The sequence below is a fragment of the Leuresthes tenuis genome, unplaced genomic scaffold, assembly GCF_036924035.1.
Source record: "Leuresthes tenuis unplaced genomic scaffold, fLeuTen1.0.hap1 SCAF_12, whole genome shotgun sequence".
NCBI lineage: Eukaryota > Metazoa > Chordata > Actinopteri > Atheriniformes > Atherinopsidae > Leuresthes > Leuresthes tenuis.
In genome coordinates, this window is record NW_027325366.1 from 21949740 (window position 1) to 22021828 (window position 72089).

A 72089-nucleotide genomic window follows, 5' to 3' on the forward strand; every position below is an offset into this window, starting at 1 on the left:
CAAATGCAAAAACAGGAGCAATAATTTAAACTGACAGAATATCTGCAAAAACACAGCTCTCAGTGTTAGAAACATAGACCAAACCCCCTGTTTCTTCTTCTTCTTTCTTTGGTTTCCATCTCTGAACAAAGGGAGCTTTTAATCAGGCAGCTCTACAGCTTAGTCATGTAATAAATCCTTTAAATCCATATTTTATTCAGTGAGTTCATACCTTTTTTTTGGGGGGGGGGGGGGGGCGGTAAAATGAAGCTTACTCTCTCACGTTTGCTGATTACAAGGAGATCCGAGTCCAAATTTGTGAGTTGCAAAAAAGTTTCAGTCACTATTCTCATCGCTGGGAATACACGGAGGTTTCATGCAGTTTGGGCCTACAATCAAGGCGTGGCGCTGTTGAAGTACTTTTTTTTTCTCTTTTTCTTTTAGACCAAAGTTGAGAAGGCTAAAACTTGCTTGAAACTTACGGACATTTCCACAAACCTTGCCTAATGCGAGTCACGGCGCAGATATGTGAACGTCTACCCTGGGGACACTGAAGGGACAGAATCGACCAGCTGGTGCTCCATAATGGCTCAGCAGGTAGGTGCAGTTCAATGGTGGCCGCTTTAGGGTCAGAACCACAGACCGAACATTTTTGCTTCCACTGCTTTCTATTTCTTTCAGTCAAACAGCGAAGAAAGGACAACATTAATCCATCCACAAAAAGCAATCCGAGAGTCCAGAGGTTCGATGTTATCAGCGTCTTTTAATTTCATCAACTCCATCATAGGATCTGGGATAATAGGTAAATATTGAGTTCCTTATGACAGCCCCCAGTCCGTGCAATCAGGCTGGAGAATAAACATCTATGACTGATTTCTAAGTATGAACTCTAAGATGATTCAATGAAGTTACAATAGCTAATATTGGTGCAACAAGAAGCTTTCATTCAAGCCCTGCAGCGGCATCATATGACTGGCGCCTGTTGCCCCCAACTGCTTCTTACATTTAACCCCTGTTGCTCAAAAGCTCAACTTTATGCATACACCACTAATCAACCGTTTTATTGCTCAACATTCGGGCTTGTAACGGATGTTTGTTAAAGGCACATACATAAAAATAATAGATACAATTCATTTTCCCACTCGTGCCACAAATGCTTTTGCAGGATTGGCCGAAATTAAACCAAATTTATTTTTAGGGAGCAGTGGAATAATGACAACAATTACTTTTTTTATAATGACAAAGACAAAAAAAAAAAACAATGATGTGTTTCCCAAGCTCTCTACAGCATGAAAAAAAAATGATTGCAGTTTCATTTAAATTAATCTGGAGTACATGCACAGAAAGTATAACTTTGATGTTGGTCATAGCTGATTATTTGGTTCAGCAAAGCATCACACTAAAACTGACAGTGCAAATAAAGCAGTCAAGTGAAGCGTTGCCATTGAAAGTCTTAACAGAGCAATCATTTCAGACACGTCACCCGACTGATCATTTTGAGCTTTGTTGTTGCTGTTCTTTTAGGAAGTTTGATATTCCTTTTTCCAACTCCATCACTGTGCTTTTTAAAACCAGGCTTACCATATGCACTGAACCAGGCGGGGCTCCCTTTGGGTCTTCTTCTTTTGATTGTTGTTGCGTTCATCACAGGTTGGTTTACCTGTTGGCAGATGTGAATTTATCAATTCAGATACTAATAATCGTCCAAATGAATAATTCTTATTTTCAATTTTCACGGCAGACTACTCAATTGTTCTTCTAATAAAAGGAGGAAACATGTCAGGATCAAACAGTTATCAGTCTCTGGTACAAAGCACATTTGGTTTCCCTGGATTCCTGATGTTATCTGCACTGCAGTTCCTCTATCCTTTCATTGGTAAGTTGTCACACAAGTGGCTGAAATTGAAGTGAAGTATTAAACCTTGCTGTTTTGCTATTCTGCCATATTTCCTGTGCAGTCTTTCTGCTTCTTCTTGTCCTGCCTCTGCTGTAAAGCAATAATAATACTGCAGATTAATTAAATAAATCAATCAAACACTGATTCAATTTATTCCTCTCCTTCAGCCATGATCAGCTACAACATCACAACTGGTGACACACTGACCAAAGTTTTTCAGAGAATACCAGGAGGTACGAGCAAAACCCTGTTCGTTTGAGGCCTGAAATTCCTGACAATAAATCCTGCCGTGCACACATGATATTCAGCAGGATGTTGTATGTGTGTTATGTTGGCTTGGGTTTTGTTTGCAGTTGGTCCAGATCACATACTCGCAGAGCGACACTTTGTGATCTTGCTGTCTACCTTTTTCTTCACGCTGCCACTCTCACTTTATCGAAACATAGAGAAACTTGGGAAGGTGAGACTGATGATTGCAGAACTGTTTGTGTAACTTACCGATTGTCATGCTGCCTGTAAAACATTCACCTGTTAACCAGGTGTCCTTCCTGTCAATGGTGCTTACACTTATCATTCTCATCGTTGTAATCATCAGAGCAGCTACTCTTGGACCACACATGTATGTATGAACATTCTGATTGAAGTCTAATTCTGATATTCTAACTGTTCGAGTTTTTCTGTTTTTATTGATGACTGTAATTTTGTAGCCTCCCTACAGAGCATGCGTGGACATTTGCAAAGTGGAATGCCATTCAGGCAGTTGGTGTAATGTCTTTTGGTGAGTTTTTGTGCATGATGCTGACACTGCAAATAGTTCAACAATTCAAGAATACGATTTCTTGAAAAATCGAAGAACGATTTCTCAGTGTTGTCACTTAATACAGTTTGTCTCTGCATTCGCAAATTAAACTTAAAGTGTACCATGCAGTGGAAAAAAATAAACATTTATAGATAACTTGAAAACTGTGCTTTCATGAATTACAATTTGAATTTAAAGTCATGGATGCTGCATCCTTCTGGTCTAAGAGGAGAGATAATGTTCTTGTTAATGTGGATTTATATATAAAAGCCACATACGCTGCATAGCAGACCTGTAACCACAATCATCATTATAGGAAGAAAAAGGGCAAACAAAGCCTTGAATTGTTAGGCAGCTAAATCTGATATCAGACAAGAAAGGGTCAAATTTCAAACAACAGCATTTGGTGTTCTCAGTGCCAAACCCCACACAGAGTGTTGTTAAAGGACGATATGATGCAACACAGTGGTGAACCTGCTGCAGTTCCAACTTTTTGTAAATTCGAAATGAACATATATGTTTCAGAAACCAACTACTCAGTTTGAACTTTTCCACCATTTTCAGTTGGATGTAGATTCAAATGAACTTGTGGGTCACTGTACGCTCTTCCACCTAAAACAGCATCTCAGTGTTTTTGGAAATGAGGTTGTATGTTGAGATACTGTCTTAAGGTTGATTCTCAGGCTAAAACCAGGGTCAGTCACAACAGGAAAGGGATAAAATAATGTCTCCTTTTATGAGAGAGATTTGTGCTTTCCATTCCACTTTGAACAGTTCCCACTGTTCTTGTTATCAGGAAAATGCAGCATTGTTTGAAATAAGCTAGGTCAGGAGTGGTTGACGGCCCTAAATGGTACGATTGTGCACAGTTTACATTAACCCCAAATGAAGAATCACCTGAAACTGTTTTTATAGTCTTTTCTGTCAACTGAACTTTGATGTTCTGTCAATGCTTGTTCCTTTAGCTTTCATATGCCACCACAACAGCTTTCTGATCTATGGCTCTCTGAAGCAGCCCACGCTGGCCAACTGGTCTCGGGTCACACACATTTCTGTTGGCTCAGCTCTAATAATCAGTGTGGTATTTGCTGTCGCTGGCTACACGACCTTCACTGGCTATACGCAAGGTATCAACACAGAAATATATTATATTCCTCATATTCATTTAATTGAATTTCAATGTCCATTATTGTTTTAAATGTTTCACTTTTCAGGAGACATATTTGAGAACTACTGCAGAAATGATAACCTGGCAACATTTGGACGCTTCTGCTTTGGCTTCAGCATAATAACCACATTTCCATTGGAGTGTTTTGTTACACGAGAGGTTAGTAATCCTTTAGGGCAGCCAAATAAATAAAACAACTAATTTAACAGCCCCATATTTACATATTTGGGTATTTCAGTTACAGGAAATGCATCAATTTACCGTAAATACATATATTTTCTTATTCCTGTCTATTTCCTCAGGTGGTATCGAATGTTTTTTGCAGTCGGGATCTTTCAAAAGCCGAACATGCAGCCATCACCCTGCTCATAGTTGCAGTCTGCACATCAATATCTCTGGCTTATGACTGCCTGGGAGTTGTGTTGGAGCTCAATGTAAGTCACACGCTCGTTTCGCTATAAGTTAAGTCAGTATATGAACTGAATTATTTTTCCTCTGCCGTCCAGGGTGCCCTGAGTGCCACCCCACTGATCTTCATCATCCCATCTGCATGCTTCATCAAACTCTCCCCCAGCCGCTGGTTCCAGGGTGAAAACCTGATTCCCACCATGTTGATACTAATTGGCTTGTTTGTCATGATCACTGGTCTGACCATGACGGTGCTCTACCCTCAGGACTGCTCGCATGGTGTGGAGATGTTCTACTGTGCAGACACCAACATCTCTAGCACTGTGCCACCTGGATGAGAGAAATGCTTCATTTATATATTCAGTTGTCTTAAACGCACACTTCATAGCAACAATATGCTTACATTTTACTTGCAGTCCTATTCCCATGTGTAAGTTTGATCTGTTGGGATATTGGCTCCTTTGCTTAATTTTCAGGCAGTTACATGCTTTCAGCTTTAAAGTAACAGTTCGGGGGAAGATCATTGGTGCTTAATGAGACCTTAGACCTTAAACTCAGCAAAGTCCCAGAGGACGAATTGCAAAGGCGACCACAAGTCCGGTTGCCCAGTGAAAATGTCTGATCTCTTTAATGCTTGTCATAAAATCTTATATTGTATTTCCAGCGGAGAAGGGGCTGAGGAGCAGCTTAGTTTTCACCATAGTTGTAGAATAAGATGTTCAGCTATCACATATGGATGTAATATTTTTTGTCATTCATTCCACAAATGTTCAATTTCCTTTTTTCTAAATTAGTAAAATGATATGATATGTAACAGAGTGGATTAAAAAGAGAAGGGGAATACCTCCCCCCTCCCTGAATTACATTTGTTCACAAAACAGGGTTTCAATAATAAATGTCATTCGATAACAATAAAACATTCAAGGACAATTATTATGAGTCATTTTAGAATTCCAGTGAAATGTGTTTTCATTAAAGTATTGAAGACCTCTCTAACTTTTTAAACTAATTAAAAAGGTAATGAGTGCCTTGGTTTTCCTTTTTAACTTTAAGTCATCCCTGATCACAGACCAAAAGAATCTTGCTGAAGTCGGTATGAATCAGTCAAAATAGAGAGCAATGTAGCTGTAATTACTTGTTTTTTCTTTCAATATCAATAGATCTTAATAGTCAATAGAGCCAATAGTCTAAGTGAAATTGCATTGATTAAGTTATAAACCATCTGTGCATCCTGCTTCAGTGACAGTATATTCTAAAGGTATAGATGGTACTATGGATTTTTGAAGGAAAGCTTAATCTTTACCAATTCACCAGCGAACACATGTCATTGTGTTTACTGTACCTTAACCATGACAAACACAGTGTGGTTTATTTTTGTATGAATATATAGAATATCAGTGCAGGGTGACTGTGTTTATACAGTCTGCTTATGTGCAGGCTAAATTGAAATAAAAAACATATTACCAGAAAAAGTACTTTCTTTTAAAATAAATTGTTTTTACGAAAATAGATAGACAAATAGATGAATACACATGTAGGAAAAGTAATCCCAGGTAATGATGTGTTTCTTTATCAATTCTTGAAATTCATCCACAGAGGAAGGGTTGCTGGTGTTCATATCCAGCCACATGATGTCACTGTGGACAAACAGCAGAAAGGAAGTACAGAACATCCACACTTACGTGTTTTGACTAGTTACCGCTTATTTTACTCTGTATGAATGCACTTACTCGTATTACGCTTGAATGCATAGCTTTATTGAGTTTTCCCCTTGTGCGTTCTCTCCCAAAATACAAACTTGCATGAGCCTACAGGCCCCACTGGAACTCTGACGAATCTTGAGAAACGCCCCGCTTTAACTACTCGGCGCTGCGATGCAGACGCTGTCAGGGTGAAGTACAGATGGAAGTTGGCACAGTTTGGGTGGGCTGCAGTGTCAGGAGGGAAATAATGCATATCTGATCATACGGGGCTCAAAAGAAGGAGGGTAAGGGGATATAAATTTACTGGAATGGTGTCCAAAAAGGCGCTTAACACACTTCAGAGAGACATTATCGTTCAAGACAAAATCTGTTTATTGCTGTCTACACCTTGTTGAAGACTGATGGAAGTTGACAACTGCTTGGAAAACCAACCGCATCCATGGTAGGTAAAACGCGACAGGTAACGCGCGTCATCTCCACTGTGAAGAAGAAAGAAACAGTAAGAAAGACTGAGAAACTGATGACCTCATGTGGGATTCGCCCACATTTTCGGTATTTGCCCGTTTGTGTCACTGACAGCAGCGAGTTCGAGCAGCCTTTGTCACATTTGAGCATGGTAACTTTCACTGAAAATGAATTGTGCTTTTTGTTTGTGTTTAACTAGTCCGAGGGATTTTGTTAAGCCGATGAGTTTAGTCATGGATGATCATGGATCCCAGTCCCATCCGCGGAGCTCCACTCAGAGGTATGCGCACATTTAGAAAAACAGCTGTAAACTGTGTTTTACTTGTTGATGGTAAGGAACGTGATTTAAGATCTCGTGGGACCCTTTCTCTGCGAGTGGTATTAATAATTCTTTTTTCAAGTCAGCTTAAGATTTCTACTTATTTTCTTTAGGTTGGGGAAGTGTTTGTTTTTTCCCTCTTTCTGCACAACTATAAAAAAGCAACTAACTATGGGCTGCTGTCAGCAAAAGGCAGCACATAACCAACTGTTTTCTCAGGTGTCTAAGACATGTGCATAATGCCACCTTTGTCACACAATGCATCTGCATAACCAACTTTAAACTAACATTCCTTTCACTCAGTACATCTCAGCGGAGTCACAGTTGTTGTAGACGTTTCGACCTCTGAACTCTCCTCATTTCCTGCTCTCAGACTTTTACTGAGAATTTGCCTCGACCATATGTAGAGGGTCATGGGAACTATGTTGCGGGCAAAACATTCAGCCCCCTCAGTCCCTGTGATGAGGCTGATGACTGTTGTGGAAATCGTGCCGTCTGTTGTGCACTGATTCATTGTGTCTAACTGTAAAATAAGATGCAGTAAAGAGGTGCCGGGAGTGTTTGACATAATGGAATTTCCCATCACTTTTGGTCTGTAGAGTTGGAGATGATGTCAGCTGCTTGTATTCCAGTGGTTGGAATCATTAAAAAAGGGGTGAGTGAGTTTCCAGGGCTTTCTTACAGTCACTGCTCACTCTTTTGGCATTCGTGGGCGATTTGCCGAGATTTTGAGATTTCAATTTGAGGTGAGAGGAGACTTTGAGCACATGATGGTTTCCAAGCTTGCGCTCCATGATAGCTGTGCAAAGTTTCCAGTCCTGCCCTGCAGTACTGTACTTTCCTAAATGTAGAAATAATTTTCAGATTCAGATAACTGAAAAAAATAAAGTCAAATAAACGAAAAACCTTGTGGTGTGAGTTTTGATCGTATTTCATAAATATTGTGTAATCTGAGAGCACAGCCACGCTCCTTGGCAGCAGAGAGTAGCAGACTATTTCTATCTCTGTGGTTTGAGTATTATTTGAAAAAGTAAACCGCACTCCTCCATATGCTGCCGGGGTGTGGGGGAAGACATATTCACTCTCTTATTTTTGGCTTCCTTTATTTGGGGTGAGTAAACCTGCTGATTTTCCCCTTTTCAAATGCAGTCACATGTGAAGATTTTCATGTGTGCGCCCCCTCTCCTCAAGTTAGGCTTCATTTGTTATCCAAACACTGACCTTGCCAGAAACACTTGGCTGGTTGTTTTTTTGAGCAGGGTTGTTACTGGCACACAAGCACATGCAGATATCATTTAACTTTTGATAGTGTTAAAAAGTGATGTTTATTGATAGCGTTTGAAGAAGGACTTTTTAAAAAAAAATGTATTACATTAATCATAATCATTGCTTTGACATTGCCAACTGTCCAGCAAGAATCATATTAATTTAGTCTTCTGGCAACGCTTGAAGCTGGCCCTGCTAATTGGACACACCTTAAACTATGATCTCACATGGCTGGCTCTCTTCAGGGCAGAATGTGGAATTAGTTAAGGCATTGTGAATCCCACAGCTGTTTCAGGCAATCCAAAGGCACAGCTGTTCACAAGTGTGTACAGATGAAAACTATGGCAAGATTGACAGCTGAAACTAAGATATTTGAAGAATGCAGGCATGTGGAGTTGAAGCATAGCAACCAAAGTCAAGGTAGAAAAATCAGAGGGCCTGGAATAGACTAAAGCGTATCACATTTTCTCTCCTTGTAGTTACCACCAGAAACAACAAGGCTGTCTTCATTTAGGATGATATGTTATGGGGTTGACAGCCCCCTGCCCTCAGAGAGCACGCTCAGATCTTCTGGGTTTCAAAAGGCGAATGTAAAGAGTGTCAATCAAAAACATTTACCCACTAGATGGAAGAAAGTAAGAGGAAAATCAGGATTAAAGTTCAAGCAGCGATGAGCGACTACTTGTTTGTATACAGCAAAGTTTTATCTCAAAGTTGCTTCCCGTGTCAGAGGCACAAAACAGACTTAGTGGCTAAAATCCAGGGAACAGGGAATAATGGGTCGTCTTTGTTGCGACTCTGAAGCCAACGCATTGACCGTAAACACCAGCACAGACTTCTTTATGGACAGTCAGGAATTTTACTAAGCACGGTTTGGTTATTATACCTTATTTTTCTTTTAATCTCTAACACGGATGTTATGGTTATGCATTTAGCTATTATTGATGCTGATCACAGCCTGTGTGAATGGATTTGTTGCACAGATCCTGATTGTACACCGGCTAAATAGACTGGAAGACTTGGCCCCTCTTTGTTTCTGTTATGCACTTTTTCAGGCCATGACAGTTGAATGCCTCCCACTCTCAGCCTGTGTAACATTCACAATGACCTCACTTGAATTAGTCCTTTGTGCACTCTCAATAGGAAATTTTGCATATCTCCAATAACATTCAGAAATTTCATGTGACAAAAGAACAAACTGGCTCGATTTGCTTGACCTTCATTATCAGTGTTTGTCTTGTTTAGATGAGATATTTACAGATAGAGGCCAGCCAGTCCTGGCTGGCATTGCTGAGTTTTCCAAGGATCTGTTTCACAAGAAATTAAACACCTTTTCGCAAATGCCAAATCATAAATACAAAATTAAGCTAGTGCTCTGGCATCAAAGGGAAGGTGAATACAAAAGTGCACACCATGCTATGGTTCTCTAGATGGCACTGTCAGTATTCCTGTGATTCTGATATTGTCTCAAGCCAGTGCAGCACTCACACATTTGGTCTTTGCAGCATTGGTTCGATTTTTTTTCAAAATTTGCCTAATATCAAACTGTGAACCTTATCAGTTCTTAACAAAGAGTAAAGGAAGCTAATGAGCAACAGTGTGACAGAAACAGGCAGACGTAGGAGTTTCAGTGAGGACGTTGGCACTCACAGCGAGTATTAGTAAGTAAAAGACGCTGAGCTACTTTATATTCAAGATCCACACAATTTGTCTGCCCAGCTGTATTTCCTTGTGTTCCAGGCCGCTGAGGTGCTGATTTAGTTAAAACGACACAATTGTAACTCGCAACTGCTAATTCAATATATTAACATGTCACTCTGTTTTAGACAAAAGGTTAAAGGAAATGTGCAATTCCTCCTCAGTCTGCGAGATTGAAAGTTTAGGAAAGGGCTGTTGTGCTTGCCTTGAGATCGTATGTGAGAAATTACATTCATATTTCGGATTGCTGATCTGTAGGCCTGTGCAAAACAGAATACTCTTTTTACACCAATAGTGACTCAATAAATGGGCCTGTTTTAGCGCAGAACCGCTTAGCATGTTCACTTGAGAAACTCCAGTTCATGTGATCAGCAAAAGATGAAAACACATGCTGTTGTGCCATTGAAAGATGCCGAGCTGTGGACAATGTTGCATTGTTCCAAATGAAGGGACACAGTGTGATGGTTATAATTATGCCTTCCAGGGACACTTTCTCTATCACTAAGTTATGTTATCTGAATGTTAGCCCCGCCTAGAAAAGCACACATTTGGTCAAGTCACCAGAGACCAGAGGGAATTACTGTACCTTATCGTTTTTGTGCAGTTTGAGCAGGACTGTGTGGGGTTATTGTGTGCACTGGAACTGGAAAAGAATTTCTGAAGACCCAAACAACCTCTTATACAACCCCCCTCTTAGTATTTGTATAAAACTGTGCACAGACTAAAACATGCATTGTGTTTCTTCTTTATGTTTAGCTGCCCTTTTTTTTTGTCGGTGCACAGCCATGGGTTCATTATGGTGCAATGTTTAGAGGGAAAATATTTGAGCTGCATGGAGATAAGGTGAGGGTAATGTACCATGGCGGACCCCAGTTCAGCGACCAGAATGATGTTGAGAAATCTCGATGAATGATCTCAAGTGTTAGAATCTAACTTGCTGAAAGATATGCTGATTTGCAAGCTTACTTTACTTCTGCTTTATGTTATACACTCTACATCATATCTTGCAGGAGCAGAGTGTGCTTTTGACGAATAATGAGTTCAAATGGGGCAGGTCATGAAAGTTCAAGTCTGGTCTTTCAGATATCTATCAGTACTCCAACATAATGATGTTAGGGACACCCTGTGACTTGAAGGTTGACCAGATTTGTGCAAGAAACTGCTGTGGGAAAAAGTGAAAAAGAAAATGTTTTTCCTGTGCTAATAAACAATACAAATAGGAGGTGGGAAGTTCTCATTGGGCCCCTGTGCTCTTTCTCTTTCTAATCTCTTTCCATCCCATATTGCTTATGAAGTAACAGCCTTTCCAGGCCTTTAAAAAAAACAACAACTTGTGCTTAATGTGAGTGAACTCTCACCAGATTACCAGCTGGAGCTCAGAGTCTGTGTTTTGTCTTTCCTCAGAATCCCCAACTCTCCACCCCTTGTGCCTTTCGCTTTTCTTTTTTTTTTTTCTAATTGTGAAATGTGACACATGAAAATTCTTGCGTAGACAAAGTTTAACTTTAAGTGAAACATGTGATAAGATGATTTAAAGATGATTGAGTAAGATACCAGGAGTGGTTATGAGTATGACTGAGCATAGATATGTTAGAAAGAGAAGGCAGATAAGGATGAAGGCCAAAAGAGTTGAAGGATTTGGTGTTTAAGGGGGGCTTTAAGGTGAAAGTGGGGAGGTTCAGGATATGGCTGCCAAATACCAATGAGTAGTGGGTAACAGATGGTGGTGTACCAAGACTTCAGTGGGAAGGGGTAAACTCTCAGCTCCTTTATCAAATTGGCAGGAGGTCGAGTATGAGGACAGCTTTTTGAGTGTGAGGGTGTCTGCCCTCATCAGAGACCAGGAAGGAGGCTGATTTTGGCAGGTGATTAGCTCAGTGTCCGTAGCCTGAGTATGTCTCTCTGCATCCATCTACAAAGGTGAAACTCCCCTTTTTTAATTAAATATTTTTGTGGCATTTGACTGACAGCTTGACTGTGAGGGAAGCCCAAACATTTGTTTATAGACACTGAGAGACTTGAGAGAAAACTGAGAGCTTATAAGGGAAGATGTGGTAGGGAAGGCTGCAGCTTGATGAATGTGGATAAAGTGTGACCTCATGTTAGACATAACGAGGAGGGGGAAACACCGGCAAGATTAACGGTATTACTGTCAACATTTAATGGATAGAAATAAAAAACAATTAGAAACTACAGACAAATGGGGAAAACTAGTAAATGTAAACTTTTTTATACAGATTTTTTTTCTGGACTTTGCAAGTCCAGCGTTTGCATTTAGACAATTATGTTTTGTCTTAAAAGTCTTCTGAAATTGTATATTTCAACATGAAAAAATGAGACTTGATCGAAACAAATATTTTAAAATCTGGACCTTTGATGATAATTTCAACATTGCAAAAAAGAAAAATTAACTTTCCAGATCATTTCAGAGTGAGAACTTTCTGACTTAAGTTTGAAAAAATATATATTTTTAAGAAATTGTAAAAGTCCATTTCATTTGAATGGGAATCAAACCTGGAGCAGTCAGGGCTTTTCTAATCAGAGAAGCTTTGAAAACACAGCTTCGAAACCCACAAACACAAACCACTGTTTGTCTGAAAGTTAGGTCTTGTAGCCCAACTCTGTAACATTACTACACTCCTCCTGGTTGGCTAAAGGAGAAGTGAGAGTCTTCCTTTGGTGGAAATTCAGCAGACATCTTTTCCATGATGTAGTCAGACACTTAAAGTAAAAATCTGAACCTGTCAGTTACAAAAGCAGACACTTTTACTTTGCCATTGACATTATATAACATTGCAGCTGTTTAGGAGTTGTCCAGCATAGTAATTCTCTCTTAGAATGAGTCTGATTTCAGAGATTTTTTTACCTAGCATTATAACACACGTAAATGCAAGGCCAAAATAGGCCCCAGGTTGAAAAACGTTCCCTTCAAGAGGTAGATATGTACATATCAATGAGAAATGATGTGAGATGTAATGATTGTCAGAATCCCTCTGCGTGACTTCTTGTCTTTTCCTCTCCAGGCCGCTGACATCTCCATTCACTTCTTCTCTTCTTATCATTTCATGGTATTTGGAGGTGTTTTTTGTTGGGTTACACATTCATCAGTGACAGTGTAAAAGAACTGATAAAGACCTGGCAATGAACACTTATTTCATAATGGAAAGACAAATTTATTGCTTCCGTACCAGGGAGAGTATAGTCTCCTAAAAGAAGTAAGAATTTTTTTTTTTTTTTTTACATAAACATACAGGATGTAACTGCACAGTTTTAATTGTGTGCTCTGTAATTGAGGCAACTTGTATATATAGAGATTTTAGAATATTATGTCACAATATTTAGAAGCTAAACAGTTATCAGTAATTATGTGTAAAAACTGACAGATTTTGTTTCAGGTTTTCTGCCAACCTTCTTTAACTGAAGGAAAATCTACCAGGTTGCTTCCACAGAGGTAGTGATCATGTAGTTTTTTTTTTGTTTGCCTAGAATTAACATCATTATGGTTTCGCTCAACCATCTAAATCCTCTAACGTGGTTTTAGAGTGTGTCAATTCTGCAGAGGTGAGGTGTTGTTTTAAACCGTTGGCAGTGTATTTCATAATGAAAAGCAAACACAGGAGGACTGCCTGATTAAATTAGAGAGTGGGGAGGATTCCAAAATGGCTTTAACCATGTGAGGAGACAATGACTGGATCAGGAGTCCTTCTTGACTTCCCTTGAATGTTTACTCTGATAATTGCATCATTGCTGCATGAGTAGAATAAAAGGATCAAACATGATCATACATGAGATTAACTCCAGTCTTTGTCTAAGAGCGGGGAGCCTACACGCTGCAGTGTGCGTGTTAGTGAGCTGCTGCCCCACTGGCCCCACCCTCAGGTCCTGTCTGCAAAGGGAGGCAAAGCTGCTTACCTTTCTGCTCATGACCCGGAGAGGCGGGGGGTGCTGCCAGCACACTGTATGCTGGAGCTTTAAGGGAGACACAGTAAGAGGGCTGGCAGGATTTAGGTAGAGGAGACAGATTTCTGATGTCACGGGTTTGGGCGTGGCATTAAGGTGGGCCCTTTAAAGCTATACCGTCAGAGCTTAGTCTGTCTGACTACTCATGGGAGAACACAGCGTGAAGTGGAAGGAGTGGAAATGATGTGAGCGGGAACAACCTTGGGTAGAAAGGTAAGAGTGTCGAATGAAATGCTAGCAAAGTGAAAGGCAAAGCAGATCTGTCACCTGCTCTCCAAATTTGTTTTTCAGTAGTGTTATCAGGGCTGCAGCAGGACATTTTTAATATTAAATGGGGCCTTTGTGTACACATTTTTTTGCACTCAGACCTCTAACTGTCTGCTGGTCCTGACTTGAAGTGGTGGGTGTGTTGAACTTGCCTCCCTTTGGCATGTTTAAGCCTGCGTGTTTGACTGTACAGCTGAGGTATTGCTAGTTGAGTTGTGTGGTGTTTTGGTCAGTGGAGTATTTAATGTTTGGCTCTTTCTTAAAATAATCTGGGTGTTGTCAGAAAGTGTGACTGAGGAGAGAGAGACTTCTATGAAAAAAAAAAAAAGATGAAAAGCACTTGTTTGTTTCTTTGTTCCCAAACCCACCATTCCCCAAGGGGCCATACTTCTACCCAGCTGCTGCTAGCATACCACAGAAGGTATTTTATGTTGATCCTTCATATTTTCTCTACCCCAGAGGAACCTAAGAATTCTGAATTTGTCTGGTTTTCTTTCTGAGTCACTCCCATTTGATCGATTGCTACATTTGATGTAGGGTGTTTAATTGATTGGATGGAAGAAACTTGAGAGCAATGTTGAAACTGTTTCTGGTTAAAAGTAGTGCCACCTGGAATAGAGTGTAAGGGAATGAATGGAAGTGGGATTTTCCTTTGTTCAGCTGGTTGATTTCTGCTGAGTTTCAGTTTGCTTTCAAATTACAAAGCACAGAACTCTTTCGACTCCCTTTGCTTTGTCTTTTTCACACTTAATCAAAAGTATTTGAAGCATTCTTTTTTTTTTTTGTTCACACAAGAGGAAGCATCTGGATATTGTGCACTTTCTTTTCCCTTTGTCTTTTTGGAGGCTTTCAGTAGACTTTTCACTAAAAACCTCATCAAGCAGGTGTGAATGTAAAGCTTTAAAACCTTTATTTCCCTTTTCAATTAATCTTACACTAGATATGCTTATTTTTACCAACTTATTTATTGGACACGATAGATTTCAACACTTTTAGGTTGCGTCCATTCTTCACACATCTGTTTATAATGTTGCTAATTTTCAAACCCCAGATCAGCTGCTGGTTGCATTGAAAACAAGAAGGCCAGTTTGATGAAGCAGCTTAGCGTGCAGTGTTTATTTACCGTTGTGCACACAGCTTTTCAGTCTGTTTGTTTCCACTGGTCACGAGATCACCCCGTGACAAAGTGTAAGAAATGACACGATGACAACAGGCCTGTTATTTCCTTGTAGTGTGGTCTATGATCATGTCTGTCAAGCATGCTCTGCGGTATTGAAAAGGCTTGTTTGTCACTGTCAGACCTCCCAGGGAAAGCCTGTGAGTGAGGCATCAGCACAGTCAAGCTGCAACATGTCGTCTCTCATTCAGCAACAGATCAACACAGGCCTGGATGGAAAATGCAAGCCCTCTGTGTCCGTCACCTGCTCGAGGTGTCTTGATTTGAACTCGCTTCCGTGATGAAACGGCTGTACAAACTATGGCCGTTGTTTATTTTTTTTCCATACCAATTGATTAAATTCTCCTGTTTGGGCTTTCACATTCAGATATACAGAGACCGCGAGGAGCCAACACAACACCAAAACTGTCAACCACAGTGAGAGAAACGAGACCACTTTTCATCGAAAGAACATCCGACACGCAACGAAATAGACCGCGCGGTACGACTCAGAAAATACACTTTCTAAAAAACAGAATGGCAATTTCAGTTAACTCAACAAATTCTCACAGCAGCAAATAAAAAAATTTAAAAAAGATTCTTTAGAGAACACAACATTATGAAATTGTTTCCTTTTTGTGAAATATTTTGTTTAGTGAAATGCCAATGAAAGATGACCAGTGCCCAATTTTACAATACTTCATAAAATGTGTTGGGAAAGGAAAAGTTTCAGCCTGAACCATGAAATCAGGTCCTTGGGCACCAGGGCGGAGTGTAAATGTCTGTTTAGCTAACTTTTCTTTTTACATGTCATTCAAATGAATCTGTTTGTGGTGGTCCGCCACTAGCGGTTTGCAGTCTGGCAGCTGTTGTTCATCTAAAAAATCCCTTACTGCTCTGTGCTTTGTAAAACCCAATTTTGGTTTTTAGGACTTAACATAAAAAGTGACAGATTGCACACACTGCAATGATTTTTGATAGTTTTCAAATTGAGTCGCTGCTTGTGTTTCAACTATTACACAAACGCATGTCTGCCAGTGTGATGTGGAAAGTGCTCAGCATGCATGCCAAATGTTTGCAAATGATGAAGACATTTTCTCACACCATATGAAGCTGCACTGTTGGCAATCGAGGATGTTTTCTTAGTAAATGGTGACTTTTTTTTTTTTTTTTGCAAACTGCACCTCCCTAAACTTTGCACTGCAGTGAGTCATCTTCTTAGAATCCAGACAATTAGAGATTTAAGATGGTTTAATCACAAATGGATTTTAATGTAATCATTGTAGGTAAAAGGATTGAATTGCCTCACATGCTCCAAAACTGCGAGAGTGATTATTATTTAAATGTTATTCTTGTTAAAGGTTGAATCGCTTAATTCCGTATTCCTTTTGTTACACATGTTGGCTATTATTTTCTTTAACTTGTAATCTATCAATTTAAATAGGGTTCCTGCTGTTGTTGAAACTGTAAATCTGAATGGATATGTGAATAGTCAGGGTCATGGAGGTGCATCGCTCTCCTTTTATCCTCTTAAATTTAGCCAGGTAGTTTATAACTGGAACAGGTTTGACTAGATTTGTTTGATGGAAACGATGACAGGTTGACATTGTTTCCAGTTATCTGGGAACATTAATGTGAAACTGGATTTCAAAACAATCTTCAGAGGGTGTGACCATAGACGGACTCAAAAACACAGCGCTGACAACCGATATAGAAAACTTGACCCACACATGCCAAATATAAAGTTATTCACTTTCAACCTATTCAACTTGAATGCCAGCGCAAGTCATTTAGAGAAGGACATTGACCAAAATATAATGCAGATTTTATTATTTTTTTTAAACTTTGTTTCATAATGACAAAGGAGAGATGGCATTGAACTATATTATTTTATTTGGGGAAACCTCAGTCTGTGTGCAATCTGCAATGCAGTCATTTCAAAAGAAAGAATGTATCATCTCCAAAGGTGTCCACATTGACCCTTAGAAACTGCTCATTAAATATATTTTTCAGTAAAATACATCTTGCACTACTAATGCTATCGACTGTGTATATATTATATTTTGTATATTCAAAGTTGTGAAAATGCTCCATTGTATGCAAACATGCTAGCTCAGTTTAAACTGTAAGATTTAACTTCATACTGAGACTTAAAATAACACTCGAATTTGGCAAATATTTTGCTTTTTAGCTCCCCCTTCAATTGCAGGATGTAACACTGCTGTCAAATCTCTGTGCGAGCCCTGCAAATGTACATCCATGCGCATTATCTATTCATTTTTGACATGTTGAAGAGGCCACAAAGACGCCATCGAAAGCCCACAAAAATATCAAGTGACTGTAAAGCAGAACAGTGTTGAGCAGGGCTGGAAGCCAAGGTCTTGAACTGCTGTGAATCTAGGCCCTACAGGGCCTCCCCTCTTGGGCAGTTTTACGCCTGGGAATGTGCATTTAAAAAGTCAGTTTACTTCAAAAGGAGTCAGAAGTACATAGTTTTAAGGTTCACAAACTTCTCTAGTGTTGTTTTAACTCTCCACCTGTGCCTCTTGAAATTTGTTAATGGAAAAAAGATCCTCGCTTCCAAATCCTCCACTTGGGTGGTTGCTGCTTCCATGGACTTGGCTCAAACACTCTTGAGGATTTAACATGAAAGCAAATGGTTAATATTGTGTTGCTGAAAAACCTTGTCCCTTCATCATGAGCTCTATCAGGACCCATCCCGCAAAATGATGGGCTTGGTCTCTCCCTAAGTCTTTTGAACTGCGTTTCTCTGCCCACAACTCCAACAGGTGTTTGCATTCTTGCGCCCTAGAAGCAGCCCTTATGAATGTCAAACTTTTGAAAAAGAAACAAACAGCTTTTTATTTTTTTTAAAGGAAGCCTCCTCTTTAAGGTCAAGTTAACTCATTCCCATAAAGATCTGAAAAACGCAGGTGATGGCCCACACAGTTTGTGTGGGTTGGATTAGGCTGCTGTTTGTTTGTGTGCAGCTTTCTTTACTTTTATCTTACTTGGTCTGAAAAGGTAGAAATGGAAGGCTAAAACATACAAATGCCATAAAATCTACTTTGAATTTCCCTCGGGATTATTGAAGTATCTATCTCTCCAGAGTATGCAGTGTTGTTCACTCATGTTCAACCTTGACTGTTGGGTTTAACAAGATGAGACTTGCACAAATTGATTAAATTATGGACTGCATACACAAACTAGATATTTTAGAGAGATATGATGCCACTAAATATTGGAATATATGAAGAGTATAAGTACTTACTTATATGGTTTTATGTAGGCTACTGTCTGACCTTATGTGAAACCCTGCTTAAGGTTGAATGATTTTTATTAGGGTGCACTGGAACAAAAGCTCAGTATTTTAAGTGCAAAGCAGTAATGTTTGCCTGACTAAATAATACTGATCTGGCTGTAAACTCACAAGAGCAATAGTCTCAGTGCTTCGTAAGAGCTCAAGTTTTGCAACACCATTTAATAAACAGCTGGTTTGAAGCTATGGCAGACTGGAAGGACTTTGTACACAAAACTACTTTTAATGGATTTAGGAATTGCTGCTTCAGTCCAAGTTGGTCTGAGAGAAGTAAGTAAGATTCTTGCTGGATTTATTTTGTATTTACTTATCTAAGTTTGTTTCAAGCAGGTTTTTAAATTTGTTGTTGTGACACAGAAGAACGGAACATCCAAAGACATGCTCAATAACTCGTGGCAGATGATTTGGGCTTGCTGGTCATTGTATCTGTTAGATGGCGCGGCTTTATGACTTTGCTTTTGGATCAGTAATGAACACATTTTAATTTGTGTTTGCACTGTGTTGCACTTGCTTGCTTTCCTGTTGCTGGAGAAGTGTTTTCTTAAAAAATTCCCAATATGTTCCTCTGCAACTGGACAGCCTGCAGTCTGGCTGACGAATGATCATATGATCAGCTCAAGAAAGGCTCCTGAATTTTACAGCCTGATATAGTTGCTTTAGGAACAAGGAAACTAATGCTATAAATATATATATATATATATATATATATATTTTTTAAAAACTAAAGGACATGTTATGAAATGTTAAAAATATTTTTAAAACACCATGCAATGCTATGTGGTTACAGTCACTTGTTGTTTTCTTGTAAAACATTGTGGCTGTTTGTGTTCCATTTAAGAAAAATAATGAGACTCTCACTAGAAAATTTGAACACAAATGTATAATAGCATATAGCAAACCAGCAGGCTGAATCTTTGAGGTCTCGATCTCACTCTGTAGCCTTGGGCTGGAGTTGGGTCAATCCCCTAAATGAGATCAAGTTGTTTTAGTTTTTATATTGGTTGTAAAATACCTCTATTTCCCAGCTGTTCATTATATGCAGGATATTTGAACAGTTTGCACTTCAGTGGCTTTAAAAAAAAAAAAAAAAAAAAAAAAAAAAGAATCAATTTGACATATGTATGCAGTATATACAATGTAGCAGCGAGTATTTGTCTTGGTGTGTGTAAACATATAAGCGTTTAACGGCGTCCGCCCACATACTAATAATCCTTCAGTAGATGTGCCTCAGTGGAGCCTGTGACCTTGCATTGCTCGGATTCCTCTGTTTGAATAAGCAGTGCCCCCACGTGAGACTTTGCAAGCCGTAATTCAGAGCACTGGGTCTGCAAAAGCCTTCCCTGTGTGTGTGCGTGTGTGTGTGTGTGTGTGTGTGTGCATGCGTGTGTGTGCACGCACTCTGACTGAATGAAGTGACACATGAATGTTTCCAATGTTTGGGATCCATGGGCTCACTGAAGATGTGCTCTAGTGTTTACACTCGTTTCTTGTCATAACATCTGCTGTTTTCCATTTTGGGGAAGTGGTGCTACGAAACAAAATGTGTCGCAGCTAATCTTTAAACCCCATAATGACGGCCCTGTTCAAAGAAAACATTTTCTTGTTTGTAGTCCAAAACACTGCATTATGGAAATGGTGTAATTATCGTAAATACTTTGTGTCGCAGATTTCAGATGCAAGTCTGACAGATGGCCAGCTGACAGAAAAACGGGGGCAAAATGCTTGTCTATGATTTATTTGTGTCCGTGTGAATGTGTGTGTGTACAGTAGCCTGTAAACTCTTGCAACTGCTACTGCTCTCTCCCACCTCTTACTGATGTAGTTTCCAGGAATGTAAAGTCTTGACAAACAGTTAAAACACACCTCTGAACTAAGATTTGCTTGTCATGCTTTTATCCATTCGAATGCTGTTCCAAGTGACTTGCATAAATGACGATTTGAACGTGCCCTACGCTATAATGCCCCATTCCGTGAACTTAAAGATTTAACAGTGACCACAATAGATGACTAATTCTTGTGTTTTTTATATCATTTGTTCATTTGCTCACTTCTCTTCAGACTCAATAAGTAAATCCATCCATTCAGATGTCTTGTGACTTGTGTGCAACGTGGACTTGAATTCTTAAGTGTTACAGACCCACTACTTTAAGAGAAAATTAAGAAAAAAAACATGGTGGAATCTTGTTTTCCTCAGAATATTGTTCATAAAACCCAATCTCGGTTTCCTTTTTAAATGTTATTTTAATTTGTCCCTCTGTTTCAAAACAATGGTCATATACTAAACACATTTAAGAGTAGATGACATTTTTATTTTGTTTTCTCTCCAACTGCAGGGTGTCGACCAAAAGCAAAGCCCCATCCCCGCCAGGACTGAAGAGGCTGGATTCTCCAGGATTCTCCCAGTGGCACCCAGGAAACCCTCATTTAACAATGGACCAGAAGGAGAACCTTATTGATAAAGAGCTCTCCCTCACAGTGGTGCTACCTGGTGGAGTGGAAAAGATGACGGTGGTTCACGGAAGGTACAGTTGGACTCAAATCTGAATCCTTATCTCCAAATAAGGGTGTGTGAGATCATGCACATGCACTTCTACAGTTTGAGCAAGAGCACCACTTTGCACTTGCTCATTTAAGCTCCACATCATGAGCCTGATGACAGATTAAGTCGCATGACATCCTGCTTTTATCAGACTGAGTCATATGGGTGGAGTTGCAGAGTTCTGTGGTTTTAGTGTGCACTGGAGCAGTATTGCACTGCATTCATTTTTTTTTTTTTTTTGTTACCACTCTTGGGCATTAATACATGTGTTTCTAAAAATGAATGAATTCTCACTTTTGCACACTACTATGAGATAATGACCCCGTTAAATACTTCAACTAGGACCGTAGCACCCAGTCAGCTCAACCTGTGTTTGCATACCCAAATGTCAGTGTTGCAGAGCAAAGTCTGCGTGTATTTCTTCGTCTCACAGTTCACTCTCCATCAGAGGAGTTTACTTAAGATAAAGATATTTCTCCCAATGTAAACGGTTTTTATGCAGTTATTTAGATGTAACTGTTGAAGTGTCTGTGATTTAATCTAGTTTGAAGAGATTCACTGTTTCTCATGTAAACCTGTCCAGGTTGAATATACAATAGATTGGTGTTTGAGCTAAAGTATTATGTTCTAACCATACCCTCAGTTTCAGGAAATATCTTGCCGCTATACATTACTGTACGTGTACTTTGTGCTGTTGTTTCCACACATTCTTTCAGCTTTTACATCAGTTCATGTACCCTTCTATGAAATTGTTTAATAAGTTTCTTTTAACAGACATTTTTTTTTCTCTTCTATTCAACAAACATTCTTTGGTTCCCACTTCTGCTTGCCTCAGTTTTATAGTATTAGCTACAGAACACCTTAATGCTTTGAAGGATTAGCTGAACAAAATGGGGCATTTTTTTTTAAAAGTCCCCTTTTTGGAAATTGATATGCTAGTTAACATATTTGGCTATATTCTTAAATTGTATTGATAAATTAGAAAATATGAATGAGTCAGGCAAGTTTCAAGTAAATTTTTATGTAAAAAAAAAATCTAAAATTTTACTGCAACCTGAGGAATTAATTCTGTTTTATTCTAATATTTTACAAAGTTTCTTCTTTTTCCTGTTTTTATTTGTCTTTACTTGAATTAATTGATTATTTATTTTTGCTTTTTACTATGTGCCTTTTCAGCAAACCCCTAATGGATCTGTTGGTGACACTTTGCGCAAAGTATCACCTGAATCCATCAAGCCACACCTTAGAACTGGTCACTGCGAACAGCAACAATATCAAGCTCAAACCCAATGCTCTCATAGGAACTTTGGATGCAGAAAAGATCATATTGAAACCTAAAGGAGAGGATAAAAATAAGAAGATGGCCCCTCAGATGCCCGAGGTACGGTGTTGAAGAGGGTACACAAAACCTTTTTGTTGTTATGGCCAAATAAATGGTAATTGTCTCTCCTATTCCTTAGGCAACTGTTCGGATGGTGATAAACTACAAAAAGTCCCAGAAAACAATATTACGAGTAAATCCTAGAGTTCCCCTTGCTGAACACCTACCAGCAATCTGTGAGAAATGTGAATTCAACGCGGAGACCACAGTTCTGTTGAGAGACATCCAGTCATCGGTCCCTTTAGACTTGTCCAATTCGCTTAATGATTACGCAATACGGGAGGTTTATGCAAGGGACACAAAAGGTAAGTTCTAATGTGGTCATACCCTGCAGCCAAATGCATACATAAAATTTGTGGTTTAGCATATATTCTGTGTAGTACATCGCATCCTGTCACTCATCTTGCGTTTTGTCTGTAACTGAATATGCTGCTTGTTGGTTCTGCAGGACAACCTGCTTCTGCTGTGTGCTCGAGCTCCCCAACACGTGCAGGTATGTCATTGTTGCATATTGCAGATTGTTTTCAAAAGCGCGATCATGTTTGACTGAATGTTTCTAACAGTCGTGACTTTTCATATATGCTTTTCCAGGTGAAGTCACACCAGGGAAAGATAAAAATCAGAAAGAAAAAGAAAACAAAGGCCTCTTCAGCATGTTTCGAAAAAGCAAGAAAAAGGCTGAACAGGTAAATATTCTGTGGTAAAACGGTTGCATGTCAATGTTGATTGAATTCACTGATACGACAAATGTGTTGCTTTTTCAGCAAGCAAATATAAATGTTCAGAGGGCGGTTTCTTGGCTTTGGTTTGCCGTTAGTTAATATTCACTGTGTGACTCTGAAAAGGGCCTCTTATCACGTTCTGATTGGATGTTTGCTCTTTAAAGCCAACGACAGCCAGTGCTCCAGCTTCTCCTGTACTCGCGAGCAAGCCTCGACCGCTCAGTATGGCCTTACCTTGCACCAATTCATCCCCGCTCGGCTCTCCCACATTCTCTACTGACGTGCCAAAGAAGAGACGTGCGCCGCAACCCCCGATCCTCGTATCTCAGAGCTGTCACTCAGACCTCAGCACCCCCCAGACACCTGACTGTGAACCGAACACCCAACTTGACAGTGATCAGGTAAGTGGACTCTTAAGATAAGGTTGAGGCTTCGATGTTAGATCTGAAGTAAAATCCTTGATTTCTAATCATGATTTCTTTGATGTGCATTGATTATGTATAAATATTGTCAAGTAGATGATTGGTGTAAGTCGAGGGTCCTCAGCAGAGTCTTCACTGAAGAGAACTAAACGCAAGGCTCCTCCACCCCCAACATCCCCAAGTGCTCTTCTTCAGGAAACTGTTTCTCTAGATGAAACTTTGCAAGGTTTGCCTTTGTTTATTTTTGCTTTTTTGTTAGTATTTCCTATCAGTTTATACTTTCACTCAAAGCGGCTGTCTGGTCATCCGTTTTCATGCATTTGGGATTTAATTAGGAGCAGTTTGGTTTTGGTGTGAACTTCAAATTTGGTCAAGTGTGTACCTTAACCTTTCAAAACTTTAGTCTGCTTTTGTTTTATTTGACTCTTGCGCTTCCTAGTGGTTGTTATGGTGAAGTGCTTAATTTGAAGCTACAGCATGGTTAGGAGACACAAACGTTGAAAGCATGGCCAGTTATTAATCTAAATGAAGTTGGTAAGCTTTAAAATTCCAGAAATTTCTTTTCTTCTGCATAAGAAGTTGTTACTCCGGCTCTGCTTGTGTGTTCCCTCTTCTTTTTCATTCAGATTCATTTAGCATTTGGTCTCCTCTCTGACTTTGATTATTTTCTGCACCTTTTTTAGCCTTCCATTCCTCCTTTTTGAAGATATAAATTCTCTTTAAATTCCAAACCATAATTAACAGTTTGGAAGAAACGATGTCTGATAAAACGCTTTGTATTTGGTTACAAGTTCTTTGGCATTTTCCTCTTGGTTGTGCCAAAATGCGTTGTTTTGACCTACTTTCCTGTGATTGTGTAGACCCATGGGAACTCATTGTCCTGTTAGGGAAACGCCACCCACCCTGTATACACGGCAATTTAAAGAAAGTGTGTCAAAATATTTTTAACTGAGATTTGATGAAGCAGTCAGTTTATGCCAGTTTTTATTGCTAGAATTGTGACAATAACGGGAAGATTAGACAAACTTCTCCCACTCGCATGCTCTTGATGGTATGCACAGTTGTAAAATGGTGCAAATGTGTTATTGTATCTGAGGTCTGTAGAAGTTTGTGGCTCTCTGTGTTGATATTCCAGGAACCAGATATGTCCTTGTGTAATCCACTGTCAACAGAAACCATTTTGCCCAGTAGTAGAAAATGTCTTAAATCTTTACATGAAGTAGAATTAAGTCATTCTAGACTTAGGTTTTGACATGCTTTAGCACTAAAAAACTAAATTTGGTTATTTCAGTCAGTTATTTCGATTAAAGTTACGGTGGGTGGGTGGGGGGGGGGTTAATTACCATCTGTAGGGATGTTATCTTTCTCGTTGATCCTTTATAAGCTGTATTCTAAATAACTGTCATTTTTGGTTTTCTTTTGCTTCTCGCTAACCCGGAATCCTTTCACTCCCAACACAGCTCCCCAGATCACATTGATAAAACCTCACATTTTTTACGGCAGTCGTCATTCCTATGACATGGGTTTATCCGCTCCTGATGTTTCCGACATTAATTTCCCCCAAGAAGGATCACCTCCCGCGCTCTTTCCGTAATTGCCTCTTGTGACTGGGTACAGATCGAGATCAGAAGCTGAAAACCGCAAGCTTTGTTTAAGTGGCCTTGAAATTCCTGTTGCTTCTGCTTCTCTGTGACGTGCTTCCTTTGGTGCTAAATTAAAAGCTGAGATGTAAAAGTTAATTCAGTGGAAAAGTATTCACTGAAACATTGTGCTTTTATATATATATATTTTTTTTTTCTTTTCATGAAGCTAGTAGGAAAATATAATGCAACAGAATTAATGTCACTTTTTTTTTTTTTTTTTTTTCATATATACTCCTAATACAGGCCGCTAACCTGTAATTATAATATACAAATAATGGCACACTGAGCATTTCTGATTTTTAGCGTATGATTTTTCTTCTTTTTAATGTTTTACAGAAACTGCAACCGCTAACACACTGGAGGAGATTATGGAACAAGAGGAGACGACTGCATCAGTAAAATCTACAACTACTGGTAGCACCCAGGAAGCGGAAAGCAGCCTCAACTTGTCACCTGAAGTCTCGCTGCATACCCCTTCCCCGGATATTGAGACGGCGAGCATGATGTCAGTGGAGGGCAGTGGGGAAGATCAGTCTATTGATCTGTCCTCGGATGGCAAGTACGAACTCGAGCTGAGGCATGTTTATCTATTGATTTATTTATGTATTTTATAAGCATTTGCTAGTAATTGCTTGTTTTCCTTTTCTTCAGTCAGCTTCAGAGCACACTGAATGATTCTGCATTGCTGAGTTCGAAGGAAACTGATCCCACAGAGTCATCTATGCTGACAGTCAAAGGCATGTTTTCCCTCAAATTAAAAGAGGATACTTCATATCTACTCTAAACTCATTTCCAGAAATTATATTTCAATTATACTCAATTTTGAGTAATGGTGTGTGTTAACTTATGTCTCGCTTAAAAAAATTACAGATGGTGATCCACCTCAGGTTGAAGATATTGGCCCACAACCCATCTGTGAGGAGCCTATAGTTGACAGTGCTGACGGTGACTGCAGTGCTAGCAGCCTCCTTCCGCCTATAACTCCGGATGCAGAGGCGCAGGCCTCTGTTCAAACAAACACTGAAACCCTCCGGGAGTTGACTTACAGGTTGGAGAGTTCAGTGACCACCAGCACATTGCGTCCCAGTGGTGAAGATGCTGAAGTGCAAACAGATTTCTCACGGCTCCCTGTGTCTCCACAAGAACACAAGGACAAACTTCCATCATCAGGGGATGTGACTGATGTAGGAACTGTAGGGAGCAAAGACATGTCCACTTTGACAGAGGAGCTGGAACCCTCTGGCCTCCAACGTGCCTCATCAACCAACTCGGAGCCTTCACCATGCCAAGACTCACCATCATGTGCCCCTGCCGCAACAAAAGTGCCATCTACACACGCTATAGACTCTGAGCCAAAACGCAAGCCTTCCAACGAGCTGATGAGGGACTACATCCCCAAAGTTGGGATGACAACATACACTATAGTGCCACAGAAATCTCTTGAGAAACTAAGATATTTTGAAGTTGCACTGACACTGGAAACGCCTCCTGAAGTTCCAGCAGAGGGACTTCATATTTGTCCTCTTGATTCAGAAGAGAGGACGGGACAGAGGGAGCAGACGGATGTCTCAAAAGAAAAGAATGAGCTGCATTCTAACTTACCCAGGGAAGACTTACTGACTAGCACCACTACTACTGCTAATACTACTACTACAACAACAAATACTACTACGCAACACACTGTAAATGGAAGTATACCTGAATATACTCATTCCTCATCACCAACGAGTTTACACAGCACAGACAAGATCTCATCCTCGGCTAATGAAGCGTCTCAAGCACCAGCAGAGGTCAAGGAGATGAAAATTCCACCCGCAACAAAACCCAAACCGACTTCTTTCCACTTGGCACAGCACAAAAAAACACCTGGGTATTATGTCACTTCAGCTGCAGAGAAAAGTCTTACTGCCAGCCCTGGCTCTGGCCTCAAGGAGACTCAAGGGAAAGCAGAGAGAGCAGCCTTGCCACCCCCTCCTCCTCCACCTCCTCCTGTGCAGTGTCGGGAGGAGACAGCAGGGGCCACTAATGTCCAGCTTAGTCCCAAACCAGATGACAAGAATGTTGCTTTCATGAAAATGACAAGGCAAAGTAGTGTGCCATCTAGAGAGCCAGTTGTAGGATTGAGCTTGGACAAATTTAGGAGCTTTGCAGCTCCAAGACCTTATTCTCCTGCAACTCCATCCCGCTTTGCCCAGGCAGTGTCCTCTGCAGTGAAAAGGAGCCATTCCGTCTCCCACAGGCCAAAGTCACCTCCCTTTACCGCATCTCCACCCATCTCTCCAATTACAAGTCACTCATCAGTCAGAGAGTCAAAAGGATTAGCTAAACTCAAGGTTGGTTCTGATGCAGTGCTGCGTGGTGACGCTAAAATATCTAACTAAGAATTAAAGCTCATGAGACCACAGGTGCTAGTCGGAGCTTCTTTTTATTTCAGCTGACACACAGGCATAATAATGCTTCAGTAGAAGAGCCCCCGCACTTCAGACCAAAGCACGTCTTTAATTTTTTCATGTTTGGCATCGGCTCTGATTTGTATTTTTTCAGCTACACTGTGACCAGTGGCATGACTCACTTACAGGTAGCAGAGCATTTAGTGACACTTCTGTGATCCAGTGACTTTAATCAGCCTGGGCTTGTCAGATGTCAGCCCTTTAAAAAGCTTTCTGCATTTCTGTTTAGTTGATTTGAAATGAATGGACAAGATGGTTGCGGTTAATGTTTATGATTTATTTTATTTTACAAAGTAGTTGAATGAAAGGAGGACATTGAGACAATGAATACTTGAGCAATACCAATAATTTTTCCTTATCTTGTTATCTCTGTTGCTTTTTATTTTTTTCATGAGGGAACCCATATTCCTTGCTATGGTTGAACTTAGTCATTCATTTTCAAGATTTAGTTGGCAGATAAGAGGCGGTTGTTTGCATAGATACACAGATACTTCTGACAGTGCAACATATCACTTGCCATGCAATGAAAAGATTTGATGTTGTACATGTACAATGTAAGCTGTTCAGCCATAAACAAACTTGGTGTATTAGCATATAGCACATTCTGAGCTTTGTTTGTGCGCACAAAATATTACATAATGTGCATAGGCAAGGAAACTGTCCAAATGTTCCTGGTGCTTCTAGGAGGTATGTGTTCTCTCGAGGGGCGTTGGAAGTCTCCAGTAATTCCTGTGTCTCTATATTTAACATCTCAGGATTGCGAAAATAAAGAGATGGATACTGATGGCTCCACACTCCAGAGAGAGGACGTTTTTGAAATGGCCAACGAGAGCAGTCCATAGCAGTCTTTACATTCCTCTTATGGTACATCATCCACAGTAAGTAAAATCCAGTGTACTGTGATATTGTTTAATTTAAATTTTTCACAACACTACTTTTGTTTTTCTTTTCTTGCAGGAGAAGCTCCTCTTGTCCAATTTGAGTTTTCCTTTATCCCATGACACAAAAGAAGAAACGGTCTTTTGTGGTACCTCCTTTTAGTGGTCTTCACCAGCCAACCTAAAATGATGTATTTTGACATTTATTAATTTTTTTTTTCACATCATTAAGTAATGTTCTTGCATATTTTAATGCTTTTCTCTTGTTTTATGTGATGGTTATTGTGCATTTAATGCAAAGCCTTGTGAGCGGTCAGTGATGTTGGATGAGAACAATTCTATAAATTATTAGAATCATTTCCAGAGCTGTAATTTTTTTTTTTGGGGAGGGGGGGTGTTATTATGAAAATGTATTATCTAAATAATACTTGTTAAAAAGAGACCAGAACTGACGTATGGTGAATATTTCTTAGATTATTCTTCAGATATATTTTAAGTATTGCAGAGTTTTGATTAAAATGTATGCAGAAATACACTGATGTGTACAGTTCTTGTCAGTGAGTGATTGATGAATAAAGCTTTTATTCAGTCACTCGCCCCTCCTTTAAGGTAGACCTGGTATGATCATTTCCAGCCTTCTCCTTCTTAATCTTGGGTACCTCTGAGTAGCTCTGCATCCATAACTCCAAATGGTTTATTATTATTTCAGAACAACTGGAGGAAGTTTCCTCTTGAGAAGGAGAGGGTTTGGTAAAAGTGAATTTCTGAAGACTTGCCAAGGAGTGAGGAGCAGATGAGAAGTGCACAGCTCCTGTTGCTGGTCAGGGAATTGCAACAACTCATTTTAAACTTGAAAACAAAGCGAAACCAACAAATTGATATATTCAGTTGCCTAGTGAACAAATGTATTAACACAAAGGACTGTTAGCCCCCTTAGCTGACTTTTGACTTGGTGTCCCCATTATTTTTGCAATAAAATGCTTTCATACAGCAATGCCAACACAACACAGATATTTAGAACCCTTTCACTCACCACTCGAGGTGCTGTGATGGCCTTGACTCTTAGCCTCGATTTCCCTGTAAAGCCAGCATCGTTCATAAAACAAACATCCCTGAAGTGCAGTTGAGACTGTGTTTCTGGGTAGGAAAAAAACAAACTGCATCCACTGATCCAATATTGCTTGGTGTTTAGGGAAGCTTCCCTAAAAGGGTCAACTTGTCCTCGCAACCAAAAACACATTTTCCCGGAAACGTCTGAGAGACCAAAACAAAGTGCCATACTCTGAGGAGTTGTGATGAAGCACTTCTTCCTTACAGCACAAAAACTTTTTAAATGATTGTGGTGAATGAATATGAACATAACGAAAATATGGGAACTATGATGTGACTGTGACCACAGTTGTTGAAAATAAGTCTTACCTAAAATACGACTGAGGTGACTGACTGAGGCTTTATCAATGAGGCAGAGATGATAATGATTAGGTCATATTTTACGTACTTCTCAGTCTCTGAATAATTCTGATAAACACACTGTCATTATAGTGACTTAATTTCTTTTAAAGAATCAATCCCCACTTTAATGTGCTCCGATTCAGAAAATGTGCAGAGCAAAGGGAGAGATTATCTTCATTTCATAATTGACAGAGCAAAGCAAAGAGAGAACGAGAGAGCTAATAGGTTATTCCTTACAGTTCAAAAGCAGCAAGTTTTCTTTTACTTTCCTCATTTCCTCTAATGACATTGTCTTGGTTCTCTTCACCACATCGCCAAACCTTTTGCTGAACTTTGTGCTGCATTGCAAAAGGTGACTTGTTTTCTGTGTAGGGTATGGTTTTAATATCCAGGCACTTCTTTAATTCTGCTTTAAGAAACAAGTTGAAACTGTAAATGTTTTCAGGTTAAAATCTATATAGACAACATTGCTGTGGAAATAGTTTTGTTACTGTAGTACAGTTTGCAGTTTCAAGAACTGTTTGCAACACGTTCAGTGCAACATAAATAGTGCAGATGTGAACAATATTGGCGCAACCTGTTTGCTTTGTTTGTCCATGCCTTTGTTTTTAATTGTACATTCATTGACAGCACAATAGGAACACTTAATTATGGTTCCTTTCATAGTGTCCAAAATTCTTTAGTCTTACAGTTAGCTTTTTGTTACTGCTTAAACTAAGGTCTTTTTCATATTACTTATAAAAAAAATGCCTCAGATTTAAGGAGATAAAAGCAATAGCAAAAATTGCAAGACAAACATGATTGGCTTGGAGAACGGGTTTTTCATTGCACAAAATATGGTCCTCTTGGCAAACGCTCATGCTATGTCTATATGCCCTATAAGGCCTCTATAGTAGCACCAAGACCAATGCAGAGCTGGGATATCCTGAGGCTACGGTATGTGTAAATTGAGTAGATTATAGAAAAGATTGTATTGTACATATGAGTCAGATTTTTATTTCCAAACATCTGTTTTCTCAATAGGAAACTTTTTGTTATTTTATCGTTTTGATAAACAAAAAAGGTTTTAAACCAGTTGTAATATTTGCTGGTATGATTTAATGAAGTAGGCCACGAAATGTCAGCTATTAATGTACAGAGTTATTGCTTTAACCCTATGCTGTCTGTTAGTCTGCGTCTTCCCTGGTCAGGGTCTGTTACACATTACCTCTCAGAATGATGTTATCATCCCAACCATCCCCCACATGGGGCCTGTCACTGAGTGACACAGCCAGCGAGTCAGCCAATCTGCTGGGCTAGCTACTCTTTACAACCACAGGCCTACTACAGTGTACTAAGTTTAAAGTGCAATCCCTGTGCAAAGTCCATTGCAAAAGAACAGTTGGATTTATAGCCCTCCTGTACTCATTACCAGCGTCTTTGTTTAAGTGTTCTTTGAGTGCACACATCCTGACTTCCAGTTGGAAAATGCAAATTCATCAAAGAGCAAAATCAACAAAATAAATAAAAGAAACAAATTAGTTGATTATTAATAATTACTCTGTGTCAGTGGAAGGATGACTGTTTTGAGAGTCATTGTGTTAAAAATATCTTTATTGTGGTGGATCATGTTTGGATAGGAGGGATCGTTTTGCCCCACTGGGCCAGCCCTGTGGGCAGCAGATGAGCTGGAGAGACTTGTGTGTGCATGTGTGAGTGTGTGTATGTATGCATGTGTGCACTCTGCTGAGCTGTGAGCAGAGGAGCCCTGCCAGCCAGCCTGCTCCAACCGTGCATACACTCCAGTTCAACAGCTCCTCTCTACTGTCTGCTCCAGATGATGCCTTGGATTTAGCCGACCCACATGAGTGATATGAATAAGACACTGAACAAAGTACACACTTCTGGAAGCCTCGGACAGAAAGCAGAGATTTTTCAGAGTGGCAAGGGGAATGTGAGTGGCTTTCCCAGCCCAGCCCTCATCCCGTGGCAAGATCCTTTACAAACGCCAAATGCTCCGAAGACCAGGACTAAGCTCTGCAATGGGAACAGGTACGACTAATTTTTCTTTACGCATACTATGTAAGGCACAGGGGTATTTATAGATTGCAATCGTGATAAAAGTACTTAACTGAAAGTGGTTTCTCCACCACATTCTACAGTTTGAGCTGAACCACGGACAAATACCACAGTGTTTGTATTTGCAGGAGCTATCAGAGATGTCTGTTAGAAAGCTGTAGTGTTATTCAGTGGCTAGATCACTTATGGATGAAGTGCGATCTTTTATTCTGACACTGCATTTAAAGACCTGGACAGTTAGTCTGAGCGAGACAGTGGTTGACTCAGTAGAAGAGGAGTGAAATTATGAGGTGAGGTTTTTCTCACATTATCATCTGGCAAATTGATTTTGTTGACTTGTAAAGTTCTACACCAAAGCACAGTGAATAGATTATAGCTTTAAAACTAATAATAAAACATCTATCCTTGAAAATGGCCCAGATTTTTTTTAATGCTGAAAAATGAATGTTGCGTTGTTATGTTATGTTGTTGAGTGAAGTTACATATTTGGGCGTGGGGGGGTGGTCAGTGTGAAGACTGACTGTTTCTGTCAAATTGTTTATCAGCTGCTTCCTTCTTCAGTTTCAGAAGAAAGTATATATATATATGTTTGGAAATTCAGTTTACCTAAGTGGCAATTTTGACTAAAGAATCTCATACACACTTTTACACAAGTATTTCAAGATGTTTCCGTCCCTCTTATATCTGTGCTGTTATTCTTCAGGAGCATTAAAGAGGGAGAGGAGTCCTTATCTTCCCCTGTTAGAAACCCCGTTCCTGATCTTCTCCACTCAACCCTCTCCCCCCTCGTCTCTGAATCTTTTTTACCATGGACCAAAAGTAGTGCAACTCAGGTGAGTGTCCCATTTACAGAACTTGAGGCACAAATTTGACAGAATAAGGCCTTTGTTGCCCGAGGCAGCAAATTCACTGACAGCAAGTTGAAAATGAGTTAGAAAACATCTGCAGGACTGGAAATTTTAAAAGCTACAGTGTTTGACTTTAGAGTTGTTTGAAACTTCAGGACATGTTGCTGGTTGGACCGGTTTTACGAGTATGTAAGTTAGAGGCAGTGAGATAAAAAATGCTATGTCAGCATGCTAAGACCATCCACATGGTAATACTCATGGAAATGCAGGTCTTTACCCTCACACACTAAACCAAATTAAAAATGGATAATACAAATAAGTTGTTTTACCACCTGTAGATTTACATTTGAAACTAAATAACTTCATGGTTTACCCAAGAAATACCTGGCAAGGTGCCCACAGCACTGTTTGTTTTAGCACAGGGTGTGTGATTAAATGCACTAAATGCTGGGAAGTACCTACCAGTGCTTGAAAAGCCTTGACTCAGGTCTAAATATTGAGACACTTTTGGCTGCTTTTTATTACATTAATTTTTTTTCTTTACTTTTATAATCAGTCAGCTGTTTGCTCACTCCTGCCTGCTGTTGCCTTTTCAGTCTCTTGCAATTTCACGATAACAATACCAGACTCTTCTGCTCAATTCCTTAAAGTTAATTTTAGACTAAATGTTACCTTGAAAGAGGTGAAAACCCTTTTAGTTTAACCCCCCCCCCACCAAGCTCATTAAAGTTGCTTCTCTTTCACCGTTACAAGATCAAGAGAGGGGTAGGACCTTCAATATAAGCACTCTTAACAATGGTGTCATAGAAACTTATGCCACCCTGGTGGTTTATGTAACCTAGAAACAATAAGGACTTAAGAGAAGAACTCTAAAAATTAGGACATGAGCGCTTCCAGCATAAAACTGTTGTTTGTGGACACAGACCCTAACTCTTTTCACTGTTTTCAGTTGACTAGCTTTAAAAAGAGAATTGGATTAATATCTTCATTCATCAGTCCATATGATGATATATATTGTTAGTGTAATGCTTTTTAGCTTTGGAGTTTATAATTTAAGGTAGTGAGTGACATATCCAAACTGTTCTCTCCCTAGATATAGAATATGTCTGTTTTTATCAAAGCTGGTAATGTCTATAACAGTATGTACAGGGTGATTTTTGGCATCTTTACTGCTTGAAACAATCATTGATATTTGATGTATGGAGCAAATGCCTTCTTATGATGGACCACCAGGAAGCTGGAGTGGTGACGGACTAAGTCAAAGGGCTTTCATTTACAGTAGTTGACACAGCCCCTGTGTTAGAACAATGATTTTGATACAACATTGTAGTTCAACTTTGGGGGCACATTTCACCTTTTTTGTGAGTTTTGTGTGATCAGATTTTCCTGTGCTGTGCTCCCTCGCCATTTGGTTGAGTTCAACCAAAAACTTTGATCAGTTTAGGCACCTAAACTACTCGGTCAGAGTTTAGAAAAGATCATGTTTGGCTAAAAATACATCAATTTCAATGTTAACCCTGTACAAACAGTGCTATAGGGGATAACTACCTTGTGTGTTGCAGCATGAAGTTAAGAAGCCTGACAAAGGGGAAATACGTGATGCACTTGGAGTGAGATGGGTCTCATTTTGCTGTACATGCTAGAACTGACATGCTAGACATAGATTAGTCCACTTGCACATACTGTTTTGCAATGTAGGAGATCCGCAGCTTAGAATGGACAGTCGGCACATTCATTATTTTGGAAAGCTTGAGTGACAATTATGGGTCTGCTTCAGATGTGCATAACTTTCAGGGGGATTTTGTCTATAGATTTTCCTGGGTTGTTAGTTTGGCTTGCCAACCACAAAATATGTTCTGCATGTGAGTCCCTATACTGTGAGCTTGAGTTGATTTCAGCATCTTTGTGGTTTGTCTGCGTGTATGATGTATTTGAGTTTGATTTGTAGCAGCAGGGGGCAACTTAAAGTAAAGGCTCACTGTAAAGCTTAATTATAGAGCTCTTTCTGCAGCAATGAAACTCTCTGTGCTCATGTGTGACTGTGAAGAATGAAATAAACCAGGAGGGTTAGGCTTTCTGTTGAGTGTAATCAAAAAAAGTATTTGTTATTTTGCATGCATAATATCTCTTGATTATCTTTCTGTCTCAAATGAACCCTTCAACTCTATTTCCTCTTGATGCATCTAAAGCACTCACATCAGAAATTACAGAGTGATTATAGATTCTCCTGCACCTACCAACCAAATGTGATGAGAGATTAAGGATATGCATGGATTTGATATTTTCTTTGATTTCTTTGATATGAGAATAATTGGCAAGGTTCACAGTGAAGGGGAAAAATTATACCCAGTTGATCGCATTGTAAAACCATGCAGTTTCCTTGTAATTAAATCTTAAAGTGATCCTGATGTATCTTGCTGATGAAGTCTGCACCTCATGGGCTTGACAGCCCCTTACTTGGTCTTGGAAGACAAAGGGAGTATGTCAGACTGAACAGCTGTTTTTATGTCACACTCCTTGTGGGACAAGGTTATGACCTCCTTTCAGAGGCCCTTAAGAAACCAATGACATCATTGTTCCAAATGTGCAGCACTTGTCCCCTCACCCACCACCCGATCTTTTCTGCAATGGAAAATTGCCCACCAAGCTTCCCAAGTGTGTCTTTTTGGGCTGTAATTTTCTCATCAGTCTTTATTATCTGAAAATAATGATATTCTAACAGAGACCGGTTAAGATTATGCAAGGCAAGGAAACTAGCAGCGATGTCAGTGTGATACCTCTATTATACACAGATTTTTAAGGCTATTTCACTTTTGAGAATCTATTTTATCTCTTTTGTCTGCTGTTGGCATTTTGCAGTTTTGCACATTACTATAATAAAGCCACATAGTCATGAGCACTGCAATATGTGAACAAGAAATGAGTTTTTCTGTCAACCACAGCCACTGAAAACATTAATTTCTAAATAATGTTGTACATGCATTGACTTATGACAATTGTGATAATTTAAGAAACTTCTTGATATGGCTAAAAACAAATGCTAGCTTGTAACCCCTTTTGCCAGCCATCAAGCTTTCCAGCTGTTGCTCGTTAAGAGCTTTAGTCACGGTTGCACTCAGTGACTCTTTCATACATACACACTCTTTCTGTCCTGCTTGACTGACAAGAGATTTGAATCACAGTGTATATTAAAGAAAAACTCTGGATAGTCTCTGGATAGCAGTACTTACTCCTGTCATGTTGAGTTGAGAGTAGGCTTGATGTCACAGTGACTTACTTTTTGTATGGACTTTTCGTATGCACTAAAGAAAAGCACCCAGGCTTCAAGATTTAAGGCATACACAGGCATTACTGAAACAAGCACACAGTATTTAACATGATATGATGATGCTAGAAATATTTGTCAGAATGCAAACTCCACTATTCTATTAGTTTGTCATTGTACAAAGAATTCAGTGTTAACAACTTACCCCTCAGTCTATAACTCCAGCCTCACAGCTTCAGGAAATGATGCTGCCACCTTACCATCAAGATCATAAATAATTGATGATTCTATAAATAAAAATCCACTGCCACCAACATTCAGGATATTATAGAACAAAATACACCTGTTATACAAATGCTGGATATCAAAGGGGACACGTTACGAAAAAAACCCACCTTTCATGCATTTGGGTGTCCGGAGTCAATACCAACTAAAAAACTGGCATATTTTCTAACACCTTTAAACTGAAAATGTGTAATTTAGTGAGCTGCTCAGATTTGGAAAGGAAACCCATGTCAGTCTAAAAGGTTATCCAGCCTCCTCTATGCTGCATGCATCACACATCAGAAGTAAATTGAAACTCTTGGCTTTTGCTTTCACAGTTGGTGGTGTTTTTTTTATTTCATCGTAGTAGTATATATTGGTATATTACTTCATTTAGTGAGCCATTTATGTATTTTTTCTACGTTTTTCATTTTCCTCCACACATGGCAACCCCACTCATTACCCTAAGAATATTCTCAAAGTAACCAGAAAACCCTTAATTCAGTTCAGAACCTTAAAAATGTAATGTTGCGTTCCTTCACAGCAACAATATCAAAGTCCATCAAAAGTTAAATGTGTATTGATTAACACAATGTCAGTGTCTAACATGACATTTATCTTGAGAGATTAACATGGCTGTGTCAAGGTCACTATGGCAACTTAAAGTTTTTTAGCAAACTGAAGTTGTCTTCCAAATATTCTTTTGCCCTCTGTGTAGTAGTCGCTGTACTCCTAAGAAATACTAATGACAAACTGCCACCTAAGTTTAGGTTACACTATACCATAAAGTGAACAGGCCTCTGAAATGAAAACCGAGGATATTTTAAGTTTGCTGGTTAAGATATGATTAACAAATCTAATGTTTTCTATTAAAGGAATAAAATGGATGGTGAGATTACTGGGTTTAAGCATCTCCTCAACTTGTGTCTGTGATTACAACGCAGGGGTTAAATAAAAAAGTTGAGTAATTAGAATCAGGGGAGTCAAGTTCTTTAATGCTTGCACATAGCTTTCAGTCCTTGTGCCTAACAGAGAGTTTGTGTTATATATAGGAGGTCATCTGATGTGAGCTGAACACGGAGTCCCCTTAATTTTTCTCTATATGTCTGTCTCTTTGGATTTTCATACATGTTTTATGTTTTTTTCCCATTTATCTTGCTTCCTGATGGTTGATCATAGCATATGATAACACTGCGATCATATTTCATTAATCTCAAGTTCAGCTGCCTTTGCCAAATACCAAAAGGTGTGCTATGGTTCTACATTAGTGCTGTGTTGTTAGGGAAAGGCACCTGCAGAGTTGAATGTTGTTTAGATGCCAACAAGCAGGGATCAAACTGTGAGAGTGGTATAACATTTATTAGCACACACACTTTCACAAACACCACTAACATAAAACGTGACCTCTCTTCATCTAATGTTTTCCAAGTTAAATTTCTTACAAAACAGTCCTCCACTTTCTTCGGGAACAGGCATGTTCAGAAGTTGCTTCAGATCTGATTTGAGTAGAGCATAAAAACCAAAAACATAGTATATTAAACTGCAGTCCCTCTCATAACTAACAACTGGACTCTCGTTGCTTCTCCTTTTGAAAGAAAAAAGATTGCAAGATTGTTGCAATAGTTACTGATAGATGATACCGAGTGGAAAAAGTTGACAACAAAGGCATTGTTCAGAACTGGTATTAACATGCATCCTGGTTTCCTCCAAACAAAAGTGGAGAAAGCTAGATACACACTCGGCGTGAACAGAAGACCAATTCAGATTAATCTTTCAGGCCAAGGTGGTCTTGAACATGAATGGCGACATTCTTTAACCGTGTGAACAGAGATATGTCCTGGCGCCCTGTTGAAGAACCACCTTCTCCCTGATGTAACTCTACAAAATCAACTATTAGAGTATCATTATGATGTTTTCTCCCCTCTTCTGAGTTACTGAAAAAAAAAAAAAAAAGAATCCCAAACTCTCAGAATGTATCGTTAACAGACAACCTCCTGCTCGTCATTTACATTAATTTCTACAGAGTGCTCCTTAAAAGTGGTGTTTTAATGTCAATAGGCAGAACTTAGTGTGAAGCATCGGAACAAGGGGATTACTGTGTTGTTTTGCAATACAAGGTGCACACAGTCCAAGGATGTATTACAGGAAGTAAAGCTGTTGTTTATTATGGGTAGATTTTTTTCCCAGTCTTTCTTTGGAGACTATCTGCAGAGAATTTAACAGCTTAATTTAATGTGTTTTGAGTCCGCACAAGTGTACTGAAACCGAGGTTTGTTGGATCATAAATATACTATTTCATGCTCCTTTAACCCTGCAACCTATTCACTACTGATTCAGACAAATCTGAAGCACGTTAATGACTGAAAAATTGTACAGTTCAGGTCATTTCATGCATTTGGGATCTTTCAGAAACATTAGGAGAGTTACTGATGCCCTTTTAGTTTTTTAGTTTAGAGCTGACTGTGGGACACAGGCAGCATTTTTATTTGCACATAGACATGTATGAGCCACATTTTACATTTACCACATTTTCAGGATTTTAATTAACTTGGGAGTTTTAAAGTGTAAGCATCCGCTCTGCCATATAGGTATTGATTGGAATCTCTGGGACTTTCAGATTTCAGGTTTTCTGATAATCTTCATGCATAGAGATACAGTAGATACATGTAGGTAAATATTCCATTACAGTGTTGGGGATAATAAACAGAAGTAAATATTAATGGGGGAACTATTGCCTCTATAGTTTTATCATCATTAATTTTTTTCTGTATGCTGTGCAGAAACTCTTCCGCCTATTTCATAGAATCCGAGTATACATTTCTCAGCACCCATAAAAGATCTACAAACTCACATGAAACTCTGGCTGTTCCTATGTGTCTGAGCCCAGCTCTGTTCTCTATGTTGCTTTCTCCTGATGACTCCTTTATTGAGCATTATCATGAGACCTTCACTCCTTTCTTGTGAAGACTTGGTCAAACTGCCTTTGATATCACTAGTGAGCATTTACTTACTGAAAATAGACAGATGGAAGTTGTTTCTTTTTGTTTTCTCCGCTATGTCAACCGACCTCGATGCCTAACAAATAGACGCCCACAAAACAAACATCTTAAGCATTGACACTGCAAACAGCAGTTTCCGAACTGAGCTTTAGCCAGTATATTAGGTTTAATATTTCTGATACAGATTTCTGATACAGCACATCTCAGTTTTCAGTCTGTGTGTAAACGTTCAGAATATTAGGAAACAAACTAGAAACCTATCTAATATCTTTTCAATAAAGATTTGTTTCTTTTTTTTGTCTTTGGTTGTCTTTCAAGGAAATCATTATCTAAACATTTGTAAACAAAATAACAGAAGTGCCACCTTCAATAAGCAGTAAGAAAAAAGAACATGCTTAAAACTTGACTGTTTGGGGTAAGTAAAGATAGAGATTATTTCAGAGAAATAATATAATCATTGGCCATTACAGGCAAGGTTTTGGGTAGGAAAACATACGTTTGATTAAACCAAGATAATCAACCATTATCGTAGACAAAAATCTGGACTTTCTAACAAACCAAACAGCTTGAAATTGGTAAAAAAAAAAGTATACACACATGGCTACATAGAGACACGGACTGAAATGTGATTAGACTACAATTTAATGGAGGGGAAAGAAACTCTGGTTACAAGTGTAACATGTTTTACTTTCTTTTAATTTCTTTTTTTTTTCACTAATGTTTGATACATCCTTGTCTTAACTTAGCCTTAACAAAGTAATTATTTACAGCTGGAAATTGCACGTATTGCAATGCAGAGCTATAGTTGTTAGTGGTGTGAGGAAGAAAGGCGGTGGGGGAGGGGCCAGGACAGGACCAAACCACTACTGTGAAATTAGAGGGGGCGTGGCCCAGTCTTTTAAAACTTTCCAGCCCAGTTATTTTGAGTCAACGATTAGCATGGGGACCGAAGATGTATTTCATGCATTCATGTAAAAAATATATATATTTACAGTGATGTATTAGTGGGAACAGTTCACATATTTTTTTCCAGGATTGTGGGGATGTGCCCTCTGTCTCCACCCACAATTTTCGTCAATGTAGGTACAATTTGTAATATATACCTGCATACTCAGAAAGGTGACAAATTACAGGAAAAATCAACATACAATTTAGTTTCTTAGTAATGTGTTGGGTTCCTGTTCTTATATGGTTCGCCATCTTACAAGCTTCAGTGCACTTTGGCACTGACTATACAAGTATGCAAAACTTTGCTGTATCCTTATTATCCCACAGATGTCCTTCTGGGGACTCCATCTATTCATATGAATTTTCAGCGAGCCTCTCCTCCAATAGAAAATAGGGACCGAAGCTATGTCAGCAAAATGTCCCCCACAGCATAACAGAGCCACCAGATCCCGTCACTGCAGGGGTCAAAGGTTCAAGTTTATTCTTTAATTTGTCACTCGTCTGTTCGGGCCACCGCACCTCTGGTTGCTGTCTTACTCTGACAGAGCCTGCAGAGGGGTCTTGATTGAATCAGCTATTGTCAAGGACAATGTGTCTGGAGCTGGCTTTGTTATGGGAGTTGTGGAGACTCTGTTATCATCCCGACTCCATTAATTCCTATTCATTTTAGCTGTGTGATAACTAGCAGCGTCTACTTGTCTGTACTCTCACAAGTCAGAGTGCTGTGTTTCCAGATAAAGATGAAGCCTGTTGTGGGAGGCTCTTCTTTCCTTGTCTGTTCTCATGAGTTCACTCATGAGTTCAGCCCAATTTTGCTACATACATAGCTTTTGTGGAGGTAAATATAATGTTATTTACTAATTAGAGGATATAAATCAATTTTCAACCGTTTTATGGGTTGAAATGCAGTAAGGTGACTTTTGGCCATAAGTTTTCAAAGATTTGAGAAGTTTTGCAATGTAGCTGCTTTATCTATGTGGGGCACCCCTCTAGATTGCTGAGTGAGTGAGTCAGAGTATTCATATTCAGTTATTAACCATAGACTATATATTATTTGTGCTGAGAAAGCTGTAGCCACATTGAAATTACATCTGCTCTTCACAGCATCTGATTATTTTTCACAAGCACTTTCACAAGCCTTTGTGCCTATTGTCATTTCAAATGGCTGCAATACTGCAGTCCAGTTCCATGATTACAGGCATCACAATAAAGTGTGCTGAATTGGGGGCAAACTAATTATAATTACCATTTTCATTGCAGGGTGCATATTTTGGGTAACCGACATTATTGTAAACATAAAGAACATGACTGAAAAATGACCACAGCAGGATGACAGCGGTCCCTGCAAACACTCCTTAGGAATGGCTTGGGGAACATGAAAAAGATTCTTAGGTGTTCTTCAAATTCCCTAAAATCTGATGGCATCTGTGAGAAGACACACTAATCCACAGGATTAATTATTTTAAGGGTTCACTGTGTCAATACTGTGAAATTGTGGTGAATTGGGGGGACATAACATGATGATTTTGAGTTTGAAACTGACTCAACTGTTCAAACTAGTTGTTTTAATATACCGTTTTCTGGTAAACAACATACGCATTTCTCCCTATCTATTTTCCTTTTCTTGTTTTTCGTAGTTCTTTCTTTGGCATGACATTTAATAAATCCCCTTCTACAGCACAAAAATCACACAAGTTACTGTATATTCAGAATTAGATATTAACAATTTACAATAGACTATGGAAACACATGACACAGCCAGTAAAGAAGCCTCGAAGATAAATATAATATATAACATTTCACTGTATTGCACATATCTGTGTTAATTAGTGTCCCCTGAAATGTTGCAGTAGAAAGCTGAAAAGTAATTATCTGACAAACGCGGTTCATATGTGAATCACCTACTCAGGCTTGTGAACACGCTGACAGTTTAAACTCATATGTCAGCATGAGTTTTGGTGAATTGTTAGCTGTGGCTGTGTTTGTGTGTGTGCTTGACAGGAAGTGAAATGGACAACACTTGCTGCTAATACTAATACTCAGAGTAACAACCACCATCATAGCAAATAGATTAATCAATAAATGCTATTTTGAAAAGTAATTTGGAATAAAAGAATTTAGCGAGGAATCTGAGGCCTGGTTTACATCTAGCTGGTGGGTTAATGGAGTAGAGTTATAAAATTCTTTCAGTGATCACCTTTGTATATATTCATTTCTCATAAGGAATACAAACTTGAATAAGGTTTTTATGGTTATGCTCAAGAATGTTTGTTTTGTAAAATGTATCATGTGTCAGAGACCCGACAAAAAACGGTGTTTTGTCTGGAGACAAAGTCAGCAGAAACACTCTGATACATGTTAAATCTTCAGCTCCTTTGTTTAGGTCTTTTACTTTATCATTTTGTTACTTTTAATACAAGTATTTAAGCTTCCTCTGGCCTTGTACTGTATATTTCAGTTTGTCATGAGAAAAACTTTTTTCCCTCTATTTTGTGTATTGGAGCTCTCTTTCTAAAAGCAGAAAAAAAAGAAAAAAGATTTTACATTTTCAAGGACAAAGGAGGAGTTTGTGTCGTGGGGAGGCAACATGACTTAGTTTCTCACACTTGCACTCTGAGGGAGCACACTTTAAAGGGTTTTCTATAGGATTTGTTAGGGTAACCGTATAGAAAAATGTCTTTGTGTTAAATTCTATCGCTTGAATAAATTATTAATATCATCGCGGCTATAATTTGTACCTTGCACTTACCTTCAGTTATTATTTATGGATGTTCATCTCTTAGTTGATTGTGGATGTAAAGCAACAGCATGAATTTCCATGCAAGAAGAGTCACCCTGCCTGCCATCACACCACTTTGTCTGCAGAAGCGGGTAGGAATATAACATGGATTTCCTCTATGGTATTTCCTTAATATTCAGGGTTTTTTTTCTTCTCAGTATTACAACTGAATCGCTGCCTTCTCTTCATGTTCTAAATTTAAGTTGCTATTGAGATGGCATAGGATGAGGTCGAATCTCATGTGACCGCAATGGTGTATAAAGACTCATTATTGTTTCAAACTTTCAGAAGAATTTATTTACATGAATAATGCTCTTGTTTCATTCAGAACACTTTACTCGGGCAAGTTCTAGTTGTTTAAACCTTTGAATTTACAAAAAAAGTCCCAGAAAAACTAAGCTCAACATGTGCATTTTTGGGATCCATTAATTGCACATTAATAACAAAGATGTTATTTGAAAGATCCTGAGGTAGATATTTCCGACACACCAGCTTGCTCTCACCAGAACATAAATCTATGTCATATATATCAACTGTGTCAACTTCTTTAATGAGTAGCTGAAGTCCTGAACAAGGGAAGCCTGTGAAGCCCTTAAGATTTAACACTATTAAGTGGTGTTGCATTTTCTGTGGTGCAATGCTTGATTTCCAATTTTCACGAGCATGATAAAATTAAATTGAAACTCAAACCTGTTCCCTTCAAAAAGGCTCCTTTACTTCCAATGTCTAATTGAACTCTTGCTTTCTTTCTTACAAACACCTTACTATCTCACCAATTTTCTCACAAAGCAGGGAACTGATATGACTCCCAAGCTGATGTATTATCAATACATTCTCGTCTGAAAAATGTATGGACATCCCAAATTAAAAACAAGCCAGATAATACAATACCCCACACTGTACAGTCGTTTCAACATGTAAAGCAGCAACTAACATCACAGTTTGCTTATCAGTATTGCGAGATAACATTTGCCTGTTGTTGTAATTCATCTCCTGTTGTACGCTGATTGCAGCGTCTGGCTTTTACTTTCCGGTAGATCCCAGTAGTGAGTGGGTTATAGTATTGAGCAGCTGGCAATGCAACTGTTGATAGTTGGCATAAGTGGTACCTGGTCTGGCCTTTAGAAAGAAACCCCTAAATGAATATGAAACTGTCAGTTTTTGCAGTGTTATGACAGTGGAGAAATGGGAGGATGATTCGGGTGGTTTTCGTTGTCAAGGCTGTAGGCCAACTTCTCATCACCACTCAGCGACAGAGTCACAGCTGTGGGAGTGCACTTCAAGGTTCAACCTAAGGAGGCTAATTGGCAAAATGGCACACACTGTCCTGTCCTTGAGATAAGAAGGTCTAATAGAGGAGTTTATGTTCAATGAGACTATATTTAGTGCTGCATAGTAAGTATCTGGATTTACTCTGCCTTGTCCAGACTGGCTTTACGGCACGTAATGTTCTGTTGGTCTGCCCCCTGTTTCAACCCTCACTTATGTGACACAGCTTTTTAGATAAGCAGTTTAGTTGGCATCATATTATTGTGGCTTGTATGTAAATACTGTTGTCAGAGAACCCTACCATTCAACTGGTTTGATCCAACTTAAAAGATAAAATCTCAGTTTGTATTTGTCAAAACATGCATACCTTTTGAGAGATGTTTGAAATGAACAAAGCTTAAAATTTTGCATGATTTGCCGTTTTTATAAGCTATGCAAAAGGCACCAGTGAAATGCAACAAACTAAATAAACAAGTTCTGTACTTGGGTATGATACGATATTCTTATACATGGTTCACTTTCTTCTCCTAGCCCCTTCATTGATAAGTAAAATATTTTCTTTTGACTTATTTCTTCAATTACTTCAATTACTTTACAAATTGAGACATTTTCTTTCACACTCATTATATTAAGAACTTTAGTTGCATGCAAAATTAACCAGCAGTATATATAAGTACAGCTGAAGTCCAAAAATATTCACATTCCAAAAACTAAACAACCTGTTTTTTCTGTGAGCTCTCTCCAGCACTAAAATCCAATCTGATGTTTTTTGTTTTTTTTTATCTTGCTCGCACCCTTCATCCATTTTTCCTTACTTCCTCCAATAGTCGTCCTTGGTGTTTTTGCTCTTTTTTTTTTTAAACTTTGTTTTTCAATGGCGAAAGTAAAGTAAGTCTTTCGTTCTTTCTTTTCTTAAAAAAATAACTGAGATGTAGTAACAATTTACACCATGATTGTGCATCGTTGTAGTCATGAGAAGATGTGTGTCATCAAGACTTCCAAACTAAACACTGCATAAAACTGACTTGGGTTTTGTTAAGCAATTTAAAGTTTATGCGCATCTGCTGTTCTATTGCTTTATAAAGGGCTGCTTGTTCACTATCAAAACCGACCCTGCTCCAGGAGAAATGTGATGCCTGAGTGATTTTATTAAGTCAAATCTCAGAGCGCCATATCCATTTAAGCCTGCGATGAAGTCATCCCTAGCAGTGGAGTGAATCAATTTTTTATTCTATGACGTGTCTTTGCTCACTCATTCATATACATCTATATAGATATATCTACATAGATAGATAAATAGATAGACAGACACTAAGCTTATAGTGTTACTGTATAATGTAGTGTTGACTGTAATAAACACTGGATGGTGGAGTGATCTGTTTAATTCAGGCATTTGGCTTTGCTAGACATCTGCAGCTCTTGTTAGGCTCCATGTGGGCTGATTGAACACTAAATGGTTTACACTAAGAGATGATGTCATCGCCAGCGGCTTACATTTCCCGATGGCTCCTTGAGGACCAAAGCTCACCCCCTTAAAGAGCTCTGTCTTCATTTGTCTTCACAAAATGAGTCAGGTTCTTGAAGCTCAGCTTCAAAAACATCAACTATTTTGTCTTAGCTGCACCTCCCTCCCTTCTTACCCATCTCTGTTAACCTTAGACTGAGTTGACCCAGCTAGCGTTACGTTTAGTCAGCACTTTTGGGCTCTTGCATGGCAAATTGTAGGATATCTGCTTGCCATGTGTGTGTGTGTGTGTGTGTGTATTTGAATAGAAGGGGATTGGAGCTATGTTACAATCTATCTCCACCTGCTTGTGAATGAACTATGTGATCTTTGGCCTCTTGAATCTTTACTGGCAGGGAAAGGAGGCAGGTGAGGTGGTGATGACCCCCAATGTGGAGTCAGGAGAGCACAGGTGCTAAGAGGCAGTATTGTCAAACAACTTCTTTGGACTTTACTGCAGCATAGAGGAAAACAGAGAAACATGGGGATTCAAAGGTTCTTTTGTTAGACACTGTGTGGTCAGAAGTGTGTTCTTATGTTTCTCACAAAAGCTCTTCTTTGCAATATATGCATGTTATGGTTAAAAAGCGTGCTCAAACAGAACAGCAAGTAATCGTTTCGGTTGGATTAATCAGTTCAAATTTGATATAGTCATGTGTTAGTGTCAGATATTTGCACAAGTCATATATCCTTAAACATGAATTGCATTTTGTGGTCTACTTTTCAAGGCATTCATCAACTGTAAGTTTTCAAATATTGTGTTGCTGGAGAGGGAAACAGGCTTTATAACTGCATATATGTCACATTGATAAATGCAGTGAGCAGTGTTGTAACCTGCCGCTTGGATGTTGATTAAATATATCTGTTTCAGGTAATCAAAGTTTATAGTGAAGATAATACCAGCAAAGCTGTAGAGGTTCCCACTGATGTCACTGCCCGGGATATTTGCCAGCTGTTTGTCTTGAAGAATCACTGCATTGATGACCACAGCTGGACTCTTTTTGAACACCTCGCTCATCTTGGAATAGGTAAGATTTCATTTTCTGCTGAAATAACTTTTATACTGTTGACTGTTGTTACATGACTTCAGGCAAAATTTGGTGCACTTTAAAAAAGCTCCAAAATGTATTTAAATAATTTCATGAAAATGGCATTTTTCTTTAAATATTCAGTTTTACCATTTAAATCTGATTGCACTGTATGTTTTTTTCTCTCTATTACTGTGCTGACAGAAAAAAACCGTGTTTATACTGAAGTTCAGTATGTCATGGCACAGCTTGGCACTGCTGATTTGATTCTGGTTTGGTGAAACCATCACACACAAATAAAAGATTTAGGTAACAGATTTAGTTTGAGTGAGATCGTGTAGCTTTGACCAAGCATGTATTATTTGAAAAATAATTGCCTTCAGTGGTGAGGGACCACTACTGATTATGTGTAATACTTTGAAAGGCAAATATACTTTCCCATATTTACATTTAAGACAGTGTGAAAAACATATTTTTTTCACAGATAGTAGTGAGATCAGTAATACTTTGACTTCCTTGGGGACAGCATGATCAGACTTGCCCTCAAGCGTTGCACATCTTGAGTCATGCCTCAGGGCCAGTTTATACTCTATTCTTTGTTGCAGATGCACAGATGGACACCTGTTGGCATCACAGATCTGTAATAGTCTGTTTTTGTTATTATGGCTATTATGCAGGATTTTGGACCATGTGCCAGTAGATTTCACCATCAGAGGCAAGAGGTGTTTGCTGATACAGATTGTATCCAGACTTTCATCTGCAGAGAACTTTTTGCAGACGCTCGCTTGCTCATGCAGACCTTATTGGAGTCTCATACAGAAGGAGAGTAACAATGAATACATGAGGCAATGGATTAGTTTGAATAAGTTGCTGGTGTGTTACATCGCTCTTTCTTTCATGTGCTCAGTCTAAGTATAATATTTCTACCCCCTTTCCATGTACTTTTTACTCCTAACTCTAAACATTCATGGGTTAGAGTGCAATAGAATCACAAGGAGTGCAAGAGATAGCTGTCAAACTAGTGATTTCTTGTCTCAAAGACCGCAGAATAGCACCCTTCAATGTCATCACCATCAACTTTTTTATAAGCATTTGCACCCAAATTAACCATAACAAGATGTGGCCAGAGGGCATGATGATGTAGGAACATGTACAGAGTTGTTGCATGTTGACATGCTTATGACCTAAAACATAAGCTGCATCTTTCTGGAGAACAGTGTTAGGAAAACATTATCAGTTATACAATCTTTTAAGCCTTTATGGTGACACTACAGCATTTAATGTTTAATGCTTATTACATGCTCATCTGCTCAGGTTACATATGTTATTTATAGCCATGTAAGCAATTTATCTAAGGACTTCTTTGCCTCGTTGCTACTCTCTCTGTGCTCATAGATATCGCCACAAACTTCAACATGTTTTAGTTCTTGGTCTCTTAGCAAAGCAATGCATCTTTGGCCAAGAAAAAATTTGCTTCTCATTCTCATTCTCAGTGATGGGTTGTAGATCCGTACAGCACAGGTTAACCTTTCTTTAATTTTCTTCCCTTCTGCTCTTTCTAGAGAGAACTATTGAAGACCATGAGTCTGTCATGGAGGTGCTATCAGGCGGGGGAATGGACACAGACAGCCGACTATATTTCAGGAAGAATTATGCCAAATATGAATTCTTCAGAAAACCCCTGGTGAGTTTGTGACAATTGTGCACAAGGCAAGCATATGATCTGTTTCTGAATTTACCCACTCATGGCATTTTTCCAGTTCATGGTACGATATAGTATTGTTTTACGCAGCACAGAACTTCCATCCTTTGTTTTCCACTACAGATAGTATACCCTCTCTGTGGAGTATGGGAAGCTGTTGCAGCGTAGGCGAGACACAACAATTTGCTGTGTGTGTTTATAACAATACTTTGATTTAGAAGATGCTTTTATCCAAAGTTACCGGTACTTACAAATGAGATGTATAGAGGAGCATAGACTATTTATTGCACTGATTGACTTTATCGCAGACTTTTATTTCAGAGGGGTTTAAATATCTTTTGAAAAATGAGTTGAAGAAGTTTAAATGTGTTGTAATCATGGATGTTGCTCTCATTTTCACAGGACTTTTTCCCAGATAACATGGTCTCCATATCCACGGAAACCAATGGGATGGTGGATCACTCTGAGCTTATAGAGGTGTCAAGTTTTTCTGTTTATAATGCACTCTATCTGCTTTTGACTGCCGACAGTTTTCTTGATAAGTCACTGAACATGCCCATCTATGGACAAATATATCTCTACCCAACACAGACCTTTCTCAAATCCAGCACTTGTCCAGAGATCCACGGGTACCTCCATGCAAAAGAGCAAAGCAGGAAGTCTTGGAAGAAGTTTTATTTTGTCTTGCGCAGGTCGGGGATTTATTTCTCCACTAAGGGGACGTCCAAGGTTAGTACACGAATGAAAAGATAAAAAAATCAAAACCTCTTCCAAAACCACGCTGTTTCCATTAAGTTGCTTTAACATGATTTTTGCATACAGTAATTGATCTAGATACCCTCACTTTACACACTTATTAGATAAGAACAGGATTAAAATAGGAAAAGTTAATATTTGTCTTAATGTTTTTAAAATTTCATCCTAGTCCTCTGTTTGTTGCTCTGTGGGGCCACCAGTTCATCCTCTGGATACATCCCAACCATGTTGTGAAAGGGCAATGGAACAGGTTGAGCTTGATTTTCCTTAGGTCAGCTGGCATAGCAGCCAAGCTGAAACAGTACTCTCAATACTGCTGACAAATTAAGCTTATACCTGAGCACAAGCCATGCCAGTGCAACCGCTTTTCAACTGCTTTCATTTCCTACAGTAACAGTAACCTTTTGTCTTCAAGTGCAGAGAGGCTTCGGAACGGCGCTTGCTTTTATTCCAGCATGTTTACTATTCATCTGGCGTCGTGGTCAAACACATTGCTAGTCAGTCAGCACAGACACTAATGGCTGAGGCATTACTTTAAATAAGGAAGTGGGAACAGTGTGTCACATGAAAGCAGAACAATGGAAGTCTTTGAGCTTTATCAACTTAGCGAGTTATCTTTGGCACAATGTAGCTATTGATGCTGTCCATATGTCTACATTTTTCCATTAGATTTATAAGCCAACCATGACCAGAATGACTGATAGCGTGTCATTTTTAAAAAATAGAAATATTAGATTTCAAATCTGTTGACCATGTATATTTTATGCTGGGCAGAAATCTATCCCACCAATTTCTAACAAAAAAAGGAAATAAAAACAATAACCTTTGTGCTTTGTTCTATTTGTCTTTTTTTTCAGCGATGACTGTAATTGTAAAATGATTGTAAAATGAAATGAGAGCCTCAGATGCTGACACGTACTTAGGTGTCTGTTTCTCACATATTGAACACCAGTTTTAAAAGCATTGGAGTTAGAGACCATTTTATGTCTGATTTCATATTTTGCACCTAAATGTATGCCTAAATTGTACTTTTGCTTTATTATTGATTCTCTTTTTCTCATAGGAACCAAGGCATCTCCAGTTCTTCACTGACTTCAGCGATAGTGATGTTTACACTGTGTTATCAGCCAAGAAACTACATAGTGCACCCACAGAGTTTGCCTTCTGTATCAAGGTATTATTGTTTTCTTTAAGCAGTGTTGACAGGGCTTGTTATCATGGAAAAGATCATTGTTAGAACTGTGCAAAAGAAGCAGAAGTAAAGTACTGACTCAAAGCGCATTGAACTATTTTGTCTGCTTGTAACTTCTCGCCCCAGTCTACAAAGTGCAGTTCAATTCGAGACTTGAAGCTGCTTTGTGCGGATGATGAGCAGACGAAGACCTGCTGGATCACAGCCATACGCTTGTTAAAGGTTGGCTTGCTGATGAATAACTCTGGGTGATATCTAGCGGGAGGAATGCTGAGTCAGTGCTAGAATCAGATTTAGCTTTTGGAGGAGGTCAAGGGAAACTATTGAGTGATGCTGGATTAGCACTCCCACTCTTGATAGAAGCAGCATGTGTTCATTGTCTGGATATCTGATGAAACTGTTTAAAGCATTAGTCACTCCTGCTACTCCATAAATAAAATACAGTGAAGCACAAAAGTCTTATTTGTTCCTGCTCAGTTCCATTATAGCAATACTGCTATGGAATTATATATTTGGATTCAAATGTATAATGTTCATCTTGTTTCATGTTTCAGTTTGGGATGCAACTTTACCAAAATTTCATTCAGCCACACCAGAAGCAGAAAGCCTCACCAATGGTAAGCTGAAATTGTTATTATTATGTTAATATAAAACAATTTATGGGACCCTGTGGCTAATATTGGATGAAGCCACCTTGATGAAATGCAATCAAGTTGAAAGAGGAGTGAAATAGACTGAAGTGGGCATAATTAAACCTTCAAATGAACAGTTTTGATTTTCCATGTATGGTGGATATGTAAGTGCATGTCTGCTAAATGTTTGTTTTAATAGCTTTATAAGATGGTCAGTGCTGCGCTTTTATTTGCTTTTGTGCTTTTGTTTGTCCCACTTCCCCCAACCCATAAAAAAAATCAGTTAATATAACTTTAAAGTCACATACAAATGTTAAAAATAAGATATGTCAACATATAGCAGTAAAGTGATATAATTACATAGGACAAATCAGGCACCTTCAGTGTGGTGATGTAGGTCTCATGTCCCAGAATAGCCTCAGACTCTACTGAGGAAGCAAATGCAATCTATTATGGGTTATGTGGACATGTTTGTGAACTGCTCGCTTTCTAAAAATACATAATGATCAGCTGCTCTCACATTTAACAGCTCATCACCTCTTCTCTGCTGTCGGAGGGTTGTATGTGACCAACAGCACTGCCAGGGGGATTAGCTAGAAAGATATAAAAAGTACACATCTCAGCCAGATTCAGGGCCTGGATACTGAAACTGATGTGGTTAAAATGGCAGTTTTGACCAAAGATGCTACACTAAAGAGAATACAGTAGTCACACTAAAATTTATGAAAAAGCCACATTCAAGTTTAATGGACACGTTTTAAGCAAGGATGTGAATGTTCACATGGTTGGATGTGGGTCAGACAGAATTCAAGGAATTGTAAGATTTTAAGAATCACACACTTTGTCTTAAGCAATTGTTTCAGTTGCAAGCTTAGAACATGATACAGTAGTGACTGTGGTAACTAAAAAGCTTTGAGGTAAACCCGGTCAGAAGAATTTTCTTGAACATGTGTGCAGGTATTTTGAACCACTCACCTTATGACAGCATAAAGGGTTCAAATTTAATTCTGTGTCATTCTTATTCCACCCTAATCCCTTTTCAATGGAGTTTTCTTCAGGAATGAGGATGGAGTCACATCAGACAGACACTAGATGGCAATACAGTGCAACATAAGTCAGTCCAATAGTCAGTCCACAAAGGAAAATGAACCAAACCCAAAATTGATATTCACAGTTTGACTATTATACTTTAAGAAATATATATTTTTCCCCATCAACTTGACCATGTTTTCATCAAAATGTGTTGTAGTAAAGATAACGAAAAAAAAAGATTATTATTTTACATATACACCACAGTCCCCAATAACAGTGTGTGATAATTGTGCCGTTTCAGAGAAGCATCTCAGAGAATTCACTGGTGGCCATGGACTTTTCTGGCCAAAAAACTCGGGTGATTGAGAACCCGTCGGAGGCGCTGTCTGTGGCTGTACAGGAAGGCCTGTCCTGGAGGGTAAGTCAGAGGTTTTCTAATGAAATTGTTCCACTCTTTCTGGACATTTACAAAAGGTTCCCATACTACAAGTGAACCAGTTAGAATAAAAATAATTTCCCTAATGAGTAATGCCTCACAATAATCACAACCCTAGTTTTTCATCCCGTGGAAACTTGCATTTCATGACTTAAGTAATCTTTATGTAATGTCCTTAAATCAAATGCCCCAAAAGGTGTTTGTGGGGTGGAACAAATCTATGAATTAGTAAATATTTGCAGAATTACACAATATTTATGTATACGGCTGTATAGCTCAGAAAAATTAGGCCAAGTGAAATCAGATTGTGAGCACCTTATAAAAATAGAAAAACAAACAAACAGAAGCACACAGCTAAGTATTAAAGCAATTTCCAGTTATGTTTTGGACTGCTTGTAACTCGTGTTTCCCTCAGAGGAAAAGCTGCCACCGCCTGAGTGGTCATGGGAGCCCCTCCACCGCACAGAGCTCTGTATCAAACATAGGTTTGTGAGATGCACCTTTAACTGTTTGCTATATATAATAACTGAAAGAAATTTTGTAAGATACAGTCTCTGTGACATAGCAATTCACGTGGCCCAGTCATGGTTCCATGGAAAACTGTCTCGTGAGGAGGCTCAGCGTCTAATCACTCAGCAGGGCCTCATTGATGGGTGAGTTGCTGTACTCTTCCTCTTTCTGTGGTGCATTTTCATAACTAGGACAACCTCTGGGTTCCCAGTAGTCAGAGGGACTCATTTTCCGATATCTACTTGATATCGGAGAACAAGCATGTTCTCCGATATCAAGAAGAATAGAAGAACAGAAGAATAGAAGAACAAGCATGTTCACAATAGATTGTTATTTACAAAATGCCATATAAGCACTAAAACATCTTGTAGATTACTTTGGCAGTTATATTATGTTTTAGGCATTCAAACTATGTCATCCTTTGAATACTGACAGATCAGGCACGATCAGTTAATAATTGTGTTTTTATGTTTTATGACTTTAAGTTTTAAGCCGGAGTGAAGAGCTTTCTTTCTGTTCCAGAGTATTTCTTCTGAGGGACAGCCAAAGCAATCCAAAGACGTTTGTTCTGTCATTGTGCCACTTGCAGAAAATCAGACACTTTCAGATCTTACCAGTGAGTACAATTGCTAATTTGAAAAAAAAAACAAAAACAGTATGGTACAAGAGCTTTCACCATTAAAAGTCAAGTGAGGATGCTTTCAGAAATACAGCCACAAATATTAATTTTATCATACAAAGTGTCACAAAGACCCAGAAGCTAAATGAAATAGTCATTTGCCTTTGATTTCTCCTAATGTTGGTACACTCACCAGTAGCTTCTTTTAAATGTTCTTGATAGGTAATTTGATTCAAACTTTGTAGAAAACTTTCTATATCTACTGTACTGAATGTGGATTTAGGCTGTCTCTGTCTCATCTATCTCTTCATTTAAATCCTAGTCAGACTCTGTGACATATAGATCATCTATTCTAGGACTCCTTGTTCCTGTTGCTCAAGATAGGTCATTTTAAATCTGGCTTTATGTTTGAAGTCATTGTGATATTCTATAGTGAATCTGGCATAGATTAGGTCAGATCCCTTGAGTGAAAGGATCCAAACATCTAAAATAACTAAAACTTCTGCACGGTACTGAACAGCTTCAATATGTTATCGCCTGCCTTCGACCTGTTTGTTTAATAAGTCATATCTCTTGTATGCATTTTCTCTGTGTGTGGGTTTACATGTGTGCATGTCTGTTTGTGTGCTCCACTGTAGGTGGATGATGAAGGGGACTCGTTCTACAGTTTGGACGATGGCAACACGCGTTTTTCTGACTTGATCCAGTTGGTGGAGTTTTACCAGTTAAACCGTGGGGTTCTTCCCTGCAAGCTCAAGCACCACTGTACCCGGATCGCCCTGTGAACCGGGATCCAGGAAGCCCCAGAGAGCCGACGTGCACCTTAATTCCAGGTTCCTCTGGACAAATGCTCCTTGTGTTCTTGTGCCTTGAAGAATAAAGAATAACAGACCGTGGTTTTCATATCATGGTGCAGCCTTGTTTTTCTTTTTTCTTTTTTTTTTTCGAAAAAACAGTCTGTCTAAATGGACTAAAATAAATGATAAATGACTGCTGTTGCTGTAGATCACATGCAATATTATTTTTCCAACCCTGTAAAGTGTCTCTATGTGGTGGTAAATCTGTTTTAAAAAGTGTAAACATGACTTCTTGCACTGTATATTGTAAAGTTGAATATGTTCTGAAAACAGCTGAAAATTCACAACATGATGCTAGTAAAAGAAAGTTATAAAAGTACACCAGCTGGAATTTGAGCATGTATAGAGTATTACATATCAGTTAAGGTCTGTTGAAGCTAATGATGGTTGAATCCCAGCAAGGACATAATTGCTTTTCTGCAACCGTATCATGCTGGGAATAACACTACATGAAACCTCTAGCCAATTTCAGTAATGTAAGCTATCTTACTTTTCAACGTCATTTATGTTTCTCCATGTCCTTGTTTTGTGATTGTTTTTTTCTAACTGATAGTTAAAGAAACCTCTCAGGAAGTGTCATAGCATAGCCTGCAACCGGACTGAGCAAAAGAGAGAGGAAAAGAAAGCTGAAGAGATGGCATACAACCACACTACCCTGCACTGTGCATTCAATTTAGATTATGTGATTAAATGAAGTGTTTGTTCTCATGCAATTACCTTTGCGCTTGCTCTAGAACAAGAGCGATGCAATAAAAAAAAGAAAAAAAGAACTGTAAATGTAAACCATAAAAAACAAAATCTAAATACTGTGTAACTGATTTTGCTCATGTCAGAATTTACTGTACAAGGAAATTGACCTTTTTGATTTTCTTCAGATTCAGGTGCAATTTGCAACACCTGGGTTGGTTGTATTTTGATGTTACTGCCACTCATGTAGAGCCACACTGGGGATGTTTTGTTATGTTATTAACACTACTGTGTATATTCAGCGTCATTCAGTCCTTTTTCCATTTTTTTGTACTAAGCCATAATACATCAGTTTTAAAAACAAGGTATTTGTAAAATTACAAGACTCTTGTTTTCTTTTCAGCTGGAAAACAGCGCCAAATTGATTAATATTGTGAGCTACCGTCTTCATTTGTATGTAAATCATGTTTGTTTCTCAGGTATGATTGTATTATTGTCATTCATTTTCATATTTACCAAAAAGCTGCAAGGTGAACACACTGTATGCTAAACCTTCATTAGTGAAGTTTTAGATATGTTTAAAAACTGTCACTGAGTCTATCATTCATGCTGTTGGGAATATGTAGCCTTTATTTAAAAAAAGGAAGTCATTACATTACATTATCTTCTTTTTTAGGAAAGTAGGGCATGCAGTTTTATTCCACAGCTTCAATGACACACAATGTAACTATGAGATAGATTGTCCAACTGAGCCATCTCGTCAGCACACAGTTGGGTGCTGCTCCGTAAGGGAAGATTTTCATTGTGACTTCACGAGGAGGCTGTTAAATTTAGTCTCACTGAGCACCCTGTGAACAGGTCGCATTAGTTAAACATTGTCAAGTGTGATTTACTGAATTATTATGTGGGCAATTTATGGGTAAATACAGCTCCATACACAGTATGTGCTGACATACTGTGCTGTTATGACCATAAGACGGTACAAGAAGGATCTTTGCAACACACTAATACAATTTGAATTTAAATAACATAAAATAGATGTCAATTTTCTTTAAATATACAATTTAGATCAGTTTAAACAAAAAAGTTTCAGTTGCAAACAACTATGTCAGTTTTTAATGTAATTTGTTGTAGTCAGAAAGTTTTATGTGCTAACAATGATCTGAGAATATACCAAGAATCTGAATGTGTTATTATAAATTAGATTAAGTAGATCTTTTTACGGTAATAATTTATTTGCAGTTGCTTTTACATTATTAATGAGTGGAAAAGTCTGAGGTACAAGGTCAGGAATTATTTTTTTGTTAATCATATTTTCACTTACAATCAGCAAAGAACTACATAGACTAAAAAAAATAAAAATAATTACTAATGGATATAGAGTGCCCACACAACAGAAAATGGAACAGAATATCTTGTCAATCTTCTCTGTTGTGATACACACATTGCCCCTGCTCTGCTTCAATCGCATATTTCGAAACAGTGCTCACATCCAGGGGAGATGTGCGCACACAGAGAAGTCTAAAATGCACCTCTGCTTCCGAGGTCTTGTGCTAAATGTTGTTTTGGATGTATTCCTGCCATTGATCGGAGTTTGGCTGCAGGGGGAGAGATGGCAGCTGAGAGAGACTGGGCTTCCTTTAATGAATTCATCCAGCTCTACCCAGCCCAAACGGCCTGTGGATACACCATCTCTCCCAGTAAAGAAAGCCTGTCTCTGCTCTGTCTTGGCCCTCATGGACAACTACAACTGTTTGTAACACTTTACACCACCGCACCACAGTGGATTCACTCCTGGCTGCACACTCATTCTTATGACTTCAGGTTTTTGTACTTCGGAAGTATCAACTGTCAACTCTTGTTGTATTTCTCTTGTCTATATTCAATCACCTGCCTTCTCTGTCTTTGGCCACTGACATATTGTCTTCAATGAAATGAAAACTGTACTGTTGAATCACAAAAAGGCATTATCTGGACTTTGGTTATGGTCGGTCTATGAGGAAAAGAGAATAGCTTTGTTTGGGGGGAGGCGTGTTATAGTGGAGGTTAGAGGCTTGAACTGTTCCTTTGCAAAAAGCTTTCCCATCAGGACTATCAAAAGCCAGAAGCAAATCCAACAGCTCTACAGAGGCCACAGTGGACTTGAGCTAAGATAATCGTGGGTCAGTCTGAAAAAAAACAAAATATGTAACCTTTTCCTGTTTTCCCTTATTGTAAAAAGAACACACACGATACAGATTTTGAATACACATCAAACTGCTTAACTAATTAGTTAATTTACAATTACCAGACTGTGGCTCACTCTAGGGTAGTTGCAGATGTAGGACTACTTTTTTGCTTTGTCATTTTGTTGATATAATGTTTTGTGAACACTGCTCAAACACAGGACAACCATTATTTTTTGTTTTTTAACAGATTATAGATTCCACAGGTTTCCCATTGATAGTTTTAATAATGATAAACATAATAGTAATATCTGACATAGCGTATGTTAAATGAAAAACGGAAAAATGCAATAGCAGTGACACATTTTTGCATTTTTATTTCTACATTTTACTTTTTCTTTGAGTCATTAATGCACTAAAATGTGATTGCTGCAGGCTATTCTCAGCATATATTATGAATGCCATAGAGCATATTCACTGTGAACTGACAAAAGAAGAGTGTTATTCTACAATGAATTCTGTGCATTGAGAATAGCAACTAATTTTAGGTGTTTAAAATGTTTCACATTTAGTAGCTTAAATGACAAAAACATTATAGTAAACCAGTACAACTGCTAAACAATTAGTATCTTATACCTCCTCATATTGTAGGAAATGTTTTGTGATTGTGGAGGTGCTTTGGTGGAAATTCTTGAGGTTTTGAGCATCTCGGGTCATGCATTATGTCTCAGATAATTGCCCAGACAATGCTTGCTCCATAAGTTGCCTTTCTAACCTCTGATATATTTTTCATGGGGTCTTGTAAGTGGCAAATGGTAAGCACCAAGCTTTGTTAATTACAAGGATAACACATGCACTTGTCAAATAATGGATATGGTTTGCAATTTCAAGTTTTAATAATCAATTACTGGCAGTAATTCTCTGCGGAGTCACAGTATAGTCATTAAATCTCAAAAGGCTGGACATGCAGCCCTATTTTTAAATACTTAAGGGATCTGCTTTAATCGTATGCATCATGTGCATTTCGTTGCCTTTTTGCCATGTAGAGAGGCTCATACAATTTATGAGTCAGAGTGATGAATAGTCATATTCCTGCTCATTTAACAAAAGCTGGGCGAACAAAGAGTGAAAAAGAAGTATTTTTCCACTTGATAATATTTTCCATGTTTATTATGGTGAAGCTAAAAGTTTAATTTCACACCTGGACCTGTGTGAACTTGGAACAGACTGTTTCAATCCTGAAACACCACCTTACGGAGGTGCAAAAAACAAAAAAACCCATAACACAACACAACATTTTAGTAAAAGAGCAACCAAAGAAAACAAAGAGCAACATTTTAGAAAATCCCCCCAAAAAAAGAAAGCACAACAAAAATTCATCAAATTCTGATGCAGTTCCTGTTTTGTCACTGCTTTTATGAGTTGTTTAGTTTTATGCTGTGTTGTTTCTTTTCCTGTAATTCTGTTCTGTTTTTGTTCTATTTTACACCTCAGGGCCACCATAGATCCTGGCCTCTGAGATCTTTGCAAACCAGTAGTGCTATTGAATTGGTGTGTCCTATACAGCAGGGCTTCTGTTATTGTATTTTGAGTCCACCTTCAAAGCTGAAACATTGCAAACACTCCTCTTCACCTTGAGAAATTACCATGGGAGGTCTGGCTTTGCTCTGAGGGAGCCCTATAGAGGCCATGTGTCCTTCTAATCCCCAGCTAAAAAGCATACCAGATAAAATAATAACATCCCTACATGATATCAGCCAAGAGCTCAACATATAAAGAGACACAAAGCATTTTATTCAGAATATTCAAAGCTGATACATTTGCTTGTGTGATAACTGTAGGTTTTGCTGGTTTAGTGTCTGGGAGAGTGAGGTGAGGAGACATAGGGGGATTAGTTTGGCCTTGCACACATGAACAAAGTGTATCTGAAGCGCAGCACCCTGTGTGGCTTCCCACCAACAAAAAAACATTAAGGCAGTCCTCCATGTAAAATGTGCTCACCTCTCCCACAAACTCTTAAGTTTGGCAGTCGCTCAGCAGGGAGGCGCTCTCACTTGAAGGCTGGCAGCAAGTTACGGACAGCAGGGAGACATAAACCACAGCTTCTGGTGGTGAAGGACTGATGTTTCAGGTGATCAAAAGGGTGGATAACACAAGGTAAATGACAGAGGTAGAAGCAGGAGGAGGTTTTGGAGAGGAAAACATGGTGGACTAAAGGTAGAAAGGCATGAAAAGCAAAGTAAAGCTGAGATGTTTGACAGTGCAACACTTGAGGTGAATGTTACTATGCACTGTAAAAGTAGACCCACACTCTCAGATTCATCTGCTGATGCTTCAGCACAGCATGATTTTTGTCATTTGGCAATTTATTTCAAAGTTATAGTGCACGAGTTAGTATGATATACTCTCTTTAGATTTTTCTGCTGGAAAGGTCAGAATGTTCACAGTGGCACACACTGATACACATGTGTACAAGTGCACAAGCACATTTGTACATATTTTGGATGAATTTAAATTCTTTTTTTTTCCCTTCTCATTTACATGGTGTGCGAGTGACTCCTGAACAGGGTAGGAAACCTTGTGGAAGAATTAGGAAGTCGTCCATTTCTGAGAGCACAGAGGAATGGAAGCAGAGAAACATATGTTGGGATTTGAATGGTCAATCGATGAATAACCCAGAGCGGTGTTTTTCTGTGCAGATTGGCAGGCGTTGCATTGTGGTATCTGTGTGTTTGTGTATCTGTGTAAGAGAGCAGGAGAGATGGGGGCATGGAGGAGTGGGGATTCATCCTTCCCCAACGTATTATGCAGTGGTCAAAAATATTTGCAATGCCAGGGGGTATTTTGAAAAATATTTGAAAAAATCCAATACTGTACCGACCTTTTGCCGTGCACTCGTGAACAGATTCACTCACCGTCTAATCTGGCTCAGAGTCAGGCAGGATTGGTGTTTATGTATCATGTTGTTGATTCTAAATTATGTTAATCTACTCTGTGCTCTTATTTTAGTGTTTTTATTGAAGTCTTTTGTTTAACTGTGAATTGCGTGTCTAGGTGCCATGCAATATATGTAGCAAAACACAATCTTACATATTTAATCGACACAGGAAACGAGAATTTGCACCCCATATGTAAAACTGAGCTGCCTGTGAAAACGTTACATGTGTTCCAAAACCATTCATCTATAATTTTCTAGATTTCACATGTAGGTTATATGCATCAAACGGCTCCTTAATGTTATTTCCTTTCAATATTTGCATGCTTTACGTGTGTAATTATTGCAATTATTTGTCTTTCTTTGACATTTCTTGCATCTTGCTGATGAGCATATTTGAAATGTTACTCAAGCTACAGAGCTGCACCACAAGAGGGCAGAAAGCATCCAAACACACAACCAAATTAATTTACAACTCCCCACATTGTATGCCTACAGCATTTATGCCATAGATCAACTTATTATTAAGGTAGTGCCATTGCTGTACTTTGTAGGAAATTAATCTGCATCAGAGCAGACAGAAAGCCGGAAGATGTTTTCAGTATTCATCATTAATATTTTAGAATTGTCATGGTCTTTACAGTGAAATATTCAGTTAAAATGTCCATGTGCTTCTCAAAACTAGTCTTTACTAAAATGGTGCAATATCATAACAAGATTAACAACATGCATAAGACGAAGGTGAAAGCAAATGAGACACTTTAATTAATGAATTAATATATATCTAAGAAGAAATAAAAGAAAAATCTTAAATGACGTTTGTATTAAAATTTTACAAATGGATTTAAAAAAATACTAAATACTAATAATAAAAGCATTAGGGTAAAAAGTGTGAATATATATGTATATATATATATATATACATATTTGCATTGAATTCCTTAGACCTTATATAGACCTGAAACTATCACCACTGATTTGTGCTGAATATCTGATTTTACTTTGTTTGGAGGATTGAAGGATAAAAGATGCTGTGTTATATTTCCAGAGAATAAGTAAAACTACTCAGAAAATTTCCTCTCTGATCTGACCTCCACCACTAAAACAGAAGTTCCAATGAGAAAAAGCGTTACACCAGAAAGAGTATAACAAAGGAAACACTCAAACAAAGATAAAACAGGTAAGGCACATGAAATTAAATTAAATTGAAATTGGCAATTAAAAGTCCCACTATCAGCTGTAAACATGTTTGTTTCTTCACGACAGAGCTGCGACACTGCTGACTAATCAGTCATTTAATGCTGAACAATGCCTGTTGAGGCTGACACTGTCCCACTAGTTTGAGAGTAAGAATAGACATATATTAGAAATCAATGATTTGCTATTCATTGTTCCACACAGAAACAACAAAGACTGATTGGCTCCATCTAAGAGCATGGACTCACACAGTGTAAATGTGTTATGCTGGTTACATTGCTCTCTGCTACTAGTACAAACAGCATCATTATGTACAATGGATCTAAATGACTTCATATCGGAGAGTCAAAAGTTTGCATAATGGGTGAAAATGTTGCAGGTGACAGGCTTTTTGACATCGATATTCAGCACATTAATTACTGTGCAGTTAACAGTACATTTAGCAAACACGATCATGCCCCAGAACCAAACTGAAACATTCTGTGACCATCGTAAGCGAGAGCACTGAAATGAGCAGTGAAGTAAAACATAAAAGGTTTGAGACTGGATTTGACACTGGGAGTCTGTTGTGCTTTAAGAACCCAGAGCCTGAATGTGAGTAGAGCCCTCAAAAAGTTTGGAACCAAAAGTGGGCTCTTTATCATTGACATTTGATTTTATAGCAATACGATATGCTTGGCTCCAGACGTAGCTGGACACACAGATAAACACATACAAAGGAACATTTATCTCTTTAAACAACCACTGAAACTCAAGTACAAGATACCAAGCAAGCCCCTATAGATTGACCAACCTTCATCAACATATTTTACTTAAGAATTAAAAGGACAATGCTTTCACTCTCATAGAAGGAAAATATTGAAATTGTTGAAATTACCAGATTTCCCCCCACTGCCCGCTCTACGTCTCTATCTTCGCCGCAAGGCTTTCTCTTCCCTCAGATAGAGGCCAGCATGAGATACAGCTCGTCCTTCAACTCGGAGATTTACAGAGCAGCTCACAGACTTATTCAATTCATCAACAAGCCACAATGCACACATATTCTAGCACTGATCTCGTGGACAGCAGTGATATCTTATAATCAAACATCATTTCATGTTGCCAAAAAAAGAATTTTTTTTTTACATTTCTTTTTTTTTTCTTTTGACAATTTAATACACAGGATATGTTTTGAGAGCATGCTATTTGTTTACTGAGCGCTTCCTTTCAATCTGAGGTTGAATACAGGCTAACGTCAATCATACCTCTGGACCTCAGTTCTGTACTGCTAACTCCAAGTCTTTGCCCCTTATTATAGCACAAGTTAATTGAATCTCAGACTGGAACTGCCTTCCACATGCTTCTGTGTTTATAAAGGTACAAAAGTGATGGAGCAGGTGTAGAAATATTTGTACTTAAGAGTATTTCTACTGACTATCGGCTGTCTGGTCAGACATTTAAGAGAATAGCTCCAGCTTTGTAAACCCCTTTCATTTACTGCTGGGCAGTTTTCCTATCTTCCTGTTTTCAAAAGATTCCTCTTTGACCCACACATAGCAACAACAGAGAAAGACTTTAGTAAGAGCTGCAGTGCATCCGTTTACTTGGCTTGCTAAAGATACACCAAGAAATGGGATATGGACAAAATGGCCATGACCCTAGACATGCCTGCACACTAGAAGGGAAGGAAAGCATCTCTGTCCACAACAGGCTGTTGAACACAGGGATCACAACATATTTATGTGTAATGGTTTTCAGGGTTGGTCAGCTGCCATGGTGGTGGAGTAATTGCTGTCATATTTCTCAAACAACTGAAACATGGCAATAAGAATTTACAAGCTGTAATCTTTACCGACACATCTCTTGCGTGTTCCACTCTGTAAACAGTGGATACAAATGATTGGTTTTGTTCCTCAGAATAAAGTCAGTGCAATATTTACTTCAACGTAAAATGGACCAGTGGGCAATAGATAGTGAGTTAAAACAATATGAAAAATTCATTGTAAATATCATCTGTGATGATGTTATATAGACATTTGGGGATCTTTGCGTATGTGAATTTGTTACCGTCATCTACTGTGGCTGCACATGTTTGAAATGAGACAGTTAGCTGTCTCTTTAGAAATTTAAGGTGTTTAACATTATGTTCTTTGAGTGTCAACTTAGTTTTGTTAAAGTAAGCTTTGCACTGAATTAATAAACAGTCTGTGCTTACTGTAAGACAGAGTAATAGTGGTGGGGACCAAGCATGTAGGCAGCAGCATGGTGCAGTGAGTGTGCTGCTAATACAGATGTGCATCTCAATAAATAAATCATATTCTGCTATTGTGCTGGGTAATATATATGGTTGCTCAGGTGATACATTTACTGTATACTGGACCGCTCTGTGGTGTGTATCTCAAGCTAAGTTTCATGATTGTCATGGTGTATTCAATTAAATTCAATTCAATGTTTTTTGCACAGCGTGAAATGATTAACTGATTAAGTGGGCCATCTCACAGAGTCATCACATGGCTTTGGTGTTTTCGCAATGTAAGGCTTAATTGTGTGTCACATATCCTTCTGTTCTCTATGCCCACTTTTTTCCTTTTGCAGAGTTGTGGAGGCTGGAGCTTATCCCAGCTAACTCGACAGGTGAGAAGCAGCGCACAACATGGATAGGTCATCAGTCTATTACATGGCCAACACAGAGGAACAACCATACACACTTACTCTCATAGCTATAGTATGTTAACAATGGACCAATTTACTAAACATGCATATTTTCAAACTGTGAGGAGAAACCGGAGTGCTCAAAGAAAATCCTCTCAGGCAAAAGGGTGAACTTGCAAACTCTGCACGAAAAGTCTCAGGTGAAGCTTGACCAAGGAACCTTTTTGCAGGCGACAGTGCTTAACACTCCCGTCAAGTGCCACCTGTGTCACATGAAAAATTTAAAAAAAGAGCTTTAGCTTTCAGCATGCACAAATGCTTAAAGTTCAAATCCAGCTAAGCTGAATTGTGCAATGATGTACAGCAACAAAGGCTGATACCTAAGTTTCCTTTGTCATGCACGAAACTGGATAACAGTGGATGCAACATATTGGCGAAAATACTATCAAGATCAACTTGTTATTATTCATGTTTTTAAAAAGGGCTTTAAGATATCCATTAGCTTATAAAAATGTCAAATATTGTGATGTCCATCTGATCCTTTGGCAAACTCTTTTATAAATCATAAATCATTTTAATGAATCTCGTATTCTTGACTGATGTTTATAATTAAGGTATCAAAAATCAGTATGACTTCACTCCAGCTGGCAGCCTGCAGTATTTTTTCATCTAGAAGCTTATTCAAATTATTATTGAAGTCTACTGTGTACGAGCAGTGTAAACTGAAGAAATCTGGAAACTTTCTACTGAAAATAATGAGACTGATTAAAATAAAAAACAGACATGAAAAATACTTTCATGTGGCCAAAGCTTTTCTCACACGCAGGTGTCCCTCTCTGAGCTCTCAGGGTCCCCTGATGTTAAATGAATGGCGATACAAACTATCAGGACTCATCACATGAAATGTCTATGAAATGAATTTTTTACGCTGACAAAAAGTTATAATGCTCTCGTTAATTTTACACTTAGTTTTAAAAGTCTACTTTAAAACTAAATCAATTACTTAGCTAACAATTAAAAGAAAAGAACCTGCAAATATACTGCTTCTCAACTTGTACAACCCCTAAAGCTTGTTTCGTCCGTGTGTGTTATTCTAAATTACATTAAACTAGCTGCTTGGGATAATCTTAGAAACGTGTGAATTAATGCACATCATCTGCTACGTAGGAGTTCATAAATGCAATCAATCAAACAAAAATGACAAAGCTGCAGGAAAATGCAAGAACACTCATTATCTCTATAAGGTGCCACTGGCTGTTAAGCAAATTTCTTATACACCTCATGTATTTCACTGAAACATACAATAAAGTTAATGATATCCTTGTCTTTTGTTTTCTCTTTGAGGTTAAATGGAAGACGTGAGTTTTCATTTTTATGCTGTTCCGCTTTGATTAAGTTTTACAATAAAGGTGGGCCATTTATTCTGACTGTTTGAGAATAAAGAGAAAGGACTTCACAAGGATTTCCTTCACGCCTAACCGTAAATCTAATTGGAATGTATGTTAAACACAGTTTATCCACATCATCTAACTATATTACTTTACTAGATTTTCTTGCAATTTGAAATGATAATGTGTCAAAGTGACTGTTTTATTCACACCACTTAATTTAGCTGTAAGAGCCAAACATCTTCATCTCTATAAGGGACACAGGGTTTTCATCCAAACCTGAGCTCTTCTTATTTGACGATGAGTAGTGCCTCCGTAGGGAGTCTTGGATTGTTATTGTACAGGATGGCTTTATTCCTGCTAAAAGCTTTGGGTCGGACCTGGGACATCTTTCTTTTAATTCAGCTTTGGGATCTCAATGACTGCAGTGATTTCCTTGTAGGCCTTTGTGCTCTTAAGAAGTGATCACCCTCCTTCAATGTCCCGTGAATTAAACAGGGCAGAATGATTCGCTCTTCTTTCACTCAGCTTCACGACTCCGTAGCCAATAAAGGACTAACTAGAAAAGAACGAGGCAATGAGAGAATCAATCTCCTGTAAGCATCCCAATGGTTTTCTCATAATTTTTCATGTCGTATGTCATCTTGGATTGTAACTCGACAAGGCAAAGCTGGGTTTGAGGGATGGTCTCTCAGCTACTTAATGTCCAGAAAAGTATAAACACGAAAGGGTGTCACACAAAGTTGTTGTTGTATATATGTATGTATGTACACTTCAGACTCGTAAACATCTTTATTTCAACTCAATTTCGTCTAAAAAGCCAACATTTAGTAATACACCAGCTAATTCTGTGGCAAATCAATCATGTGCATTTTACCAATAGTACCGTTTTTCATTTGCTGACTTTACAGTTCTAATGTGAATATAAACATTATATTTTGCAAATAATCCGTTTGGCTTTAAAGGCTTTTCTTTTTCATTTTCTATATGCCTGCTCCTGTAAAGCACCACTGTATTTCCTTTGGTCTGCTTGGCTCTGCTCTATGACTACTCCATATCAGGGGATGAAGCTGTCTGTTCAGGTGATTGACACAAGCCCACATTAAGAGGTGGTTTTGGAAATTAGTCCGTGGAGACCCTTTGGAGCTGAGCTAGAGAAGGAGGGCTGTCTCTGAGAGGAGCCGTGCCTTTTTAACCCCACTCATTTGTATGCCGATGTGCGAGTGGCGAGCTGCTCTCTAAATGGCTGAGGCATCCTGGCTGGTACCCCCTCGACATGTTCCTGCCCAGACAGACCCCGTAGAGAGCTGCCAACAATATGCAGCCCAGAATCCTCAAATTACAATGGGCCCAATTAATGATCACATAGTTAGTTCATATTTTATATCTTATAGAGAATTCAGACGAACAAAGCATCTATCAGAAATTAATAGCCTGTCTTTTTCTTAACCATGACCAAGCTTTTCCTTAACACAGTGAACTTTGTTTTTTGCCTTTCCTCTGAATGTCAGAATTTAGGCTATTTTAATGATATGGTAGCTTGACCATTCTTTCACCTTCCTTTCGATTCACCATCATGGAGAGATGTGCAAAAAATACATAATAATGGGATCACTAAGGGACGGTCATGAAATTTGAATGAGTCTAGGAGGAACGCACCATGAAATAAAACATATACCTAAAAACCTAAAATATTGTTTTGAGCCTTTTTTAACCGATTAGGTCCTTTGAAAATAGTTAAAATCTTTTTATTTGTTGTTTTAGAAAAGTTGGGTTTTTGTTCATTTACCCAAAATCTATGTAGCATTGTCACGTGTTAGCCAATATGTCGTTCTTTATATCTAATGGTACGGACAGTCAGTATGGCCCTTTCTATTACAGAGAGGAACAATTGTTAGATTTTGACTTGTTCATTTAAAAGTTGTTAATTAGACAGAAATATGCAAATCAGCTTCCCAAGAGCTCTCTTTGAAATGCAAATACGGGGTGCAAACAAAGGTTGGGTGAATATAGGCTCTGACGCGGTCAAATCGTGGATGTGTATTACTGTTCACATTTCAGTAAAATATAAAGACATCGGCTATGTCCCTGAAACCTTTTTTTTTTCCACTGCTAGATTTATTTATTTTTTCTTACTGCCCTAAAGCTATTTTAATAGCTGTTTTAGTTGTTGTGATTTTCAAAGGCTTATTTCAGGAGCTCCATTTCTATTATTCAAGCAAAAAAAACAAGCTGTTATAAATTACATTCACCATAAATAAGACTTTTGCTTTTATCTGTTTCTCTAAATTCTTTATATCAGTTTTTAAAGTAACAGTTGGCTTGTGCTTTAGTAGATCTATAAATGTGCAACTATGAAGCATTTGAAATCAGGTGGGTGGTTGGTGGGAGGCCTTAAGTGTCATGGTAGACTATGGAAGGAGCACAAGTATGAGTAATGCATTAAATCAAACTGAGAATACAGTTTTTGTGCTTTTTCGTCTCTTATTTCTTTTATTTATTTGTTTATTTATTTATTGGAGCCAAATGACACTAAAACAACTACATAGAGCAACTGATGTTCAACGACTGATGTTGGTTTCCATCACTTTTTTGTGTGCTTTCAGGCTAACTACTTACCCTTGCTTTAACTTGCTGATTAATTAGACATATTCATGTTAACCACCTGGTAAGGTTTAGGCATTAAAACTATTTTGTTAAGTTTAGGCATTAACAACTAGAATTTCAAGTTTACTCTCACAAATCCTGTGGTTTGCTATTTACATTAAAACTACTTGGTGGATTACTACTTGACTTTAGAATGAACAAGTTTGACAATTGAAGGAAGTGTGGAGTTTACGAGTTCTTCATTGTCAGTTCTTCTTTTTGACTTCAGGCCTCTGGCTTTAAATTCCCATTAAACAGCTAATATAGTGCTATAAGTTACTGTCTTTTAACATGATATGCTGTAAAAACAAAAGCATTGAAATCTTCCCTAAAAGCCTGCTTTACTCTGATTGGTCAGTTCCACTGGTCTGAACAGGCTCAAGAAATCACTTCACAGCAGCCTTTCATTGGAGGATTTCATTGGGCAAAAACATTGTAAATGCCTCAGGAAGCAGAAGAAGTAATAAACAATTTTAAATAATTTTCCAGGAAATTACAATCTATAGAAAAAATACAGGTACAATGCTAAAACTTGCTACAATGCTAAAACAACCGAACCTTTCCAAACGCTTTTGCTGTAGATATTTCTAAAAGATTTTCTGTATGTAGAATAATTTATAACACCTTTATAGAGGTTTGGGGCTGTGGACAGAATCAAGCACTGCACCTTGTCACCAGTTAGCCAAAACTTTGTTAATGATTTGTACTTCACTCTCATATCTATGCAATTTACAATTTCAGGGAAAAAAGGGAACCCTGAGTGCTTGAAGTACCATTTTCTGAGTCCTTGGAGTGGAAAATAGGATTCAAATCTTGTTCAACACCTCTTCATTAACTAACCACCAAATGCAAACCACAAAATGAGCCCATATCAAACAACTTTAATCACTACATATCTCTGCTTCCTAAAAATATTTTGGGGGGTATTTCACAGAAGTTTTAATGCTTTGTAAAAAGTGCACTGGAACACTAGAAAAGTCAAGTTTTGTGTAATTATTCATTGTGCCTTTGCAGGGACTGGTGAGAAGAGTGACCCTGACGAATCCCTCTGGAGAGGCGTTTCAGTTCCCAGTGTGTACGACCACTTAACCAGACTCACAGACATTAGCCACCCATGACTTAACTGCCAATCCAGATTCGACACCCACTGTACTCCCCTATTAAAATTTTACAGGTCAAAAATTTAAAAGGCAGTTAAAGAAATGTTCTTTTTCATTACATGTGACAAAAAAGGAGTAGGTTGGCTCGTGGCATAATGGCACAGTAATTAAGGACTCACAATTTGATACAGTGTGACTGTAAATCAATGTAACACTAATTAATCAATATTTTAATTATTAGACCTTGTAATGAGGATTTTGTTGAATTCCCTTAGTTCATGTTGACACTCTGGCCTCCTCTGTCATCATTAGCAAGTACACAGAGGCTTTATTGTGTTGAACGTGCCATCATCCTGCAAAGAATTGTGACATCAAAGGCCTTAAATATTTGTCTCTCTCCATCTTAATGCTTAAGTAAGTCGAGAATAAAGTCTGTCTAGACGTCGATTTCATTTCAAATTCAGTCATTTGTATCGCTACAAATTTCTCCAGAATTTTCATCTGTGCCTATAAATCCCATTGTTTTATCAATACCCAAGCAAATATACATTCAAAATAAGTCAGTAACACCTCTTTTCCAAAGAGAACCTTTAGATAGTTTACAGTAGTTGTCTGATTCTATTAATCTGGAGTAGAGCATCAGAACCAGCATCAGTATGTGGGCAAAACATTTTCAAATCTACAAAAACTAAGTTTACAGATAAAAACTTCAATGGACATGTTAGCTAAATTAGGGTCATGGATAAATTTGCGAATGTACACGTTCACAAAAATTATAGTTACAGTTACAAACTACTGTTCTCGTGTCAAAAACCAGAATAAAAAGAAATTTTAAACTTTTTACCGAAAACACGTCCATGTTGCAGCCAAAAACAGAATCCTGTGAATGTGACCCCAAACAGAGGAGTTGTGACAGTGCAGTTAAACATTGTGTAGCCAGTCACAATAAAGCTCACTGAAGCTGAAGGGAACTGAGGACTCAGGTAAGAGCTCTCAGCGAGCTCATTACTTATGAGCTGCCCCTTTCACATTTTTATGAGATTACTATGACATGTGAAGAAAAAAGATGTTTATATGCACATGATAAGCTTCTTTTAAAACTACTCATTTTCTAGACCAAGTCACAAAATCAATTTGCTCATGACTTTTAGATGCACAAGATCAAAAGAAGCTCTTAGATATGAGTGCTGGGCTGTTGAACAATGGCTGCATTTACCCATGTTGCTAAGTAGTAATTCAATTAACTGTCAGAGTTGAGACAATGCAGCGATACTATGACCTGTATGACTCGCAAGCAGCAGTTATCTCTAACACATTCGCTTGTAATAGAGTCATATTTCCATTAAAACAAAATATTTAAAGTATTCATAGTATTTGCATGCTGAAACAAGATACTAACACAGTAACTGCGCTGCCATGATGTTCATGGTGTCTGCTTGTATAGAGCTGGTCTTCTCTCTGTGCCCTAAGTTCATGGGTTCGGCCATGATAGTTGCTAGTGTTTGAAGGCTTTGGACTGTGTGTTCCCTGAACATCAGAAATTATGAGTCTGCATTATATATATATATAAAAAGATCTATACGGCAATAATGCAGCATTCAGGTAGAATGTGGTTGGGTAAAAGAAGTTGGTCTTGGTTAACAGTGTGAAATGTAACAGACATTTGTAAACATTTATTTCTTAATCCATGCTATTTTTGGTCAACCTTTAATGTAATTTCTTTTGCGATTACAGATGGCTGGAACAGGGAAGCGATGCCAGTAATGACAGACAAGTTGAGACACTCAGCAATAGCAAGAATTTCAAGCTGTGGTAAGAGAAAATTTTGTAGTGCTATTTGTGAAGCATTCTTAAAATCTTTAATTTAAAGGAGATAAATTCATGTGTTGAAAGAACTGCATTTGATTACACAACCAGACATACTCTTAATATAAAAAGACGAAAGGGGTTAATTGAGATGACCGCAGCCAGTTCTTGCTTGTGAAGTTTCTATGGTAACCTGCACATAAGCAGTGATGTTTTGCACCTGTTCAGGGTTCACTCAGCAATCATTTGGTTAGCCATTACAAAGAACTCTTAGACTGACGGTAGGTGTCGCTTTTTTCTTTGTCTGCACATGCATGTCATGAAACTGAAAAAATGCCAAAAAAGAGGGAAAAAAGCAAACAAAAGAAAGTTTTATTTACAGGATTGTTTTGTGGGAACCCACAGTGGTATAAACATTTATTTTTCTTTCACTCTCACTTGCTTTTTACAGTACTCATTTGTTTGAGCACAACTCATCTTTTCATTTATACATTCATTCATTCATCCATCCACCTTCTATATCTGCCTCTTGTTCAGGGTCACAGAGACTGGAGTGTGTATCCCCCTATGTTTGAGCATAGCCAGAAAACATGTGCCCAGACAAGGAGTCGATTTCTACTGAGAGTCCTCTGCTTGCAATAGTCTTTTTTTATTATCTGTCTCTCCTATTTGCTCATTCACAGTGTGAAAATAGAAGCTTTAGCTTTTAATTCCGTAATCTGTTTGAAATCAAATCGGTAAAGTGACACACAAGGCTGGTTAATAGGAAGCAGAAATAACATGAGACAATGTAAAGTTGCATCAGGTCAAGAGAGATTTTGAGCATCAAACATGTGAGCTCATCCTTTGGCGGTAGCTCAGTAAGAAGAGTGGTCATCTGTTGGAGGTTTGATCCCTGGCTCCCCCGGACCACATGTCGAAGTGTCATAGGTCATAGGTCACAAG

General features: G+C 38.4%; 3 protein-coding genes across 7 annotated transcripts; all 3 read left to right on the plus strand.

Annotated features, from left to right (window-relative positions):
• Nucleotides 1–564: 564 nt before the first annotated feature.
• On the plus strand, nt 565–4589 carry slc38a11 (solute carrier family 38 member 11). The gene is made up of 12 exons (XM_072396811.1): nt 565–576; nt 661–781; nt 1555–1629; nt 1721–1855; nt 2044–2109; nt 2230–2336; nt 2416–2495; nt 2584–2654; nt 3641–3802; nt 3890–4002; nt 4146–4277; nt 4350–4589. The coding sequence occupies exons 1-12, from the start codon at nt 565–567 to the stop codon at nt 4587–4589; spliced, it is 1314 nt and encodes a 437-aa protein (XP_072252912.1).
• A 1679-nt stretch (nt 4590–6268) lies between these two features.
• On the plus strand, nt 6269–29031 carry cobll1b (cordon-bleu WH2 repeat protein-like 1b). Of its 4 annotated transcripts, none has more exons than XM_072397098.1 (14): nt 6269–6396; nt 6619–6699; nt 20738–20926; nt 22120–22324; nt 22404–22629; nt 22773–22817; nt 22916–23010; nt 23211–23447; nt 23565–23694; nt 25448–25670; nt 25763–25848; nt 25982–27444; nt 28317–28439; nt 28519–29031. In XM_072397098.1, exons 1-13 carry the CDS (start codon nt 6356–6358, stop codon nt 28401–28403), a joined length of 3108 nt encoding a protein of 1035 aa, XP_072253199.1. In that variant the 5' UTR covers nt 6269–6355; the 3' UTR covers nt 28404–28439; nt 28519–29031. The 4 variants fall into 4 exon arrangements, with proteins under 4 accessions (XP_072253199.1, XP_072253200.1, XP_072253202.1 ...); XM_072397099.1 differs by having other exon boundaries at nt 28317–28425; XM_072397101.1 differs by lacking the exons at nt 6269–6396; nt 6619–6699 and adding an exon at nt 9586–9665.
• Nucleotides 29032–31565: 2534 nt separating this feature from the next.
• On the plus strand, nt 31566–55359 carry grb14 (growth factor receptor-bound protein 14). Of its 2 annotated transcripts, none has more exons than XM_072397103.1 (14): nt 31566–31922; nt 32653–32782; nt 46697–46853; nt 48416–48537; nt 48958–49032; nt 49147–49284; nt 50375–50485; nt 50630–50725; nt 51058–51120; nt 52469–52585; nt 53019–53088; nt 53169–53256; nt 53636–53729; nt 54055–54463. In XM_072397103.1, the coding sequence occupies exons 1-14, from the start codon at nt 31735–31737 to the stop codon at nt 54124–54126; spliced, it is 1521 nt and encodes a 506-aa protein (XP_072253204.1). In that variant the 5' UTR covers nt 31566–31734; the 3' UTR covers nt 54127–54463. The 2 variants fall into 2 exon arrangements, with proteins under 2 accessions (XP_072253204.1, XP_072253203.1); XM_072397102.1 differs by having other exon boundaries at nt 31569–31922; nt 54371–55359.
• Nucleotides 55360–72089: the final 16730 nt, after the last annotated feature.

What these genes read in the sequence shown, in the direction of transcription:
- slc38a11 (XM_072396811.1), top strand. An exon ending in TTTTCAGAGAATACCAGGAG is followed by an intron (nt 2,110 to 2,229) that starts GTACGAGCAAAA and finishes TTTTGTTTGCAG; the next exon opens with TTGGTCCAGATCACATACTC. An exon ending in GAGTTGTGTTGGAGCTCAAT is followed by an intron (nt 4,278 to 4,349) that starts GTAAGTCACACG and finishes TCTGCCGTCCAG; the next exon opens with GGTGCCCTGAGTGCCACCCC.
- grb14 (XM_072397102.1), top strand. Translation starts at nt 31,735, where the DNA reads ATGAGTGATATGAATAAGACACTGAACAAAGTACACACTTCTGGAAGC. An exon ending in CCTCGCTCATCTTGGAATAG is followed by an intron (nt 46,854 to 48,415) that starts GTAAGATTTCAT and finishes TGCTCTTTCTAG; the next exon opens with AGAGAACTATTGAAGACCAT. An exon ending in AGGAAGGCCTGTCCTGGAGG is followed by an intron (nt 52,586 to 53,018) that starts GTAAGTCAGAGG and finishes TGTTTCCCTCAG; the next exon opens with AGGAAAAGCTGCCACCGCCT.
- cobll1b (XM_072397098.1), top strand. Translation starts at nt 6,356, where the DNA reads ATGGAAGTTGACAACTGCTTGGAAAACCAACCGCATCCATG. An exon ending in TGGCCCCTCAGATGCCCGAG is followed by an intron (nt 22,325 to 22,403) that starts GTACGGTGTTGA and finishes CCTATTCCTTAG; the next exon opens with GCAACTGTTCGGATGGTGAT. An exon ending in GAGCTCCCCAACACGTGCAG is followed by an intron (nt 22,818 to 22,915) that starts GTATGTCATTGT and finishes ATGCTTTTCCAG; the next exon opens with GTGAAGTCACACCAGGGAAA.